The 72089-nt window shown below is 40.2% G+C and overlaps 4 protein-coding genes across 5 annotated transcripts; 3 read left to right on the top strand and 1 right to left on the bottom strand.

Moving 5' to 3' along the window:
- Nucleotides 1-19408: 19408 nt before the first annotated feature.
- LOC121369390 lies at nucleotides 19409-30817 on the top strand. 2 transcript variants are annotated; one of them, XM_041494459.1, is made up of 2 exons: nucleotides 19409-19734; nucleotides 29339-30817. In XM_041494459.1, exon 2 carries the CDS (start codon nucleotides 29384-29386, stop codon nucleotides 30692-30694), a length of 1311 nt encoding a protein of 436 aa, XP_041350393.1. In that variant the 5' UTR covers nucleotides 19409-19734; nucleotides 29339-29383; the 3' UTR covers nucleotides 30695-30817. The 2 variants fall into 2 exon arrangements, with proteins under 2 accessions (XP_041350393.1, XP_041350394.1); XM_041494460.1 differs by lacking the exon at nucleotides 19409-19734 and adding an exon at nucleotides 22922-23055.
- Nucleotides 30818-33589: 2772 nt separating this feature from the next.
- Nucleotides 33590-49394, bottom strand: LOC121369389 (queuosine salvage protein-like). Its single transcript, XM_041494457.1, has 10 exons — nucleotides 49272-49394; nucleotides 45952-46075; nucleotides 44004-44104; nucleotides 43300-43432; nucleotides 38988-39137; nucleotides 37783-37906; nucleotides 36318-36432; nucleotides 34855-34925; nucleotides 34384-34451; nucleotides 33590-33878 (listed from the first exon to the last, which is right to left on the bottom strand). Exons 1-10 carry the CDS (start codon nucleotides 49292-49294, stop codon nucleotides 33714-33716), a joined length of 1074 nt encoding a protein of 357 aa, XP_041350391.1. The 5' UTR covers nucleotides 49295-49394; the 3' UTR covers nucleotides 33590-33713.
- An 879-nt stretch (nucleotides 49395-50273) lies between these two features.
- LOC121369388 lies at nucleotides 50274-69778 on the top strand. Its single transcript, XM_041494456.1, has 5 exons — nucleotides 50274-50412; nucleotides 56862-58273; nucleotides 60105-60255; nucleotides 61008-61146; nucleotides 66592-69778. The coding sequence occupies exons 2-5, from the start codon at nucleotides 56865-56867 to the stop codon at nucleotides 67323-67325; spliced, it is 2433 nt and encodes an 810-aa protein (XP_041350390.1). The 5' UTR covers nucleotides 50274-50412; nucleotides 56862-56864; the 3' UTR covers nucleotides 67326-69778.
- On the top strand, nucleotides 67532-69481 carry LOC121368952 (extensin-like). The gene is made up of 2 exons (XM_041493717.1): nucleotides 67532-67547; nucleotides 68769-69481. Exons 1-2 carry the CDS (start codon nucleotides 67532-67534, stop codon nucleotides 69479-69481), a joined length of 729 nt encoding a protein of 242 aa, XP_041349651.1.
- Nucleotides 69779-72089: the final 2311 nt, after the last annotated feature.

Raw genomic sequence — 72089 nt, 5'->3', positions numbered from 1 at the left:
ACAAGTTGACATGAATGAAAGAAAGAAAGAAAGAAATGTTTTATTTAACGACGCATTCAACACATTTTATTTACGGTTATATGGCGTCGGACATATGGTTAAGGACCACACAGATACTGAGAGAGGAAACCCGCTGTCGCCACTTCATGGGTTACTCTTTCCGATTAGCAGCAAGGGATCTGTTTATATGTATCATCCCACAGACAGGATAGTACATACCACGTCCTTTGTTACACCAGTTGTGGAGCACTGGCTGGAATGAGAAATAGCCCAGTGGGGCACTGACGGGGATCGATCCTGGACCGACCGCGCGCAAAGCGAACGCTTTACCACTGGGCTACGTCCCGCCCTGACATGAATGAAGTCCTTTGTGTGCGGTGCAGGACGAATGTATTGTCCAATAAAGGATCTCCACGGGAACGATTGTCCCATAGACGAGGCACTGGATAGAGATCATGGAATTAACCACTGTTTTGCCAAATACCAATTAGACTCCTCATTGTACAGGAATACGGTCTTGGACGTGGATAACAGTTTTGTTGTTCAGATTACTTAAATGTTCTTGGAACCCTGTATACAAGCTGTTTGGGCTTACACAGGATTACTGTTCAGAAACGGAATGGTCATGATAAACTGAACCAGGATTTGGCTCACACAGGATTACTGTTCAGAAACGGAATGGTCATGATAAACTGAACCAGGATTTGGGCTCACACAGGATTACTGTTCAGAAACGGAATGGTCATGATAAACTGAACCAGGATTTGGGCTCACACAGGATTACTGTTCAGAAACTGAATGGTCATGATAAACTGAACCAGGATTTGGGCTCACACAGGATTACTGTTCAGAAATGGAATGGTCATGATAAACTGAACCAGGATTTGGGCTCACACAGGATTACTGTTCAGAAACGGAATGGTCATGATAAACTGAACCAGGATTGGGCTCACACAGGATTACTGTTCAGAAACTGAATGGTCATGATAAACTGAACCAGGATTGGGCTCACACAGGATTACTGTTCAGAAACTGAATGGTCATGATAAACTGAACCAGGATTTGGGCTCACACAGGATTACTGTTCAGAAACGGAATGGTCATGATAAACTGAACCAGGATTTGGGTTCACACAGGATTACTATTCAGAAACGGAATGGTCATGATAAACTGAACCAGGATTTGGGCTCACACAGGATTACTATTCAGAAACGGAATGGTCATGATAAACTGAACCAGGATTTAAGCTGCCGATCTCCAAATGCAAATAGAAGTTGAATTTGGCGAATATATTTTGTTATTAAATCGCCAAAAATATTAATTTGAAAATAAAATAAATATACACGTCAGCAACAGTAAACCACCATCCAGGTTTGCTGAGGTGTACAGATTAAAACCTAATGGAACATTTTGGGATGATGAGTGAAACAATAGTTCCACCGGTCGAGAACCTGTATGTATTGGCAGTAGCACTTGTCCTGATACACTTCTAATCCCACGGTTAGAAATCGAACGTGATTCATTATGTCTCATTCCAAAACAGTGCACCACGACTGGTATATCAAAGGCCGTAGTATGTGCTAGCCTGTATGTGGGATTGTGCATATAAAAGATCCCTTGCTACTAAACGTTTCCTTAAGTGGTAGTTAAAGTCCATGTTGACATAATCATCCAATAAATCAATTTCAAACTTCCGAGGCCACCTAAAGTGTGTCCATAGGCCTAGGCATGTATAAACGGGGATAGTCTTATTCAACTTACTGTACTAGCACAACAACAATGCTATACAACCTGAGTCATCTCCTCCACTGCAGAATTGTCTTCCCTTGCCGGATGTATATCCATATCCACGCATGGGCAGACCATTGTTCTCAATTCTGCAGTCCTCCATTGTAGACGTTCTGTTAACGAGCTCTGCAAACTTTTCGGTTTTTCGTTAATTGTCTCACGTGAAACGTTTCATTAAAGTGTTTTTTGTTTATTTATTTTCCTTAGCCCTTACCAAGACATACGTTGTTTTGGGGATAATTGGGTTACGAATTATTTCGCAAGCAGCTTCCCCGGTTCGACTCGCACTTGTTGTGTCGGTCCTGTAGGGCCTGTTCATTTGACCAACAGTGCGAGGTTTGCGCGACATGGCCTTCGTCCATTTGGAGGGATGTGCGTAAAGCAAAGGGAGAGAAGAGCGAGGAGGCAACCTCGGGGGTTGTCCTCCAATCGGAGGTGCCGCCGGCGCACTGTTCGTGCGAGGAAGGGTGGTAGGCGTAAGAACGCCTCCTCTTCACACTGCCATTCGGATGGCGTAGATAGTGGTTCACTAAAGTTCTCTGTTTCGGCTGAAGCAGAGAATCGGTTACCTGTCGGGGAGGCTGCTCCGACGGAGGCACCTGTATATCCGACTGCGGAGGTGGCGTCAACACGGGTTGTGCGCAAGGAGGCTGTGGTGGCTTCTGCCGCCGCTGTTCCCCTTTTTTCCCATCCTGTGGATGGAAGCCGACTGGAGCGGCTCCAGTTTGGTGAGTCGGGTGGCTCGAGGGCGCCGTCCCTCGCGTCTGTTTTGGACGGGGGTGTTCGGTTGACGGGGCCGGCGTTGGCTAGCGCCGTGTCAGCCTCGGTCGGTTCGGTTTTTTTTTTTTTTACGAAATCCGACGTTCCGCCCGTTGCAGGGTGAAGCCGTGGTGATGCTGTCGGGGGCGGCGGATCCTCACGTTGCACACTGGGTGCAGGACTCCTCCCTATGTGTATGTTTACATGGAGGGGCCGGTTCCTCCGGCTCCGGAGGTTCCGCTATCGGCTACGCCGGGTGTGCGGGAGACGGCGGTTTTTTTAGGCGCTGCTTTTCCTACCTCGTCGGACCGAGGTAGAGGTTCACGACGGTACCCTTCGCAGAGGTGACAGGAGCCTTTGGTTCCTATAGATTCTCACGGTCGGCCCGGAGGTTTTCAAGAAAGTTTGTTTGAAAACTTTCTCTTGTGGCTCCTCCTTACGACGCAGGTGGGACTTGTGTCTCAGCCTTCGACTCCAGCCGTGTCGGCTGTTCCGCCGCCGCCTGGTTTTCCAGCGCGGTCGGTGCCTGTTTCCACCCATGATCGTTTTGGCGATGCGGGGGTGACGCATGGACGGAGGTTTGTTCCCGTCCCTTCCCTTCAGGGTCAGCCGCGGTCTTTGGTGCCGCCGGTTTTGAGGGAGGTCTCTTCCGAGGAAAATTTGCCTTCCGGTTCCGGTTTGGAGTCGGAAGATGTTTCGGACGATCCGGATTGCCGAGCGGCGGGACTCGATGCCTCTGTCTAGTTTATCGCTTGCCCAGGAGGCACACGAATCCTTACTGGAGATTGATACTTTGATCACTGGCACCGATCGTATCATGGGAGCGGTGGTGGCCCCCACTTCGTACCAAACGTTGGGCGCATCTTTCCTGAACCATGCTGCGGTTGTATCTGCTCGGGTTAAGACTGATTGTCGTCCGGCGTCTTTCGTACGTGTCGCCATCGGAGACCTAGAGATGATGGAGAAGTTATCGAAACTTCTCTTTCAGGTGAACAACCATCTAGGTACCTTCCTTTTTGGGTTGGATAAGGCTGTGGAGAGTCTTCCCCCGATGGGTCGAGGTTGTTTGGCGGCTGCCGCGAAGGCGTCGCATCACATTGCCCAGATGTCTGGGCGTTTGTGGGCAGAGAATCTCTTGTTACGACGCAATCATTACTTGTCTGGGCTACGGGCTACGGATAAGGAATCTGTCAAGTTCGTTCCCCTGCCCCAGCCTGGTAACGCTCGTAAGCGCCGTTCCAGTGCTGCTGCGTTTCGCTCGCCTTCCTCCAAGAAACCAGCTTTTCTTGAGGTGGGTTCAGAATCCTACGGTTTCTGCTCCTACTTGGCAATCTGGGACGGCGCCACCCCCCGTCAAACAGAATCGTGCTCGTCTGAGAGCAGCACGTTTTTGGGCTACCACTGTTAACGGAGGTGCCGTTAGCAGACGTTCCCGTGGGCGGCAGGTTACGTAATTTTCTGCCACAATGGCGTCTCCTGCCAGATCTGGACCCATGGGTTCTGTCGGTCGTCAAGGAGGGATATCGGATTCCCTTTTCTTCGGCTCCCCCTCTCACTTCTTCTCCCCAGATGCCTCCGATGCCGTCGTCCGACAGGCAAGTTCTGGTGGAAACGACGATTGCCGAGTTTCTCGGCAAGGGTGCCATCCACGAGGTGGATTTGGACTCCCGGGGGTTTTACTCCCATTTGTTCTTTGCCCAAAAGAAAAATGGCGAGTGGAGACCGATTCTCAACCTCAAGCCGCTGAATGCATTCGTGGTCGTTCCTTCCATGAAAATGGAGACGGTGCAGTCTGTCCGGGCTTTACTCCAGGTTGGGGAGTGGGCGGCGTCAATCGACCTGAAAGACGCCTACCTGCATGTTCCGATTCATCGGGATTTTTGGAAGTTCCTGCGCTTCCTATTCGACGGCAAAGCTTACGAGTTTCGAGTGCTGCCGTTCAGATTGGCCACAAGTCCTAACGCCTTTACTCGTGTAGTCAAGGCTGTGGTAGGCCGTGTACATTTGTTGGGCATTCGCATGTACAACTACATAGACGACTGGTTGATTCCAGCTTCGTCTCAGCAGGCATGTCTGACAGGCGTGAGTCTTGTCATCGACATGATACTTCGCTTGGGATTTATTCCCAATTGGGTGAAGTCAGAGCTGGTGCCAGCTCAGGTTTTCACGTATCTCGGAGTTGTCTTCAACCTTGTGGAGGCATCCGTTCGACCGACGGATGCACGCCTCCACAATTTCACGGCCCTGGCTCAGCGTCTTTCTCGGGAGCAGCGCATTTCGGTGCGCACACTGCACGGGTTGTTGGGACATCTCGAGTCGTTGGCTGCATTAAATGTGCGGTTCAGACGATTCCAGAGACCTGTCCAGTGGCATCTCTCACGTGTGTGGGACGGCCGCTGTTGGGATACGTTGATTCTGGTGGGGCCTTGGTTCGTGCAGACGATCCAAGAGTGTCTGGTCGACAAGTGCTTGTTCCAGGTCATTCCCTTACATCCTCTTGCTCCGGAGTTGGTCCTGTTCACCGATGCTTCCCTAGAGGGGTACGGTGCTCATCTTGGGGATCAACATCTGTCAGGTGTGTGGAGTGCCTTCGAAACGAGCCTCCATATCAATCTGTTGGAGATGGCAGCCGTTCGCCAGGCTTGCCTCCAGTTTCGGAGCATTATTCGACATCGTCGAATTCTGTTGAGGTGCGACAACACGGCAGTCGTCGCATACCTCAATCGTTGGGGTGGCACCAAATCCAAGTCACTGAGTCGCAGGGCCTTGGAGATCCAGGAATTGTGCGATCAGCGGGGGATTGTGTTGACGGCAAAACACATTCCCTCTTCAGTCAACGCCTTGGCGGACGCCTTGAGTCGTTGTTCACCTGTCCAAACAGAGTGGATGTTGCACAAGGCAGTTGCGGGTAGGAATCTGCGTTTGTGGGGGAGTCCAAAAGTGGATATGTTCGTGACCAGGCTGAACCACCAGTTACCGGTGTTTGTGTCACCGGTTCCCGATACTCTGGAGTACGATGCGTTGAGCATCAACTGGACGGGGTTGGATCTGTGTGCCTTCCCGCCCCCAGTCTTATTCAGCAAGGTTCTGGCCAAGGTCGGAATGCAACCGTGTCGAGTGACGCTTGTGGCACCGGGTTGGGCAGCAACCATGGTTTCCTCAGCTTCTGTCACTGTTAGTGCAGGAGCTGGTGCGCTTGCCACCCCTTCCTGATCTGCTCAGTCAGCGGCTGCAGCAGCCGGTGTGGCATCCGAAGCCGGAGGTCTTCCGGCTTCACGCATGGAGGTTGTCGAGTTTTCCCTGCGAGGTAGAGGCTTTTCGGAACGAATTGCTGAACTCGTCTCCTCTTCGAAGCGCCGGTCAACTGAGCGAGTTTACCAATGCCACTGGAGCGCTTGGGTTCGTTTGGCAGGTGAACGGGATTTCGATCCCTTATCACCTACTGTCAATGACTTAGCTGAATACTTTCTGGCCTTGGTCCAGGAAAGGAAGCTTAAAGTTCAGACAGTCAAAAGTCATCGTTCTTCCATCTTCACTACTCTCAGGCAGTGTGGTCGGACAGACTTTTCCACGAATCTCGTATTGCATGATTTACTCAAATCTTTGCAATCCACGGTCGAGAGGCCTTCCATTTTGCCAAAATGGGACGTCTTTCTGGTTCTTCATGCGCTCACGGGTCCGCCATATGAGTCATTGCGGTTTGCCACTCTTCGACTTTTGACTTGGAAGACGCTTTTCCTGATCTCTCTTGCGGTTTGTCACCGTATTAGTGAGATTCATGCTTTCTTGCATGATTTGGTCGATTATAACCCTGATGGGTCGGTTACGTTGCGGACTGATCCCATCTTTGTGGCTAAGTACCAGGCGCCAGGAGAGGAGTTTTCTCCGGCAATCATTCAAAGTTTGTCTCGTACGTTGCCTTCTGATAATTCTGACCGTCTCCTTTGTCCGGTCAGGGCATTAAGGTATTATCTGCATCGTACTACACTTCTTCGTGGTGGGAAGAAGAGGCTGTTTATTTCTTACACTAAACAGCCGGGAGATATTACTAAGAATGCATTGTCTCGATGGATTGCTGCAACCATCAAGCTGGCGTATGAGACGGCAGGAGATCATGTTCTGCAGAACTTCTCAGTTCGGCCTCATGAGATTCGAGCGATCTCAGCTTCCCTGAATTTTCACGATTCCTTGGATATTATCAAGGTGATGAATGCAGGAGTGTGGAAGGGTCGACACACATTCGACCACTTCTATTTTCGGGACATGGCAGTTGGTCCTGATGGTACTAGACGTATCCAGTCGGTGATTGCTGGTCAGCAGGTTGTTTCATTACGACGAGCCACGAGACGAGGGAGACCTCTATTCCGGTAGGCAGCTCGTACAGGTCGTGTCGGGAGATAGTTGAGCCACCTTTTTGGGGGAAAGGGTGTGGTTGCTATCTGGGGCAGTCTAGTGGTTTCCTTTCACGTGTGACATGGTTTTACCTTACGCGGGGGGGGGGGGGGGGTATGGGGGGGGGGGGGGGGGGGGGGGGGTGGAAGATGTTTATCAATTCGGGTATTGATAATTAATAGTCACTTAGACTTTTATACCTCGTATGTCTTGGTTGTCTTACACCTTGTCATTACTTGAGACGATTCACGTTGGTCGAATGAGTCCTCATGTTTTCTTACCTCCTCCCATTAATGTTGAATTCACGTGCTCTAACGGTGTTAAATCACGTCTGTTATAGCATAGTTGCTGCGCTAGTACAGTAAGTTGAATAAGACTATTAGAAAATTTGTATCTAGTTTTCATTATTATTCATACTTACCTAGTACTAGCACAACAACGGTAACCTCCCACCCGCCCCTAGGAGGTCTTCCCTGGATTCGGTCATTACGAACTTTGAATCGAGGACGATAGTCTGCCCATGCGCGGATATGGATATACATCCGGCAAGGGAAGACAATTCTGCAGTGGAGGAGATGACTCAGGTTGTATAGCATTGTTGTTGTGCTAGTACTAGGTAAATATGAATAATAATGAAAATTAGAAACAAATTTTCTAATATTGGCGTAGGGTGGTCATGGTGATTTTATTTATTTATTTTATTTATTTATTATTATTATTTATTTATTTATTTATTATTATATTTTTTATTTTTTTATTTCTTTGGTGTGTGTGTGTGTGTGTGTGTGTGTGTGTGTGTGGGGTTATAAGCCTATAAGGACCATTTTAAGGATCCCCCCATATTTTTATGTGGGTTAGGCTAACAGCTTGCTGCTATATATAACATAACTAATAACCTGTTAAAAGTCAGCCAGTGTGCGACGGGGTAAGAGGTGGTGAAATGTTTCTCTAACTTCTACATTATTTTATGCCCTAATATAGAACTTTAATGCGAAAAATTGACATCCTCACAAATTTTAAGACAAATGCCCCCAGCCCCCCCCCCCCCCCCCCCCCCACCCCCAGTAATTCCCCCACCAGCCCTAGTGAGCAATGTACATATCCGAGCACTGACATGATTTGTTGTTGAAAAAACAAATCAATTTTGTTTTGTTGTTTTGACAACTCTCCGGTGTTTTTAAAAGTTAACAAATAAATTTATTTTTAAACATGTTCTATAAATGCTGCTCAGAACGATTTGAAAGATTATGTAATATTAGCGATCAGCTTCTCCATTAATATTTGTCTATATAAATACCTCCACCCAACACGTTACCCGTTTGTAAACCTTTACTTGATTTTACTCCAATAACTCACCTGGTTCGGTTTGTCACTGGCTTGGCTATCTTCAACAGACGTCATTATTTTTCTCGGTGTTCTCTGTAGAATTCTTGATGTTTTGAAACAACTGCTTACCGTACTTTATATATATTTACCTGTTTTATTTACCTGTAATAATGTTCACGTCACCCACCCTTTCTACTTGGGGTAAATAATTAGTCATACCTTGGAAGGGTCGTAAATTTTCAAAATTGTATACAATGAAGGGCATAGCAACGTCACAGATAAACTTTGACACGTCTCTTTTGAAGTTTTATATACCTAGATAGTGTAAATAGAACAGACCAGTAAACAGAATGGAACATGACTGAGAGAGAGAGAGAGAGAGAGAGAGAGAGAGAGAGAGAGAGAGAGAGAGAGAGGGGGGGGGGGGCAGAAATCTATTGATAGTTTGTTTTGTTTAACGACACCACTACATTCGTGATAAAAAGGCAAGGGGATGCAAAGGTATACAACAAAACAACAATACAGTGTGCTTTCATCTTTACTTGTGTGTAAAACAACACAGTATAAATACAGTGTAAGTCGATCTATACTTATGTAACAAAACAATCATCTCATATAGTAAAAACACCCGGAGTCCAAGAGATGTTTTGATAAAGTTGGTACGAGATCTCTTTATGCATTACTGTTAGGTTCTTCACCAAGAGGCAAGAAGGCAACCCGTCTCTAGGCAGGCGTCAACAGTTTGTAAACGCCTTTGTAATCAAAGTACCACGATGGCACTTCTTCAATGAGATCACTATTATTATAATACAAACTATTTTAAAAACAGAAAAAAGTATTAAATGATCACTGTAGTGAATGTACTGTGACTATATTTAATGGCATGTCCGATGATACCTTCATAATATACATGAAACAGTGAAGAGCAAAAACGAAACCTTTTTTATTCTTTTCATTATAATGAGTAACCAGTCCGGTGTTTTACCCTTCCATCTTGAATCGTTAAATTCCGTCAAACTGCTACCTATCGACTTTTACTGTTTTTCACGACTTAAAGGGACTATTCCGAGTTTGTAGCCATTGTAATAACAGTTTGTTTGTTTTGTTTAACGACACCACCAGAGCACATTGATTTATTAATCATCGACTATTGGATGTTAAACATTTGGTAATTTTTACATGTACAATCTTAGAGAGAAAACCCGCTACGTTTTGTTTCATTGATAGCAAGGGATCTTTTATAATATATGTACCATTCCACAGACAGGATAGCATATACCACGGCCTTTGATATACCAGACTTCGTTGCCTTTGTAATAATAACACACCGCAGTGAGATACAGCCTGCTCCCCGCAGTGAGATCTACATCCAGCATCACCGGCGTAGCCAGTATTGTATATTGCAGGAGGGAGAGGAAAGTATATACAATCATATATAAACAATCCTATATATAATCGTATGTAAACAACCCCACACTAGTATGTTCTGGACGGATTGTAAATCAGGCCTATCTATATACTAGGTGACAGGGGAAAAGATGTCTCGGCTACCATGGTCCCACTCTGGCTACGTCAATGACCCCTCCCCCTACCCCCACATATACACACATTTAAATAGCTACACTGAGAACTGTCGTTTTAATTATTTTTCGAGCCGCCCATCCCGAACGATGCGATGAAGACGTTGATGACGGTGATGAAGAGGATGAGGCCGACGGTACTGTTGTTCAACTTGTGCGCTTGGTCGTGGTCGCGCTGGTGCTTGATGTCCATGGAGCCGAGCACCACCATGATGACGCCCACTGTGACCTGCAGCGCCACCGACACGCCGATCAGAACGACGAGGGCGACGTGGTAGCCGTGACGGGTGTCGGCCGGGACGTCGAGCAGCGCCTTCAACTGGGCGGCGTTGGCCATGAGCAGCGCGAAGTCCAACATACCCTGGGCGACAGTCTTCCTGGTGGTGTACACCTGGGGCACGAAGTGCGGCCTGAAGTCCTGTGGCAAGACAATAAAAACAAGTGGAATTAGAAACATAGAAAGTCTGTTTTGTTTAACGACACCACTAGAGCACATTGATTTATTAATCATCGGCTATTGGATTTGTGTTTTGTTTTTGTTTGCTTGTTTTGTTTGACCACTAGAGCACACTGATTTATTAATCATCGGCTACTGGATGTCAAACATGTAGTCATTTTAACATATAGTCTTAGAGGGGAAACCCGCTGCATGTTACCATTAGTAGTAAGGGATCGTTTATGTGTACCATCCCACAGACAGGAAAGGACATACCATGGGCTTTGATATACCAGTTGTGGTGCACTGGCTGGAACGAGAAATAGCCTATTGGGCCCACTGACGGGGATCGATCCCAGACCGACCGCGCATTAAGCAGGCGCTTTACCACTTTTTATTAAAAAAATAATAATAACAAACAACCAAAAAACAAAAAACAAAATCCCCAAAACATCGACATAAAAGTATAGTAGTATTCCAAAACCAAAATCCCCAAAACATCGACATAAAAGTATAGTAGTGTTCAATCTAATTAAAATTAGCTCCACTATTACATGTGGATCTAACACCGGCCAGTTGGAGCTCATGTCCACCAATCAAAACCTTACTTGTAGAATCCTGCCAGTGAGTTAAAAATAATTTGAAAACATTCCGAATTATCCTGAGGGTATATGCCATGTTTCGTGTGAATCGAATGCCTTAAAACATGTTTTATTTTATAAAATAAATAATTTGTAATGTAAAACTGAAGACTGATTTAGTTGGGTTTTTTTATATAAATAAATAAATAATTTTTAATGTAAAATTGAAGATTGATAACCCACCCCGTACGTATTGGTATGGTTCGCTGTACTACGGCCACTAAAATAGACTCGCCTGGTATTTTTAGAATTTGTATGCTCCCAAATAACGTTATAAAAGGCGAAGTGTGATTGGTCAATACTTAAATTATTACTTAGAGACGAAATGTTACCTGGGCATTGGGGAATACGCAGTGTTGTTAGCAATCCGATTAAAATTAATTCACACGAAACATGTCGTATACCCTCAGGATAATTCGGAATGTTTTCAAATTATTTTCAAATCACTGGCATGATTCTGCAAGTAAGGTTTTGATTGGTGGACATGAGCTCCAACTGGCTGCTGTTAGATCCACATGTAATAGTGGACCTAATTTTAATTAGATTGAGTAGTGTTCGAATAAAGTGTTCCTACTTGCAGCAGCTAGTGCCTATTAGCTCATTTTGGTAGAGCGCTGGATTCTCGTACCGAGAGTCCGTGGTTCGAATCCCCTCAGTGGAGGTTGATTTTTCTGTTATAAAAGCATGGAACAAAATAATAAATCACTGACATGATTCAGTATAAGAAAATCGCCCCCAAAAAACCCCACTCAACAAAAGAACAAATTGACGTAAAACCTTGGACCAAAAGAACAATTCAGTCTAAAATCCAAGAGTAAAAAAAAAAAAATCGCCATAAGAATCTGAGATGAAGAACAGTGAAATATGTATGGATGCACATAGATAGGGAAATTTGACATAAAACCCGTTTTCAATGTGGAAGTAAAGAGAATGTTTTTAACATAAGATCGTTAAAATGAAAAAAAACCTCCAAACACATTAGACATAAGACCCAGTAGCCCATTGGGCCATTTCTCGTTCCATTCAGTGCACCATAACTGGTATATCAAAGGTCGTGGTATGTGCTATCCTGACTGTGAGATGATGCATATAAAAGATCCCTTGCTACTAATGGAACAATGTAATGGGTTTCCTCTTTAAGACTATATATCAAAATTGCCAAATGTTTGACATCCAATAGCCGATAATTAATAAATCAATGTGCTCTAGTGGTGTCGTTAAACAAACCAAACGTTTTATCTTCTTACGTGAATTTCACCTACCGTTTCAGCAGTATCAGTGCGAGTTGTAGCCTTGTCCAAATCTTCAATGGCGGACATTGTAACGAAATTAAATGAAGACGTTTATAAATTCTGTCCGCGACTCTGGTGTGGCTTAAAATATTCCTCGTCTTACAAGAAACACGAATGTTACGTTAATGCGATATTTCATCAACACAACCATAAACGATTTAAAAAGTTACAATTAAGAAAAAACCGATTTTTCCCTTTATGTGAAGATTTTTCCTATTCCTAGTGTTATACTTTCTTAAGTTTACCTCACTGTTGCATATAAACTTAATGCCCCGTAGCAACAGGAAAGCTCTATGATAAGTTTAACAGATTCCTAGTGGGTTAGTTTTATCGCACATGTTATCACAGTTACACGTTTCTTGGTAAGACCAGACTGGCAGTAATATAATCTCTGGGTGCAGTAATAATAATAAAAAATCTGGCAAGCTCAGGAGGAATAAATTGGTGTAATTAACAACAAACATTTTTCCTGGAGTCGTGGCACAGAAGGAAGGGCTATATTGGAACTGAGCTTCAGCCTAATGCTACATGTATACTCAGGTGTGCTTTCGAAAACGTTCCGAAACACATTAAATAGGGTAGGTAAAGGTTGTTTTCTTTAACGACACCACTAGAGCACATTGATTAATTAATCATCGGTTATTGGGTGTCAAACATTAGGTCATTCTGACACGTAGTCATCAGAGGAAACCCGCTACATTATTCACAATGCAGCAATGGATATTTTATATGCACTGGCTGGAACAAAAAAACAACCCACCCAAAAACCCAATCAATTGAATGGATCCACTTAGATGGTTCGATCCCGCGATGCAAGAACTTCAAGTGAGCACTCGACAGACTGAACTAAATCCCGTCCCAATATAAATAGGGTGGGCTTATTTTGAACAATGTTTACACTTTTTTCACCCCTACGGGTCAAGATAAAATATTATGTTTGTATCTTTTCACCTACATATTGCACCCCCACCCCCACCCCCACCCCACACAAAACAACAACAACATTGGAAAACCATTTGGGTCGGTCCTTTGTTTCTTTGTAAAATCGAGTTTGTGTGTTTTCATAGGCCTCGCTATGGATCCAGCTGTTTGTATTAACTGTTCATATCCCGAGTCAGACCCCCGATCTTATCGGAGGCCGGACTCGGGATAGGCGTGTTCGAAACCATAGTGGTACATGGACACGTTAACCCACTTAATACTACTAATAATAACTGTTGATATGGTGGGATGTAAGTTATATACACGAATCTATTGTGTATGAGTTACGGACACTAATCCTCGCATTATCAATAGAGAAATATTTGGGCCAATAATATTAAAAACAAATTCTAGTGTAGACAATATGGACCTAATACTATTACGGTCTTTTTGTAACAACTTTCCCCAATGGCAAACGTTGTTGACATGTAATAGTGTAGGTATAAAGTGCAAATGTAACAGATAAAAATCAAACTCCACTTAGGGGATTCGAACCACAGACTCTCAGTACGAGAGTCCAGCGCTTTACCAACTGAGCTAATAAAGAAATTCCCACTTGCTACTGTCAGTAGGAGCACTTTATACCAACACTACTACATACTTCCCCCCTCAAGTGAAGCTACGTCCCGGAGCTGTGGGCCACGGGCAGTTGAACTGTTACGGGTCCTGACTGGGTTATAATTGTAGTCTTGTGTTAAGAACACACCCAGTCCCTACGTCGGCTCCAAATGTAACAGAAAAACATCAACCTCCACTTAGGGGATTCGAACCACAGACTCTCAGTACGAGAGTCCAGCGCTCTACCAACTGAGCTAATAGAGAAATTCCCACTAGCTACTGCCAGTAGGAGCACTTTATACCTACACTACTACATACACACCCATCGCCCCCCCCCCCCCCCAAAGTGCGAGCCTGAATACATTGTTTCCTTACACACTGACGTAGCCAGCATTTTAGAATGGGGGGGGGGGGGGGGCGCCAACCCAAATATTGGAGTGGGGGCAACCCACACTATGTATATATGTATGTATGATTTTATAAAAATTTAATAAATTAAACAAAAAAGAAAAAAAAAGTTCCCCCAACCCGCTACGCCACTGCCCTTACATGTTATATGACGTCAAAGACATAATTATATTATCAAAACTATGACTTATATTAATATTTAAGTCGCTTCCGTGACACAGGCGTACGCACTCCCATTTTTTTAGGTGGAGGGGAGGAGGCTGATTTTTTTCCCGAACTTAGGTAGAATGATGAAAAGACATGATGAAAAGGTTTCAGGCCAGCTCATTTTACTCTGATATCTCTATGTTTTTGCCCGAACCTGAGGATTTTCTCCAGCACGAGGCCACTCACGTGGACATATAGATTGGACTTTAAACATTTAGACCTTCGTTCAAAATTTTATGTCGAAATTACTTTTTTTTTAAAAATATTATTAAATAGTCCGATCCTCTCTTCTTTCTCTTATTTATTTTTGGACTGTCCTTCTAAAATGCTCCAAATTATATAAATATTCGGCCGAGCAGTCAATTCTTTTTTATTTTTGGCTTGTAATTTTAAAAAAAAAATAAAAAAATTATTCTATTAACCTTTTTGCTAATTGCTATTTTCAAAATTCTGCCCATTTTCAACACTACCCCCCCCCCCCCCCCCCCCATCCCGAGTCAGGTCACCGATCTTATCGGAGGTCGGACTCGGGATGGGCGTGTTCGAAACCCTAGTGGTATATGGGCACGTTAAACTAGTTATCATCATCATCATCATCATCAAGACGGAAAAAAACCCGTGATGGTATAGCCATAATAAAATCTATTTATACTAGCATACAATCCAGAGTTTATTGCTGCACTTTCCCCCTGTTTTTTCAGTGTTGAAATAGACCAACAAGTTCGCCTATTGCATAAATAGTCTCGCCCGATATTATTTTCTGAATGTCAATTATATTAGCTAGACCATAATGTCACGCATGGTATTGTTCCATTTTGACGAAAGTGGGTCTAAGCAACCCATAAATGAATTAAAATCCACTGTCATTGACACTGTCGACTAGTTCTAATGGCGAAAACATGCTTACATTTGCACGTAAATTAGGGCGAAAGCGAAAGGTCTGCTAAGTGCCCATAACTTGCTTTTTCACAAAGCGCTTCATTTGCACGCTTTGCACGTGTCTTCCATGTTCCCAATGCTGAATTTCCGTATAATTGGAGCTTGCGTTCGTGTACGGTGCACACTCCAAATTCGACAATGGTACGACTTCAACTGACTATCGAAGATCGAGGAAGGGCTATTGCTTGGCTTCAGGATGGCAATACGCAAAGAAATGTTGCTCTGAGACTTGGTGTCAGTCAGAGTGTCGTTGGCCGACTGTGGCAACGGTACCAAGCAACGAATTCTGTTCGAAATCGTCCACGTTCGGGAAGACCCCGAAGCACTACAAATAGAGAGGACCGCTACATCACCAATATGGCTCTACATCAACGCACAACCACTGCACGCCGATTACGTGACAATCTGCGGACTGCGACTGGAACTCCAGTGTCTGATCAAACCATACGCAATCGTCTGAGAGCCAATAATCTACGCTGCCGTCGCCAGGCTGTTCGACCACCACTCCTACCACGTCACAGAACGGCCAGACGTCACTGGTGCACGCTTCATCTGCGGTGGCAACGTGTTCAGTGGGGTCAAGTGATGTTCACTGATGAGTCCAGGTTTAGTCTCCAGTTCAACGACGGTCGGGTTCGTGTCTACAGACGTCCTGGGGAGCGCTTCGCTGACGTTAACGTTAGACAACGTCACCGATTCGGTGATGACAGCGTCATGGTGTGGGACGTCATCTCTATCCACCACAGGACCCCCCTCTATGTGGTGGATGGCAATCTGAATGGAATCTGCTATCTGAATGAGATTATTCAGCCGTTGGTTCTCCCATGCCTTCAGCAGATTGGCGGCGGGGCAGTTCTGCAGGATGACAATGCCAGACCCCACCGCGCCAGGGTGGTAACGGACTTTCTCAGACAACAAGGTATCGCCAGGATGGATTGGCCAGCATATTCGCCTGACTTGGCCCCAATAGAGAACGCCTGGGACGAATTAGGCAGGAGAGTTCGGGATAGCCATGCCCCTCCGGCCAACCTTCATGATCTGGGTCAACTTCTTATGGCAGAGTGGCAGGCCATTCCCCAAGAGTTCTTCAGACGTCTGATCAACAGCATGAGGCAACGATGTGTCGAGTGTATTCGCGCCAGGGGTGGATTCACACACTATTAAACGAATGTTCTAATGAGTAAAATCCATGTTTGACAACCTTCAACTTTGACAGCATGTCATGTGACTTTCTTGTATACAGTGACGTTTATTTGTGGTTTTTTGTAAATATGGAACAATAAATAAATATTTTGGTGTAGTTTACATCATCAATCTAATACACTCTGAAACTTATTTGGTTATAAATTTTTGACCCTTAAATTCTTTTGAGTAGTATATAGTCTTAACCACAGTTTAACTACTATAGATGATATACCCTAATATTTATATGACAGAAACATAGTAACGACTTTCTTAAACCGCAGTTTAACTAAAATGATATACCCTGATATCTATATGACAGAAACATAGTAGCGACTTTCTTAAACCGCAGTTTAACTACTATAAATGATATACCCTGATATCTATATGACACAAACATAGTAGCGACTTTCTTAAACCGCAGTTTAACTACTATAAATGATATACCCTGATATCTATATGACACAAACATAGTAGCGACTTTCTTAAACCGCAGTTTAACTACTATAAATGATATACCCTGATATCTATATGACAGAAACACAGTAACGACTTTCTTAAAACGCAGTTTAACTACTATAGAAGATATACCCTGATATCTATATGACACAAACATAGTAGCGACTTTCTTAAACCGCAGTTTAACTACTATAAATGATATACCCTGATATCTATATGACAGAAACACAGTAACGACTTTCTTAAAACGCAGTTTAACTACTATAAATGATATACCCTGATATCTATATGACACAAACATAGTAGCGACTTTCTTAAACCGCAGTTTAACTACTATAGAAGATATACCCTGATATCTATATGACACAAACATAGTAGCGACTTTCTTAAACCGCAGTTTAACTACTATAAATGATATACCCTGATATCTATATGACACAAACATAGTAGCGACTTTCTTAAACCGCAGTTTAACTACTATAAATGATATACCCTGATATCTATATGACAGAAACACAGTAACGACTTTCTTAAACCGCAGTTTAACTAATATGATATACCCTGATATCTATATGACAGAAACATAGTAACGACTTTCTTAAACCGCAGTTTAACTAAAATGATATACCCTGATATCTATATGACAGAAACATAGTAACGACTTTCTTAAACCGCAGTTTAACTACTATAGATGATATACCCTGATATCTATATGACAGAAACACAGTAACGACTTTCTTAAACCGCAGTTTAACTACTATAGATGATATACCCTGATATCTATATGACAGAAACACAGTAGCGACTTTCTTAAACCGCAGTTTAACTACTATAGATGATATACCCTGATATCTATATGACAGAAACACAGTAACGACTTTCTTAAACCGCAGTTTAACTACTATAGAAGATATACCCTGATATCTATATGACACAAACATAGTAGCGACTTTCTTAAACCGCAGTTTAACTACTATAGATGATATACCCTGATATCTATATGACACAAACATAGTAGCGACTTTCTTAAACCGCAGTTTAACTACTATAGAAGATATACCCTGATATCTATATGACACAAACATAGTAACGACTTTCTTAAACCGCAGTTTAACTACTATAGAAGATATACCCTGATATCTATATGACAGAAATATAGTAACGACTTTCTTAAAACGCAGTTTAACTACTATAGAAGATATACCCTGATATCTATATGACACAAACATAGTAACGACTTTCTTAAACCACAGTTTAACTACTATACATGATATACCCTGATATCTATATGACAGAAACACAGTAACGACTTTCTTAAACCGCAGTAAAACAAATATCCCTTCCATTCCGTCTATAGCCTATTTAATACGAGAACGAAAATTCGGTTACGCCAAACTAGGCTGAGCGAGCCATGCGCGAACTAAAGTATTGTTCTCGTGGTTTTCACAAGCCAGCGCCTAGCCTATTATTGTAGATAAAACGTTTCTTGAATTAAATTTTACACTGAAAATATATAGTGTACTATTGTATTCCTTCTCATATTTAATTACATGTAAGTAATGACAAATGCAAAAAATTTGTGAAATGTTTTGTTTTCAAGTATGTGTGATACTGTGCTCATTTAGAATTTAGAAGACTGTTAGGTTAAATAAACAATTGTAGAAGGTAACTGTCCCGATAATCGTATTTGACAGGTACAGCGATCTATCATCGGGTGTGTACAGGACATAAAGAGATTTAGATCATCGTATTACGTAGCTGCAGACATTCAGTCGGACACTAAATATCAATATGTGCAGAGCTTTATTATGTAAACAATGTTTAGGTGTGTAACACGTCATAGATGGTGGGAATGGTCAACAAGCTCTAAGCCTAAATACGTGTCTAGAACAGATCTTTTTTACCGTTATAAAATAACTGTTGGTATTTTATTTATCATAGAATACGTAGTATATTAACTGTCATAGTATTTTAACTATCATAGAGTTGCTATTTTAATTATTATAAAGCTGGTATTTTAACTATTAACAGGTAGAACTGGTATTTTAATTGGTAATTATAATGTTCACATGGCTGGTATTTCAACTATCATAGATATATTAACTATAATACAACCGCTATTTTAAACTATAATAGGTATTCGTTGGACTGGAAATTGTATTATTATAGAGCTGTTATTTTAACTTTTATATGGCCAACATTTTAACTGCATGTATCATCATACACAAGTATTCTAAATACCACAGAACTGATATTTTACCATCTTCAATCTGGTATTTTAGCAATCCTAGAACCAGTATTTTTTAAATATAGTTTTGATTAATTGCCTGGTTACAACCCGAGACAAATACACGTATCTGAAGACGGCCGGTTCTAGCGACTCCCATCCACCGCGTGTTTGAAACGGAGCTCTGTCACACCGGGCTCTAATGATATCTGTCATGCTAGGCGACAAGTGAAGGTTAAAATAATAATCCACATTCGACGACGGGTCTTTGTTGGCGCAGCTATCGAAACCGTTCCACTGTCAGTGGCGTGGTGTATTATTCCTCACGCAGGTACCGGGCGCAGGACGACAGACACCGATAGCTGTAGAGATACCTGTCAGGTGCTCGGATCATACCTGCTCTCACCTATGTAAACACAGACACGTGTTAATGTGTGTCGTGATGGTAACCCGTCGTCTGAGGTTCGCTTCCTGGCAACAACATGCTCAAAGAGAATTACGACGCTAGCAGACCGTTTTCTTGCGGATTGTCTGTCATCCATTAGAAGAAACAAAAACGGTAAGGTTTGTATTATTGTTTAAAATCTTCTGTTGACATTAGGCTTATATTTTCACACCTTTAGGTTGCTACAACTTTTGTTTTTAGAGAGGTCGCGGTTTTATTTCAGTTAGGAAACGTCAGTTAAGACGATGGCTATTTTAGTCCGTGTGATGGCAGCAGATTAGCCATGACGCGCATGAGAAAGGTCAAGTGTTGTGAGGCGATGCTCACCATTCATGTCCTGACATTCAGCACAAACCAGAGAAATATTTGTGTGACGACATCGCTGCACATTTGTAACAAATGGCTTGTAATGGATATCATGTCATTGTCGTGACCGACACAGTTGGTGAGAGACAAAACCCTCTGCCGTCAGTTACGATCATCCATAGGCGTATGCGTTGAACACTTTATTGCGGGTCGGTAAAAGGTAGAATACAATCTTTCCCTCAAAACATGCTGAATACCTTATATTGGTCTCGAGGGGTCCCGCCAACAAGATGCCCCACCACCTACACACAGATGGGATACTCACATCATTCAGCAACACGTTATGTGTATGAACTGTGCCATGGGTAATGACTGCACATACTACAACCTTCAACGGACCATTTGTTTGATGGTTTTTATTTGTAGGTTTTTGGTATTACGTTCGGGTATACTGGATATGTCGAGTCTAGCTATATAAACGTGTAGTATAATTAATGTGCATGCTTGTGTTTTTAATGTGCTTTGACGTGTTTGTTAACAACCACAACAACAACAACACATTTTTGTTTTAAAAATCATATTTCAAAAACCTGTTGAGTCTCTTGAACTAAGATGCAGTATTACTGGGATATTAATATTACATAACATCAAATATCGTACAGAGTATATAATTTAAATATAGCATCATACTTAACAGTTAATAACATCTAGAGTGCGCGGTGGGGCTTTCATAGGCGTGTTTATCATCATTTCGTCACATCGGCGAAGCTTTTCTCTCACACACATCTCGTTATTCTGCAATCTGATTAAAATTAGCTCTATTGGGTCTACCAGTAGATCTAACAGCATTGCGTGGACTCCCATGCCCAGATGACATTTCATCTATAAATAACAATTTAAATATCGACCAATTACACTTCGCCTTTTATAGCGTTATTCGGGAGCATGCAAATTCTAAAAATATCGGGCGAACTTGTTGGTCTATTTCAACATTGAAAAAACAGGGGTAAAAGTGCAGTAATAAACTTTGGATTGTATATTAGTATAAACAGATTTTATGGCTATACCATCACGGTTGTTTTTTTCCGTCTTAAAACGAATTTTATATAAAATTTTATATTGCAATTAGTTTCCGACATACTTCGTAATTCACCCGAATCATTTCGTATACTCTCGGCATAATCCCGAATGTTTTCAAATTCTTTTCGAATCACCGGCATGATTTTGCAAGTAAGGTTTTGATTGTTTGAATGAAAGGTCAACTGGACATGAGCTCCAACGGTCTGCTGTTTTAATTTTAATTAGATTGGTTATTCTGAAGAAGCTTACGTCAGCAGGAGGTGACAATTTACCATGTGCATTTTGGAACTTCATTCGTATAGCGCTCGCCTGGGGTGCTTGGGTCGAAAGATCGAATCCCCTCAGTGGATCCATTCTCAGTTTGTTGTTGTTTTTCTCATCCCCCATAAAGGTCGTGGTATATGCTGTCCTGTCTGTGGAGAAGTGCATATAAAAGATCACTTGCTGGTAATGAAGAAATATAGCAGGTTTCCTCTGAAGGCTACGAGTCAGAATTACCAAATGTTTGGCATCCAATAGCCGATGATTACTAAATAAGAAAATGTTCCAATAATGTTAAACAAAACATGTTTAACTTCATTCATTCAATAAATCACTTGTTCTTTCGTGAGGCGGGGTGTAGCTCAGTGGTAAAACATGTTTAACTTCATTCATTCAATAAATCACTTGTTGTTTCGTGGGGCGGGGTGTAGCTCAGTGGTAAAACATGTTTAACTTCATTCATTCACTTCATTCGTGGGGTGGGGTGTAGCTCAGTAAATCATTCATTCAGTAAATCACTGTTCTTTCGTGGGGCGGGGTGTAGCTCAGTGGTAAAACATGTTTAACTTCATTCATTCAATAAATCACTTGTTCTTTCGTGGGGCGGGTGTAGCTCAGTGGTAAAACATGTTTAACTTCATTCATTCAATAAATCACTTGTTCTTTCGTGGGGCGGGGTGTAGCTCAGTGGTAAAACATGTTTAACTTCATTCATTCATTCAATAAATCACTTGTTCTTTCGTGAGGCGGGGTGTAGCTCAGTGGTAAAACATGTTTAACTTCATTCATTCATTCAATAAATCACTTGTTGTTTCGTGGGGCGGGGTGTAGCTCAGTGGTAAAACATGTTTAACTTCATTCATTCATTCAATAAATCACTTGTTGTTTCGTGGGGCGGGGTGTAGCTCAGTGGTAAAGTGCTCGCCTGATGCGCTGTTGGTTTAGGATCGATCCCCATCGGTGGGTCCATTGAGCTATTTCTCGTTCCAGCCAATGCATAACGACTGGTATATCAAAGACCGTGGTATGTGCTATCCTGTATGTGGGATGGTACATATAAAGATTCCTTACTACTAATGAAACAAAATGTAGCGGGTTTCCTCACTAAGACTATACGTCAAAATTACCAAATGTTTGACATCCAATAGCCGATGATTAATAAATCAATGTAGTCTAGTTGTATTGGTAAACAAAACACACAAACTTTGTTCTTTCGTTCATCCGTTCTTGTAATGATTCATTTGGTCAGATGTCCATTCATCCCTGTGTTTTTTTTAATGTTGATTCTTGATTGGTGGAATCGTACATTAAAAAAAGGAAAAAACCCACCTTTAGTTTTCTATGAAAATTTTAATTAGGATGATACGAGATAGAAATAATGATCCCCCAACTGAAAACATAACTACTGATCTGAATATTGATTTGTTTGAATCACTTGTGTTTTGACTCCAAGACACACCGACTGATAATTCACCTGATCGCGGGACAATTCATCCAGGGAAAATCGAGACTATCGAGTATTGCCAACTCCCATTGTGATTTGAAATAACGCGCACATATTTGACTGATCTGTATTGCGTGCGTACCCCCCTTGAACTTGGGCGTCTATTGACTTGCACGTCTTTTGTTGTAGGGCCACTACTTGTTTGAAAGGAACGAGAAGTGAATTGCCAGTGGATAACAGTTATCACGCCATGGAGTAATGAGGAATTGGGAGTCACGTGGCATTGCTCCATGGATCCAATTACACGTTTTCTATGCAGTGTAACCACAGTTGTGCATATTTGAGTAAGTTCGAGGTCAAAGCAAATGAAAAATATGAGAAATTCAACATACCGTTACCTTTTTCCATTACATGATTAATGTGTTCGTTCTCCGTTAAGTTGATATGTAGTGAAAATATATATACAAAGATGGAAGTATTCCATCTAGTTTTCCGTGTACAAAAAGCTTGTGTTCGTACACTTCATCAAGTTATTTTAAAATTACAAACGTCCATTTTACAACCGCATTACTGTTAATGATATCACTGTGCATGCGAGGATAGGATTAGTTTAAACCCACTTTTATCCAAAACGTTACGATATGCAGTACCGGAACAGAAGGAATATTACTCGATATCACATAGCAATGTGGAAATATCGTGTAAAGATCAAAGTAAGGGACTGATGATGCATTGTTAGTAGTGTTAGGTGAGTTCATATTTATTTCTAACTTTCCTGTTTGTAGGTCTACTATTAAACAGTAAATGTAAAATGAATAGTCCAGGTAACTGACGCAGCGCAACAACCATAAGAGCATCCAGTGCTAAGGTTCTGTGTCGAGCGATCTATAGATACCATGTTTGTACCCTTAGTTGGGGGGGGGGGGGGGGGGGGGGGGGGGGGGAATACAAATTCATTCATTATTTAAAAAAAACAATAATAATAATTTATGAACAAACGTAATGGAATGCAAAACTTGGCAACCTGAATTAAAGTTTCGCAAAAGTTAAAAACTTCGTATTTCGGCAATTAATAATTCGCCTCGGAACACCTCGACCGATTGCGTATGTTCTGGTGTTATAGCCTGTCTTTGATGTGTGAAGCGGTACTATACTGCTGAGAAGACGGGTCTATTTTTACGCCGGATGTCCGTCCACGCATGGAATAATCCACTGAACACAAATAGTTCAGTCATAGGAGTGTGAGCGAGTCACAGTATATATATATATATATATATATATATATATATATATATATATATATATATATATATATATATACACACACACACACACACAGTCAAACCTGTATAACAGCCACCCAAGGGACCCGACAAAAGTAGCCGTTATAGACAGGTGACCCTTATATACAGGTTCAAATTAGAACCCATATATTAAAACATATCACAACTGTCATAACAAGAAGAAGACATGCATGTGTTATAAATAAGATGTTTTTTTATTACATGAGACTGTCCATGTCAGAAGATATTTAGTTATTACATGAGACTGTCCATGTCAGAAGATATTTAGTTTAATTCAAGGTTATTACCCATGTGGCATGTTAACTCGTCTGTTTGTATTATGTCACTGCTAATCCTTCAGTGGAGTATGACCGTTGATTTCAGCTGAATAAGATCATGAGTCTTTAAATAATCCTAACACGGGGCATCTTTAAAGCCGCACACCCTAGTTCCGTCCAACGAAAATAAATTATAATTTGGTTAATCTACAAACCTGTAACACACTTAGATCACGTTTTTATCAAATGGAGTGAAAAAGCAGGTTTTATATCGATAAATACCATGGGAATTCCCATGTCCCAATTGCTTGAAATAATTTTGAAAGTTAGTATTCTGATGTCACCGGTAGATGTCGCTCGAAGCACAACAATGCCTACGTCACGACAAATTTCACAGAGTGCGCACAGACTTGGGGTGCGTTCTTTTCACCTCTCCTGGACATGTTCCAACTATTCTGTCCTGGTTGTATCCCCTCTCCAGATATCGTAAGACTTAGCAAAATTATTGGTTTTAAGGGTTTGTAACGTTTTGTATTGAGACACTTACTTGTCTGAACTTTATTGTTACTGAAAATGTTCACGAACTGTGAAGAAAAATCTCACAAATGAACAACAACAAATCGGATGTTGATTGCGCGAACCGTGCACGAGAAAACAAACCGAACCAAAATGATAACGGTCACGTGGTATACCAACGTCTGTGACATTGAAATGGAAATATCCCATCTAAAAATAGATTAGACCTTGTCTGCTCAACGGTTTTTTCTCAAACGTGCGTCCGTTTTTAAGAAATACGAAAAATGCATTTTGTGGTATTACAAAAACCAGGATTACCAGGATTACCAAAAAACACTTCAGGTGAATGGAAATGTATATTCTAAATAATAAACGGTAAGTAAAGTGCAAGTTTATTTGTGAAAAAAATGGGTTTAATAGCGAAAAACAACGCCGTTATGGTTAACAACTAGCCGTAACTAGGGTGTGTCCCTTTAAGGACCGCCGCTGTCAGCAATTTATGTTTAATTACCAATCACGTCTGACTAGACACAATTAGACACCCAACATAACACCCTATTTGTTTTGTTTCTCGAGACTCAATAGAGTGACCATACATACAGATGACATTATGTACAGCCAATGGGAAGTCGTCTACTGTTTAATGTGGACGCTGAGAACCAATCGAATTACACCACCAGTAACTGCGTGTCACGGAAGTTATTGAGTGCCTGTTTGTTTTTTCAATGACAATCGGCAAATTACAATGGAAGTTTACTTTGACGGAAAATAACCCCAAAGCTACAGACATGACCATATAAACACATTTAATTTATAATTTTTAAGATGATTAAAAAAGTAAAGACATAACCAGGGTCAAAAAATAAATAAAAAAACGTCTTCACGACGATCATCTTGTGACCGTTATAGCAGGTTCAACCTGTGATTTTGGGCGAAAAATAGTGACCGCTGACCGTTATGTACAGGTCAAATACGGAAGGAAATGCATTGGGGGATTTATAGTGGCCGTTATAGGCAGGTGGCCGTTATGTAAAGGTGATCATTAGACCAGGTTCGACTATATATATGGAAGATCAAACTGAAGAACGAACAAGCAAACTGGAGAATGGAAGATCAAACTGGAAGGAAGGAAGGAAATGTTTTATTTAACAACGCACTCAACATATTTTATTTACGGTTATATGGCATCAGACACATGGTTAAGGACCACACATATATTGAGAGATGAAACCCGCTGTCGCCACTTCATGAGCTACTCTTTTCGATTAGCAGCAAGGGATCTTTTATATGCACCATCCCACAGAGGATAGCACATACCACGGCCTTTGATATACCAGTCGTGGTGCACTGACTGGAGCGAGAAATAGCCCAATGGGTCCACCGATGGGATGCACAGATTAGTGCCGTCGATGAACTCGTTGATTCGCCCGCTGTGGCCCTCAGTTATGGCTGCTGTAGAGTAGTTGTTGACCTCGCCGTCGTCCTCGTTAAGTGTATATCGCGGCTCACTCGTTCTGGTGTCTAGTAGTTTATCATATGCCCTTTTCATTAGGAGATTTGCGAAAAGCCTGGTGTCATCACTGTTTGACAGTGATTCATGAGTGCATGCCATCATAACAATGTACCCGATATTGTTTTGACAGTGATTCGTGAGTGCATGCCATCATAACAATGTACCCGATATTGTTTTGGCAGTGATTCATGAGTGCATGTCAACATTGCAATGTACCCGATATTGTTAGTGCCCGAATCTATGTTGGATAGAGGCACGTCAAATAGTTCCGATATTGCTTTGACAGTGATTCATGAGTGCATGCGACATGCCATTACAACTATAATGAACCTTATTTTAACTAACAGCATCACTGTTTTGACAATGGTGCATGCCAGCATGTGACATACGATCACAACTATCTATGTACATGATATTACAGTTTTGACAGCGAGTCACGAATGCATGCCATCATAACTATGTACCTGACATTATCACTGTTTCGACAGTGAGTCACGAATGCATGACATCATTACTATGTACCTGGCATCATCACGGTTTCGACAGCGAGTCACGAATGCACGACATCATAACTATGTACTTGGCATCATCACGGTTTCGACAGCGAGTCACGAAAAAAAAAGTAGTTTGCTTTATTTAACGACGCCGCTAGAGCACATTGATTTTTTATCTTATCATCGGCTATTGGACGTCAAACATATGGTCATTCTGACACTGTTTTTAGAGGAAACCCGCTGTCGCCACATAGGCTACTCTTTTTACGACAGGCAGCAAGGGATCTTTTATTTGCGCTTCCCACAGGCAGGATAGCACAAACCATGGCCTTTGTTGAACCAGTTATGGATCACTGGTCGGTGCAAGTGGTTTACACCTACCCATTGAGCCTTGCGGAGCACTCACTCGGGGTTTGGAGTCGGTATCTCGATTAAAAATCCCATGCCTCGACTGGGATCCGAACCCAGTAGCGAGTCACGAATGCATGCCATCATAACTATGTACCTGATATTAAAGTTTCATTACAACTGTTTGACAGTTATTCATGACTGCATGTCATCACAACCACCTAAGTATATATTCACAGAGTTCTTGTGCAGGTTTAAACTTGTTAATCTTGACTTAAGGAGGACCAGGAAGAATGCATTGTCTTGGCGAGTAGAAGCCCGCCTATAGAAAACACATTGCAGTGCTTCATGGTGGCAGTCAGAATCTTGTCAAAACGTCCCTTTGATTCTGGCGTTTGCAGAGATACCATTTTAAAATGCAATAACGGCTTTTTCGTTCAGATGGTCGGTTGGCAAATGTTGGCTAAACGAGTCTGTGACTTAACGAAATAGGAGAAATTTTTTACCAGGGTGCGAAGTTCGAAGGGCGAGTAGTTGGGGAGGTTGGTGGAGTTACCGAAATACCAACCAGCTTGTTAGATACCATTAGATACAGAAGCATACACTGGTTTGGAATTGGTCGTTCAATTATCAGACTCAACTGAAGCATGGCCTATTTTAAAAACTAAAATTGACATTTTACGAATTTCGGTCTTATAGGGTGTATACTACCAAATCAAATCCCATAAAGGACAATACTAGCATGTGTGGCTAAAACTCATACCTGCAGCGTATCAATCGACATATATATATACACCACGGATATAAATACTACCACCTCTGAACCAGCAAATATTGGAGGTTAAGCTGTTCATTTCAGAGATAATGGGTAGCGTCTATGCCTACCCTAGTTCAGCACAAAATTTTAGTACTTTTTTTTACAGGTACCTTATACATGTTTCAAGCACAAGGTTACTTAACACAGTGCTACTAGATGAAATGAAATTGCATACATTTGTTTTGCCCAGATGAAACTTTTTTTTTTACAACAAACACACTCACATTTATCACCAATGACAGGATTTGTGGTTATAACTGCTCTATAAAAGTTGGGTGCCTCGAACTGTAACCCAGCAGCCGAAAGTTATTTGGTTTAGTACTACATTATAGGCAGGTCCAGAATTCCAACTGGTCCGGGGTTTAGAAATATGTCCCGTAATCCTCTTCATAGTGTGTCTATCCTATACGAGGTCGCGACACACTGCCAGGTGTCCGTTTTGTTTTTATTATTATTATTAAACATAATAACATTCACCCTTGCTGCCATTCGTTCGGCAGGTTTTAGAGAGAAATAGATATCAAAAGATAATCATTTTAACCCGTAATTGATTTGTGTGGCCGCGTAACGTTATTAATCTTTTGAAGTGAACAGTCGTAGTGTTGTTTGTATGTCAACAGTCCGAGTCAATTCAGTAGTATTTGCCAGTCAATAATAACACTTCTCATCCGGAGGATTGAATGGATCATACGAGTTATCTACCACCTGTAATATACAGTCAATATACTTCAAACAAGTACTACCTGGCTTTACAAACATATTCTTTCAAATAGTCTCTCAGTATATCGACAAAGGACTATAATGTAACTGTAAATATAATATTACATTTCAAGACACGACACAAGGCCCATGTGTTAATACCAACAATTCTGCTCCTGGACGCGGTAGGACGAAAAGGTAAAAGTTTTTTTAATGACACAGAAAGAATTTATTTTTATACAGATTTACTCAAATATATAGGTAAATATTTTTCATTCTAGTTACACAACCGAAGCAAGCCAATTGGAGTTACAGATTAAACTAACATAGGCAAAGTTTAAAAGGCTACTTATTATGCTTTTGACAGCACATTTAATTCAAAACTACGGAATTTTACTTGATGTTCATGCGTTGTAAAAATGTAAAGAGAAAAAGAATATATATATATACGTACGTTTTGTGTGTGTGTGTGTATATATATATATATATATATATATATATATATATATATATATATATATATATATATATATATATATTTAAACATCATCTGAAGGGTCTCTATGAACATGGCACCCATGCTTGTTCCTGTTAGACTGGCTTCGAATCCGATTAATAATTTAGTAAATATGCCAGCCGTGGTAACGAAGCTTTAAATGTTTCTATTGTTGTTTTTCAGATGTCTGGTTTGGACACGAACATATCACTACTCTCTGTCACCTAAATGCCCAGGCTTGGTCGTCCCATACACGGCGGGTTTCCGAGGATTGAGAAAACACAGAGCAAGGAGGAAAACGCCATGATGCTGAAAAGACTCGTCAAAGATGGGTCACGTGTCAAGTTCGAGATGGACAACCCGATTAAAACGTCGCTCAGTCTGCCGCATATCTACCTCCCTCGACTTCTCAGACAGAAAACAGACAAAGATCCAGACACCGAGCTGGGAACAGCATTGCAGAATCTGGCCGATTTCACGGGTATAGATGCAGAGGGTGAGCTGCCGTTAAAACTGGCCAGAAATGAAGCAAAGGATCTTATTATGAGAATAGCCAGGTGCATGAGGACTGAGAAAAACGGATTCGAGTTCAAACACCCGGTTCTGGTCGACTGTTACCCTCACTGGGAGCAGTCCAACATGGAGGTGGCATATCTCTTCCCGGTAATTCTGCCTCGGATCACTCTCCGATTCCACCAGCCTGGGTGCGTGGTCGTCGAGCTGCCCAGCAAGGCAGACATCTGCACGCCGAGCGAGGTGTCCTCCAGCAAGTCTGAGAACGGAATCCCGCACGTCGACCTCAACAAACTGCGAGCCAAGGACGGAACACATCTCTCTTTGAAGAAAACCTACATCATGTTCGCCAAGCTCATCAAGCGGATTCTCAAAGTGTGCGGTGTTGTCGCGGAAAGGGTTAAAGTGGGACACTGCGAGTCTGGATATTACCTCACCGTGGAGCTCATGAACTATGGATGGGCTGGGTGGAAGCTGCAGATCATCCCGGCGATCTACGTCAAGACCAACATGTTCCTCATTCCCAAAATCTTCTTTCAGGGAGAGAGCGTTCCATCGGACATTCACTGGCGCGTGAGCTGGGTCGTCAGGGAGATGGAGATCCTCGGCTGCATCTCTCTCACGGACAAAGGCTCGCGTGTGCGCGCCCTGCGTGTCGTCTGCAAACTGTGCCAGACGGACTGGCGTCTGTCCGAACTGAGCCCGTACCACGTGCAGACGGCGCTGCTACACGATGTCGACCACCACGTGGACACCTCGCCGCGCTGGCAGAGGTTCACGCTGGAGAAGTGCGTCAAGTCGCTGCTCGGCCGTCTGCTCACGCAAGTGCGGCGAGGGTCTCTGCCACACTTTCTCATCGAGGGGATCGACCTGTTCGAGCTGGTGAATCCTCGGAAAATGGCGTTGTGGAAGAGCGCCCTCGCGAGACTGACATCCAGTGACAACGCCCTGCTCAGTCTGACGCACAGGGCCATGTTAGGGGACAAGCAGACAGAGTTATCCTTCCCGAAATTCCTCGATATGTGATACATATACACAACACTGTGGAGGTGTATATATTCATAATACTGTAGCTCTGTGCAAAGTGAATGGTTCACAGAGCTGGATCAGCTTTATATGTTCACATTTAAATTAAAACATAGTCATATATATATATGTCATAGTTTCATTAGTTGTCAAAACAAGCATTCAGATAGTTATGTTAAAGCAGTACATGTCCCCTACCGATTTTTCCTATCTCCTATGTATGCATGTACGTATCTGGGCTCACCCTGTGTATGGCCAAATTAGCCAATTGCTAATTTTTATTCAAAGTGGCTACAACATTTAGGTTTTGGCTAATCAAATATTCCTTACATTCAGCACATTTTAATAATTTTCAAGAAAAAACTCGATACAGATGTACATAATGTGAAAATACTCGATACAGATGTACATAATGTGAAAATACTCTATACAGATGTACATAATGTGAAAAAACTCGATATAGATGTACATAATGTGAAAAAACTCGATATAGATGTACATAATGTGAAAATACTCGATACAGATGTACATATGTGAAAATTGTTTAAAGCACAATTTGTTCCAGTGTGAGCCTGATGTATGCATTTTATATATGTAAAAGTGTTTGTTTTGTTTAACAACACCACTGGAGTCATCAGAGGAAACCTGTTATGTTTTTCCTAAAACAGCAAGGGATCTTTTATATGTACCATCCCACAGACAGGATAGCACATACTATGGCCTTTGATATACCAGTCATGTATGTACATTTGTATGTATGATTTTATAAAATTTAATACAGCTCTGTGTCAAACACTATGTCCATGGAAAACTGCCACAAGGTAGAAAAACGCGTATTTTATCCAGTTAACATGGATACGACTTTACTAGTATCTGCAAAACATGTCACACAAACACACTTACTTCTGTATTGCTTTAATCACATGATCTACATGCTTCTAATGAAATATCAAACATACTGAGGATGAAAACAAACCTGGCACGGATCGGTAATTACCAGAAACACAACTGTCTTGGATATGAATGATTCTATTATAACTACTCTACAACACCACTGAGTATACTAACTACAACTGATATTTGTTATCAATGTGGCACAGAGATGAAATTACCAGAAAGACACCTGTCTTGGATATGAATGATTCTATTATAACTACTCTACAACACCACTGATTATACCAACTACAACTGATATTTGTTATCAATGTGGCACAGATATGTAATTACTGGTAAACAAGAGTACTGGTGACGTACATAATACACCCGTCAGGAGTTTGATGGAAAACCATTAATGAATTAATATTAATGAATATGTTATGGGTATAATTCAGTTATAATTATGTGAAATGTTTGCAATAGGATGGATGAACAGCTTGTTTTGGACCAACTACTGATGATACTGTATCCATTGGAGATTAATGAAGTTATTGTTCTTAATTAGAAAGGGAAATTTTGTTTAGCCTTTTCTTCAAAGGCTAAACAAGATTTTTCTATGATGTTCAGAATATAGACAAATTATTTGTTTTATTTGTATCACAGTGACCTAGTAATAGTACGCGACACACCGCCATCCCAAGTTGTTTCTACATGTGAGGTTTGATGGTCCTGTATGTACATGTATCTGTATGCAAGATATGCTCTGGACAAGGATTTACTGTTATTTGCAGTAGACCGTGATGGTCCTGTATGCAAGATATGGTCCGGACAAGAAAAAGTTAACAGACGGACGTACAGTGCCAAACCATAATACAACCCATCATAGCCGGGTATATAAAAACAGTCTCAGATATGCATGATTATAACACCACTATAATGAGGACATTGATTATACAAAAAAACCCTGGTACATGTATTTGGTATCAACGTACTGTACGTGCTACCTCCTCCACTCTTAACTCTACACGTATGTACCCTGGACTATGACTGAAGAGTGTTTTAACAAACTCAAGTCGAGATTGGCATAAATGGCAATAGCCATATAAACTACTTGTTTGATAATATATACTATTCAAACTTACAGGCCCAGTGGTTATCCGAAAATGTATTAAATCCTTCTTTATTGTTCATATACATATTACACTGTCATTGTTTAAAACATAATAGAATATCAGTTGCTGTATCCATTATCTTTTGGGTCAGTCTAATGTTTGTAGTAGTTCAAAATTTCATTTTACTTTCATATAAAATTATTGTTTTGAGGTAAAATACAGTTTTGGCCATTACAAACATTGAGATAACAAGAAACACACTGACATATTAGATATAAATGCATATATATATATATAGAACTTCACATACATTGTTTTCACTTCCTATTTATTGCATGAGTTTTGAATTGCGGTCTCGTGGTATGTTCTTTCACAAAATAAACAAGTGCGATACAATAGTAAGTGAAAACAATGTCTGTGAAGTTCTGTATTTATTACATACCTTCTTTTATGCTTCACAAAAAGTTTTTAATTTAACATCATAACAACACTTTGTTAAATCTATGATCAAAACTCCTTTCATGGATTTACGTAACATTAAGAACCTTACTCTGTGGCAATCTTGTGTAATATCAAATACAATGTGACGTTATTAGTAAATCATATATGACGTCAGTAACAAAAAGGCGCTAATTACAGTAAAGATAAAAAGGGAATTTCCCCATTTAAAAGTTCCGGTCCAAGATAAATTGATCACACTGTTTGAAAATGTCTTTATCACTATAGTAAGATTGAATAGGTATGTAATAAAAACATGTAGTTAATATGTGATTGTAGTTGTTAAAACTGAATTTTTTTTACAATGGAGCAAACTTAGGCCAGTCTGTTTTACAAGCTTTGTAAAATCATTCTTTAACTGTTCCCTTATTAATATTACCACAAGAAACGAGACTTAGATAACCTGATATTTAACATTTTAACATTTACTGTACATCATGCACTTCTCAGATTCCACCTCAATCAAAGAAAAGAGATTTAACATTGTTGTTTGTAACACCCCAGCCCACTGAGCTCAGTAGTGGATAATAAAGTCAGTAGTAAATACAACGAATCTTGTGAAAAGGAATTTTCTTCATCTCGTCAGCGAGTTCTCGTCTCAAATCCCACAGGAAGTTGTCGATGAGAATAGCGTTGAACGTGACATCCTTCATCGACTCATCCTTCTCCTTCAGCTTTTTACACTCCTCAGTTATCAGCTGGGGGAATTAAATAACACAGAAAGATTATTATAGGAGCTTGTGTGTCGTACTGATTTTACCAAACTCGTGTCAGGATTTCTTTCTTGGGCAATACATAAATCCTGACATGAGTTTCGAAAAATCAGTTTGACTCCATAAGCGAGAGTAAATACAAAAATGTATTATCCATATTATTATTGTTATTTTTTTTATGAATAATAAAGACCATCTTAAAATGTTTCAACCACAACTAGAAGGAGATGACGAAATGACATCATATTTCACATGCAAAGTCTGAGCTAGGACTGGCAAACAACATCACTTCCCAAAATTACGTCATTACACTTGTTATTACACCTGTGCTTCGCATGATTCTTATTAACTTGCTTATGTTGAACCATGTAGATAATACATATAATACAACACACAGCAAGTTATCAAGTCATCGGAGAAATGAAACAGAAAGGTGCAAGTAGTGACAAGTGTGTAGCCTGTAAGTTACGACATTAAGACCGTTTCTCACCTCCGTGGCCCAAATACTGCATCCTCTGATCTCAACCTCCATCCTGTCTCCAGATTTAAACAACATGTCTGAAAAATACATCCATCGTATTACACAAATAAGAAAACATTTTACAATCCATTTGTCAGAGGAATGAAAAAAAAAAAAAAAAATGTAACATAGTAGTTTTAAGGTTAAAGGTATTAAAGCAATTACAACATTTGTGTTATGTATATTCAGTTTTAAAGAATTGAGACAGAATGGAATTAGAAACTGCTTAACAAATAGGACTATCAAATACCATTTTGGGGGTCTATGAATTATTTACAACTTAAAAGTCCTATAAAATATGTATGATTGTTTTCCCTTTTACTACATTTTCACAAACAACAGTACTAGTACCATTGGTTTTTTTAGTTCAATACTAAAAAGGGACTCACAACTGTATATAATGTGTAATCTTTTAAAGAATGCTAACCAATTTACACTGACCTTTATGCAGAACGTCCATCAGCTGATCGGAGTATTTCATGGCACCAAAGTAAACAAGTGATTGCGGAACTCTGAAACAATAAGTCTAATTCATGTTAATTAAAATAATTTCCTTGTCATAGAAAACAAGCAAACTCTGAAACAATAAGCCTAATTCATATTGATTACCCAGTAAAATAACTTCCTATGGTCATAGAAAACAAGCATTCTGAAAGCATTTCATTTGATCTTATTTCCATGCTTATATCCAATTAAGGTTCAAGCATGCTGTCCTGGGTACACACCTCAGCTATCTGGGATGTCTGTCCAGGACAAGTAGTGGGTTAGTTGTTAGTTGGTTAGTAAGAGAGAAGAGGATGTAGTGGTCTTACACCTACCCATTGAGCCCTTAAGAACTCACTCAGGGTTGGAGCCCGTACTGGGCTGCGAAACCTGTACCTACCAGCCTATAGTCTGATGGCTTAACCACTGCGCCCCACTGAAAGCAATATCTGTTCCCTAAATAGCTCCTAAGTTCAAGGGCTATAACTCTGTCAAACATGGTTAAATTCCTTTTTTAACAGTTATGTTCCTTGAATAAATTCCCATGTCTAACTTGATCTGGCCATAACTGAAATGGGTATATCCCCCATGAATGTCAAACTTGATCTGGCCATAACTGAAATGGGTATATCCCCCACGAATGTCTAACTTGATCTGGCCATAACTAAAATGGGTATATCCCCCACGAATGTCTAGCTTGATCTGGCCGTAACTGAAATGTCTAGCTTGATCTGGCCGTAACTGAAATGGGTATATCCCCCATGAATGTCTAGCTTGATCTGGCCGTAACTGAAATGGGTATATCCCCCATGAATGTCTAGCTTGATCTGGCCGTAACTGAAATGGGTATATCCCCCACGAATGTCAAGCTTGATCTGGCCATAACTGAAATGGGTATATCCCCCACGAATGTCTAGCTTGATCTGGCCATAACTGAAATGGGTATATCCCCCACGAATGTCAAGCTTGATCTGGCCATAACTGAAATGGGTATATCCCCCACGAATGTCAAGCTTGACCTGGCCATAACTGAAATGGGTATATCCCCCACGAATGTCTAACTTGATCTGGCCATAACTGAAATGGGTATATCCCCCACGAATGTCTAACTTGATCTGGCCATAACTGAAATGGATATATCCCCCATGAATGTCTAACTTGAACAAAAAAAAAAACATCCCAAAAATGCTCTATTTAGTTTTCATGTGACTTTTTGTCTACCTGGAAAAAACACAATTTTAATAAATCCCTTTTTTATTGCTGGGTATTTACAATTAATTTACTGCAAGCAAGAAGAAAACAATGTGTTGGCCTACATATAAATTTCCTGTTGTTTGTGCCCAACCATAAGTCACGAAATTTATATGTGTGCATTATATTAATTACAGATATGCATTGTAGATACTAAAATCTCTATGCACCTGTAGTCAGCGAACATGGTGATTGTGTCAATGTCGTCAAATTCTCCAAGATCTTCTCCACCAAAACATCCCCACAAGTCGGCTACGAGAATCTGGGCTCGTTTGTACAGAGAAACTGAAATCATAACACACTGGGTGAAAAAAAAAAGAAAAAAAGTTTTCTTTCCTCTAGTGATACAACTATAAACACATTTACTTTAGTCAGGAGAAAATGAAAAATAATTTAAAACCAAAGGACATTTCTATAAAAACAGTCACAAAATATGTAGGCTACACCATGTAACTTAAAACCTGCAGAACTCAAGTACCAGCCTATAACAGCCTAGTACAGTGACAGCCAATCGCTAGAGATTTCATAAATCATACCAGGATTCACTTTTTTAAAACATAATATTTTTTATCTCGCCTTCATGTAAAATTCTTTAATCTCATTGGTTGTTTGCCGTTGGACAAATCCCTTATCCCCCTGTGGGCGGAGCCAAATTCTCTTATACCCCGTCTGTAATTTCCAACAGTTTCCAGCCGCCCCAGTTAATGCTAAAGCAATAATTAGATTATAAATAACATTGATAATCAATCAAGTTTACATAATTAATTTTATTTTTACTATAAAATACACTATTTCAATACTTTTAAAAGCTGCGATGTTGAACTCGGCCACCTAATTACGGTCGTGGTGTTATTGTATTAATGCGCGATTAGCAACAGTTTTTGTTTTGTTTTTAATATTTTTATTTTTTTACTACATACATTTCTGATAAAAAAAAGTGGTTTTTTTATTTTTTTTATTAATATCTATTTCACAAAATTTCGTATTACAAACATTTGAATTTAAAAACTCGTTTATCAATGGTTCTATTTTTCGTCACTGGCAAGTGGTTTCGTTCGCGTCCGCGTGGTACGGCTCCGTTAATAAATTGTTAACAATTATTGTCTGGCGTTATTTTGATTATTTGGCTATATGGTTTAACATGTCGGCAAGATAAATTCGTTGTAGAAGCATCTCTCGGGGGTATATGGCTTTTTATGTACCCTCTGTGTGCTCTTTTACCCCCTCGCCTTCGGCTCGGGGTAAAAGAACACACAGAGGGTACATAAAAAGCCATATACCCCTCGTGATGCTTCTACAACTTATAATATTTTAAAAAATCAATTTGTGATGATAAATTGACAATTAATCTAGTTCTGTTTCTATTCTTCAAAAATCAATAATAATAACAAATAAAAATTAACAATTAAAGAAAAAACAAAATGTTTATTGTTTTGTAACATTCATAGTTGTAACCCCATGTACAACCAAAGTTACAATACCTACAGCTTATTGTTTGTCAGACATTTATCTAAATGCCATAAATTTGATTTCTAGTTAAAAGTTAAATTTCAAGTTTAAAGCCACCAACTGCCAGTGGAAAAGCAACATCCATAGCCATTAATGTAACAATTTGTTGAAAGTATCAAGAGTTACCTCTCTTTCCATTGTAATCGGCTTCGTCTCTATACATGGGAAAGTCCGTGACCACGAGTTTGACGAGATTCTGAGCTTTGTTACCACACTGTTGAACACAGTTCACAAAACTACCATCGTACTTCTGAAGAAGAAACATATTTAGAAATGATATATACAGTATCTCGTATAGCTGATCCTGTGCTCTATCTTACTGTTAAAAACATTACAGTTCACCGAACTGCCAGTAAGTTTTAGTGTCGAGATTAAACCATCGATCCATATTATTAATTCCATTACTGACAGCTACCCCTATACATAGTTGATAAAACATTCATTATTATTTATTTGAAAAACATTGCAAGGGGAGGTAATTACCACTGAGCATTACATATTTCTCACACACTTGGTTGTAAGTATACTTACACAATACACTTCAGGAAGTGCTTGACTGGGCTGTCACAATTCAGTGAGAACTATTCTTAAAATTCCACCACTTGAACAAAATTGGAATTAAAGCCTAAGATTGGTTGGTTAAAAGTTATACATGAATGTTTTTTTGGAGCACTGCACATATTGATATTGAAAATGGATCTAATTATTAATAATTGCAATAGAAATTGCACTTTTTAAAGTTATAAAAAGCAAACCTCTGCATTCATAAATATGATATTGAGGCATAACGCTACATCTACCATGTTTTATTTTGCTCACACCACCTAGGTCTCGTTGGAATCCAGCCAAAACTGAATTCTGTATAGTTTGTTTCAGATTCCGATTCTTCCTCATTTCTAGAATTGCCAATTGAGCATACCCTATGTAATTTATTTATACAATATTGTAATTACAATTCTTAACGACCTCTCTTTTCATTGTAGTCCACACAACTTTGTTTTGTTTAATGACACCACTAGAACACATTGATTCATTAATCATCAGCTATAGTCTGAGAGGAAACTTACTAAATGTTTCCATCAGCAGCAAGGGATCTTTAACATGCACCACCCCCCAGTCAGGATAATATACCACAGCCTTTGATATACCAGTTGTGGAGCACTGGCTCACTGATGGGAATCGATCCTAGACCAACCACACATCTGGCAAACGCTTTACTACTAGGCTATGTCCCAACCCTTGTCACTGTAGTCTACAATACAATTACTCTATTTGTAAATGTTACACTACATTTAACAATTACGTCTTACAAACTTTACTGTAACCATTACCTGTATCAACATTTTGCCTGCTTCATGCAGTGCCTCGAGTCTTTCATCAAGCATAGGAATCTGTGTCTCCGAGTCGGAACGTAGAATCTTCGCCAACTCGTCACGCGTGACACTGGCATAGAAACTCGGGTCAGTTATTGCTACACCTTCCTACAAACACAAATACATTATTAAAATCTGCTGAGAACTTTATATCCATGCAAACAAATAAAGAATCACGCCAACACTAAGAAGAAAGAGTAACTGCAACCAAAACGTTCATCCATACAGTCTGTACATTAATTGTCTTTCTGACATTCACATTACATCTTAGTACAATTTTATACAGACATTACAATGCTAATAGTGACTGAATTTTCATCTACAATACCAAGTGTTCCCTTATTTCCTCACATTTTACAGTTAATGTTTTCTCACATGCATGTAATACAGTTAATATCAACTCATACATTACACAACATATCAACTCACATTTTAGTTAACATTGGAGAAAACTTGGAGTGTTTTCCCTTTTACAGATACATTACCTGTCCTAAACAAGTGCACCTCTCACCCCCCCCCCCCCCCATGCAAGTGGTCTGGTCCGAACATTCCAACAGCCAATGGGATGGCCTAAAATTCTTCACTGTATGCTCCCTGTAGTTCCAGTCATGTAACTTCAACTTCCTTCTTTTTCCATGAGCGCATCAACGGAGAACAGGAAGTGGGGAGGCTCGGGCGGGAATAAATCCTTGAGGACAGATAATGTATCTATAAAAGAGAAAACACTCCAAGTTTTGTCCATTTCTTTTCAGCATTACCTGTCCTCAACAAGTGAAGCATTCAACAGATGACGGTGGGTAATGAGATCCGCAGATGCACCTGTTATCTCCCCAAGACCGGATGGAGTCTGACAAGTAGAAAAATTAGGCCAACCATGGTAAGCCCTTCTCCGAGGAATGCCTGTCACAAACCAATGCAGGTGATGTTAGTAACAACAACCAGGAAAGGTGTCATCCGTCAGTAGTGGCAAGGACAGCTCCTAGAAACACATGGAACAGGAGTCGATAAGCCACATCACGCTAGTTCTGATAAGTGGAAAGATGGAACCACTAAGGATCAAGTATTCGGTAACTTCCCAACGTATTGGAGTGTTAGTAAAAACAAGCAACAACATTGTATGGGTGCATCCATCAGAACACTGAACTGAACAATCCCCTGAGTGTTTTCTGCCCAGTACACCAAAGAAATGTTAGTCCAGTTGGGAAACATATGGCCGAGTGCAGTGCAAAGCAAATGTTATCCAGACAAAAGTTCCAGCACCAGTGCATGTTAAAAGTTCAAAGAACAAAGTCTTAGAAAGTCCTAACCTGTTGATTCGATAGACATCTCGGTGTGCAGTCTAGAATTCAACAGCAGCTCAGCGACGACGAGGACAGCTAGTATTCACCAAAGTCTGTGCAGCAACCACTGGTCCCAGATGATGAAAGCCCTCAACATATTCAGTAGAGACATCCCACAAGTAGTAGTTAGTGAAGATGGAGTCTGTCGCCCCAAAACAACCAGTAAGTATGTGCTGAATGGGTGTGTTAAAGTGCAAGGACATGGTGGCGGCCAGTGCAAAACAATTCATGCGGATTGGAAGCTGAAGGTGCAGGCAAACCTTCCTTCTGGTATGCAGACAGGATCGTAGACCTGATCCAAGTGGAGACAGTATTCTTGGTAATGTCTTTCAGGCGACTTTGGTGACAGGAGAGGAACAATCCTGAACATCGTTGGCGAAATGAGCGAGTCCTCTCTATGTAGTGATGTAAAGCTCTCGCCGGACACAAGGATAAATCTTCCACATCGTCCGGACCCACAATGGAAGACAAATCTTGAACCACGTAGGATTGAGGCGCTTGATCAGGCAGTTGATTCCTGGCCACGAAATTCATAAGGAGCCCCAAGGTAACAGAACTGTGCTCACAATGAAACCAAACCAAGTCCACATCTAAGGCATGAATCTCGGAAACCCATGCAGCTCTAGCGAAACCCAGCAAGAAGACATTTTTCGTGTTAACACTTCCAAGGATGACTCTTCTAGAGGCTCATATGGTGCCGATGTCAAGGATGGCAAGAGCAGATTCAAGTCCCACTTCAGTGGACGAAAGCGATGGACTTGATCTTCCAACTTAAACCTCTTGATCATCTTATGTATCTCAGATATGGTAGACTGCTTCATAGTAGTGACTGGATCACGAACTGTAGCAATCACAGACACATACGCTGCAATGGTCTTTGAGCTTCAGAGATGTATGAAGATATAGCAGGAAGTCTGCAAGACGAGGCACCGGAATAGTCTGAGGTCTTATTTTCTGCCTGATGCACCATCGGTGGAAACACAGCCATCGGACAATATATGCAGCAGTAGTAGTAGACAAACGATGAGCCTTAGAAGTCATATCAAACAAGGAACAGTGTTGATGAACTGCTGGACCCACTGAACGACTGCGGCTACGGACCCAGCTATGGTGCAATACCGAATCCCTGGAGTGATCACAGGACGAATGGTGAGAAACAGTCTTTTCGGTCCACTTGGATAACTCGGTCCACTTGGAAGAATCGGTCCGTTTGGATGACTCAATCCGCTTGGAAGACTGGGTCCGCATGGAAGAATTGGTCCGTTTGGATGACTCAATCCGCTTGGAAGACTCGGTCCGCATGGAAGAATCGGTCCGTTTGGATGACTCAATCCGCTTGGAAGACTTGGTCCGCATGGAAGAATCGGTCCGTTTGGATGACTCAATCCGCTTGGAAGACTCGGTCCGCATGGAAGAATTGGTCCATTCGGATCGCTTCTTACTGGAAACAGTCTTCAAAGGCCGTTCACTGGAACCCGTACCGGTCGACGGCCGCTTGGAGGAAGCCACTGGACAATCTATCAGTACTGCAGAAGCAGACTGTCCCAGACCGGAAACTGCTGGCACTGGATCTGCCCCTGAGCAGGAACCCGCCACTGACGAGGTGGCCGCCATGGAGGCCATCGTCTCTTTCAGCATGGCCGGCAGCAAAGTCTTCAGTACATCAGCAACCGATTCGGTGATTGATGGCACATTGGAACCCGTGGCTGCAACTAACTCAGTCTTTCTGGTGCAAGTAGGCCGCAAACTCCTGTGCTGACAGTCCAGTACACCAGATGGTGTACGGGTCGTCACCCGACATGAACTTCTTACATCGAGTACAAGCTCGTATGACACGTGGCAAACTAACATCCGACATTTAGAATAGTTTTTCAATCTTACTGGAGGAAGCAGTCTTCAAAGGCCGTTAACTGGAACCCATAACTTCCTCCGACGGCTGCTTGGAGGAAGCCACTGAACGAACTACTGGCACCAAAGAAGAAGACTGGCCCTGACCGGAACCCACCGTAACTGGATCTGCCCCGCAACTGATGATGCGGTCGCCATCGTCTCTTTCAACATCACCGGTAACAAGGTCTTCAATACATCACCCACCAATTCAGTAATCGATGGAGTGCTGGAAACTGTGGCTGCAACCAACTCAGTCTTCTTAGCTCTGGTAGCAAAACCTTCGAGTAGGCCGCAACTCCTCTGCCAACAGCCCGGCCACATCGAATCTCATCCGGACACGGAACACGACATCCAGGACAGAAGTCATGTGGGTCGTCACCTGACATAACCATCGGGTACAGGAACGCACAACATATGTCAAGCTAACATCTGACATTAGAAATATTGTTCAATTTGTGAAATAAAAAGAAAAAACAACCATGAAATGCAAAAAGCCAGTAAACAAAGGACGCCATTTTGCAAATGGTGACCATGCATTGTTACCCAGCAGAACACAAGAAATTTGGAATAAAAAACACTTAAAACAAGTGTAATATGCCAAAAGAATATAGCGACAAGCATAATAAGACAATGGAGGAAACAAATCCACCATAATAATACAAAAGTATCACCAAAAAACCCCAAAGTTTGACTCCAAAAAACAGAGCCAAATAAAACATGTCCGAACCCGACAGCAAAAGGAAAAAGAAGGAAGTTGGAGTCACATGACCGGAACTACAGGGAGCATACAGCGAAGAATTTTATGCCATCCCATTGGCTGTTGGGATGTTCGGACCAGACCACTTGCATGGGAGGGAAGTGCACTTGTTGAGGACAGGTAATGTTGAAAAGAAATAACTCACATAATGATTAGTTACAGTGAGCTAACAATTTACGATTCAAGTCAACTGACATTTTACAGTTAATGTTAACTGACATAATTATTACAGTTAAAGTGAGCTAACAGTTTACAAATGATGTTAACTGTGACAGTTACTGACGTCGAGGGCTCGGTTGATGGCAGCACACAGCGACCAGTATCCCGTGTATGACTTGTCCTTGTACTTCACTGTAAACTTCTTCTTGTCATTCTCAGACCAGAAGTTGAAGTTCAGAGTATCCACGACAAACACCCTGGAATTAAAACAAGTGTTTAGAGTATCCACGACAAACACCCTGGAATTAAAACAAGTGTTTAGAGTATCCACCACAAACACCCTGGAATTAAAACAAGTGTTTAGAGTATCCACCACAAACACTCTCGAATTAAAACAGTGTTTAGAGTATCCACCACAAACACCCTGGAATTAAAACAAGTGTTTAGAGTATCCACCACAAACACCCTGGAATTAAAACAAGTGTTTAGAGTATCCACCACAAACACCCTGGAATTAAAACAAGTGTTTAGAGTATCCACCACAAACACCCTGGAATTAAAACAAGTGTTTAGAGTATCCACCACAAACACCCTGGAATTAAAACAAGAGAAAAACTTTAGGAAAAACTTTGTTTTGTTTAACACCACCATTAGAGAACATTATTTATTAATCATTGGCTATTTGGATGACAAATATTTAGTAATTTTGACATATAGTCCTAGGATAACATACCACAGCCTTGATATACCAGTTGTGGTGCACTGGCTTGAACGAGAAATAGCCCAACTGACGAGACCTGACTATAGATATAAAAACATCTATCTCACCATTCTGCTGCTGCTTTATTCATCTTCTGAGGGTGAAGTTCGTGACTGCGGTACGAATGTACGGTCAGATCGCGCTTCTTGTTCTTCACCGCATCAAAGATCTACAGGTAAATAAACAGCTGGGTCATTTATCAACAGATGGGGCAGTCAATGACTGGATGGATGGATTGTTGAATGGATCGAAGGATGACTAAATGGCTGAACAATTAAATGGATGGATAGATGGATGGATTGTTGAATGGATCGAAGGACGACTAAATGGCTGAACGATTAAATGGATGGATGAATGGATGGATGGATAGATTGTTGAATGGATCGAAGAATGGCTAAACAGTTAGTTAAATAAACAGATGGATGGATGGATGGATGGATGGATATAGTTAAACAGATGGATAAATAAATGGATGGATAGTTAAATCGATGATTAAATAAATGGAAGGATGGACAGGTCGATGGATGGATGGTAAAGTGGATGATTAAATAAATGGATGGTTAAATGAATGATTAAATAAATGGATAGATGGATGGATGGATGAAAATGATAGATACTTAAATGGATGCATGGATGTTATAGATAAATGAACGGTTAAATGGAGGGAGGCGTATGAATGGGTAAATGCATTTTCATTTATGCAGGAATACATGCACATCAGCAGATACGTGCTTAACAGATGGATGAATGGAAGAATGAGTGGAAGGATGAATGGATGGATGAATGGAAGGATCATGGATGGATGGATAGATGGATGAACATGTGGATGAATGGATAAATGGATGGATAAATGTAAGGAAGAAGATGGATATTTGAATGTATGGATCGATTATTGGGTGGATGAATGAACAAATAGGCAGATAGCTTCTCACAGAGAATTGTGCAAACAAAACATAGGTTACGATGACGACGAAAAACACATGAACAAAAACATTTTTCTTACAAATGTCAGAGGAATGCGGGTGGACTAAGATATGCATAACTACCCACTGAAATAATTTTGTAGTCTTATTTGAACATATTTTGTTACACTTCACGGCTTTGTTTTTATCCCACTTCCCCCTTTCCTTTCTCTCCTTTCAATTCCATCTCATTTCTTCCCAATCTGGCAACTCCTCCTATCTTTCAACTTCTTTCGCTGTCCACCTCCACATCCCAGTCCTTGTCTGTCCCACCGCGACAGGTGCTCGTCTCTTGTGCCACACACCTGCCATGACCCATCAGCGGTTAGCTGTGGCTTAGTCTGACCACTTCAGGGAGTGTTCAGTAGTTACTTTTGGCATTGTTAAGAGGCACTTGTAACCACCTACTATACACCCCTACTACCGGCAGTTGTTAGTTGGTGCCGTGGGTCAGACCAGCTTTATTAGCGGTAGAGAACGAGGATGCTAGGTGGGTGCATGGAAATACACAGAGACTGCATCTGTGGAGGACGTTGAGACAGGTAGGCGATGGTATGGACAGCTCAGAAGATAGAGTCGAAGGAAACTGACAAAAAGGGTCGAAACAGATTGAAATCATGGGAGAAATTGGAAATGTTTTTATATTAACATAATGAGAATAATAGGCAGAGGGCGATAGATGAGAACGATGAATGGATGTATGAGCTAGCTTTGACAGGATTTGAACCACTGTCGTCAGCTTGATTGCCCAGCAGCTTATCCACTAGACCACAGAGCTCACGGCTCAAACTTCAGTATTTCTGGCATGGGCAAAATGCTCACATGTGGTCATTTTGTGTCTGCCTACAGCAATTTTATATCACTAACTTCTGCAACAAATATAAACCCTCAAAATAGTCCCTACAACCAATGCAACTAGTTGTTATCTGTCAGCAAAAAAACTGCCATTGGTGAAGCTCCTAACCGATGACAATTCATATTGCAACGACAAAAGTTGTTGTCAGTGCTGGCGTTAAGTTTGAGCTCTCGACTTGTTCCTTAATATCACTCTTACATGTTTTGCACAGTTGCGAACACCTTCCTCGTGAACAGAGACGTCCTTGCTGGTCTCCGCGATCAGACGCCCACTCTCGCGCGGACTCAACACTCCTGTCATCATGTTAGTCTTCCGGAGAAAGCTGAAACACAGTTTAGCCACACCTCACCACATTGTTTACTTTGTGTTATTAAAGGTCCTGTCAAAGCTGAAACTACAATATTTTGTTATTTTCACATTTATTTGTAATAATGGCAGTTATTGTAGCCATTGCAACATAACTCTTTTAATGGAAGTACAGTTTACTGTGTAGGTTCTTTGCACTCGGTACGTATTCACTGGGATGGTACAAAATGGCTGCGCCCGATATATATAATAGCCGTCACATTTAACCGTTTTATTAATTAACTATATGATTATACTTGTTGATATTAAGCAATAATGTGCATTATATATCGTTGAATATGCATACCAGGCCAAATGCCTTAATTGTCCCCTCCTTTAACTCATGCACTGTAAACAATTATGTACTGGAGAACTGTATGTAAGGTTGTCATGCAGACACTAATAACGGTGATTGGTTCAACCCAGGACTATCATCACCATCTCTCCAAGTGTTCAAACGGCCATCTCAGATTAAAACTCACTTTGATTCCTCATGGGGGCTACCTGGCTTTCTGCCAGAAAATAAACTGAGGGTATGTAATAAAAACTAAACAGATCATAAGTGCCCCTACTAAGTGGTTATGGGTTTGAAATCTTCGGACATTAGGCACACCATTTCTCTCATTACGATATTTTTAAACACCAGTTCTCTCACTACGATATTTGTAAACACCACTTCTCTCACTATGATATTTTTAAACACCACTTCTCTCACTATGATATTTGTAAACACCACTTCTCTCACTATGATATTTGTAAACACCACTTCTCTCACTATGATATTTGTAAACACCACTTCTCTCACTCCAATATTTTTAAACACTTCTCTCACTACGATATTTTTAAACACCACTTCTCTCACTATGATATTTTTAAACACCACTTCTCTCACTATGATATTTGTAAACACCACTTCTCTCACTATGATATTTGTAAACACCACTTCTCTCACTATGATATTTTTAAACACCACTTCCCTCACTATGATATTTTTAAACACCACTTCCCTCACTATGATATTTGTAAACACCACTTCCCTCACTATATTTTTAAACACCACTTCTCTCACTATGATATTTGTAAACACCACTTCTCTCACTATATTTGTAAACACCACTTCTCTCACTACGATATTTTTAAACACCACTTCTCTCACTATATTTTTAAACACCACTTCTCTCACTACGATATTTTTAAACACCACTTCTCTCACTACGATATTTGTAAACACCACTTCTCTCACTACGATATTTGTAAACACCACTTCTCTCACTACGATATTTGTAAACACCACTTCTCTCACTACGATATTTGTAAACACCACTTCTCTCACTACGATATTTGTAAACACCACTTCTCTCACTACGATATTTGTAAACACCACTTCTCTCACTATGATATTTGTAAACACCACTTCTCTCACTACGATATTTTTAAACACCACTTCTCTCACTACGATATTTGTAAACACCACTTCTCTCACTATGATATTTTTAAACACCACTTCTCTCACTATGATATTTTTAAAACTATAAAATTATATTAATTAATTTTCATGGGTGGGACATAGCCCAGTGGTAAAGCAGTCGCTTGATGCGCGGCAGGGTTGAAAATTAACATGAAAATCATGGTCACCAGCAGGGCCAGTTGAAAAATAATCTTACTGGCCCTTCTCAAATTTAACTAACCCTCCAATTATCACACTGAAAGTTAACTGCACATTCAAATTCAAAACTTGAATGTTCTTTGTTAAATAATCCAATAGCCGATGATTAAGTAATAAATGTGCTCCAGTGGTGTCGATAAACAAAACAAATTTGTTAAATAATAACCATGAGCTCACAGTATAGAGGTTTATTTGAAAAAAATAAAAAATTGTAAGCCAGGACGTGACATTTGTTTTTTGGTAATATGTCATTACTGTTGTGTCAATAAAGGTTGCACGGGCGACTGCTAATTTTCAACCCTGGCGCGGTCGGTCTAGGATCGATCCCCATAGGTAGACCCATTGGGCTATTTCTCGTTCCAGCCAGTGCTCCACAACTGGTGTAACAAAGGCTATGGTATGTACTATCCTGTCTGTGGGATGGTGCATATAAAAAATCCCTTGCTGCTAATCAAAAAGAGTAGCCCATGAAGTGGTGACAGCAGGTTTCCTCTCAATATCTGCGTGGTTATTAACCATGTCTGAAACCATATAACCGTAAATAAAATGTGTTGAGTGTATTCTTAAATAAAACATTTCCTTCCTTCCATTAATTTCCAACATTTTCGGAATGTGAACTGTTACACATTGTCAGGGCCATAGCTAGGGGGGGGGCAAAGGGGGAAGTTCCCCCCCCTAGAAAAAAATCCGGAAAGCATTATAGATAATAATAATAACAGATTTTTATTTTCAGATCAGAGATCCATAGAACATATATAAACATCACATACAAAACTGATTACATAATATACAGCAGCTTGTGCCAGCGATTTACACATAGATTTGACATACACAGTTGTACATGCAGGTGGGCAAGTAGGTCGTTTGAAGTTGTTTCGATTCTGCTCTTCAGCAAATATGCTGTTGAGCGAAGTACAGCGCCAAAGCGTAACTTTATAGAAACTTAAAGAAAATTCTCTTCTTAACTGTTTAAGGAGTTTTAGACTATTAACTACTCAGTTGCCCCCCCCCCCCCCCAAAAAAAAAATCCTAGCTACGGCCTTGATTGTAATATGTCCAAGTGTTGTCATGTAAGTCATGTTAAAAATCTTGAAAAAATTACGTAACTCCCTCCCCAACGTTGGATGATCGCTTTCCCCCAAAGTATTACGTAATTGTTGAACGGCCCCTTAAAAACACGTGCAAACAGAACGTGGCTAGATCTATATCGTTCTCAAAAGTCAATGATAGTCTCACACAACTATGTTTTAATACTTTATTGTAAATAACATAGAAATAGCAATGTTGTTTTCGCAAACGATGACGATCGGATTACAAACCATGAGCAAAGAATGGGCCAACCTATAAATTTTGCGTTCCTTCACTACTAAGGCCGTGCTAAATATATATTACACGTGTTGTCGACGTATTATTTCGCAATATTACACAATCCTAACACGACACCTCCACGTTTACGTGTTTACAGGTTTGCTCTATAGGCTTATTGTCAACGTCAAAATATACCAACCACTGTACTAAACGGATCCGCATTAATAACAACCACACGTGCCGGTAAAATTCCCGCCTCTTGAGAAATGTATGACTAACCCTTTTGTGCGGGCCGGCAACCGGAGTTTGCAGGACGGTTCCAGTATTTTCAAAAGGGGCAGCCAGGTCATAGCTGAAATATTGGCACGAAGTATAAGTGAGGGACATTTATATGTATAGGTCTACAGTTATACACTTTGCTGCCAAAAGATCCACTGCAGTGACATTTTAACCCCCCCTTCCCAGGGGCGTAGCGTGAGCTGGATCTGGGGGGAGGGGGAGTCGAATATGAACCAAGTGGACCTTTTCTATTTTGTTTTTTGCACTACCAGAAACTCCACATGTATAAACCTGTATGTTTTAGTTCTGAAAGCGGACCATTTGCTTCACCGAACCCTCCCAGCCTACGCCCCTGCTTCCCATTTTACCCCCACCCCGGATCCGATCCTAATTTATAGCTGGAATGTCATGTCACCCTGCTCGATTTTTTAAAGGAAGAATTTCAGTTTCGAGTATGAAGGTTTGACCCCCAATCCCCCTACTCCCGCATGGGCGTACATAGGGGGGGGGTTCGATGGGTTCGACCGAACCCCCCCCAAATCGCTTTTTTTAATAATTTAACATATCTGACATTGATATCTGACATTATTATATTTAATCAACATAGAAATATATGCCCAATATCTCTGCAATCTATTTTGGAACCCCCCTTTTCAAAATCCTATGTACGCCCATGCCCTGCACCGAACAGGCAAATATAAAATGTGTGATTGGGTGGTATCCCCACCTCAAACTACGCCATTGCGTACGATGGGTTAACCCCTACAATACCACCACTGAGACCCATGTTTGATAACTACGCAGAGTTATGATAAATTGTGTACTGGTATTTCGAAATGCTTCATGCGATACCGGATCTTACATGGGTTACAGTCTACAATGAATTTTTCCATACGTCACGTGACTTCAGACAAGCCGACATGTTTGTCAATAAAAATTGGGATTTTCGTTTGAGAGCATTATTTTGAAGATTTTATCAACATTATGCACTTTTCAAATGTTATACTTTGTTTACTAGGAAAATAAATATTCTATAATCGAGATTGACAACTGTTAATAATGTAAGTATTTGACATTATCTTGCAAGACGGCTTTTTATCGGCTCGTTTTTTTTTAACGCTTCGTGACCTGTTGAGTGTTGTTGATCAAATGCCTGCTTCTGTTGATCAGTGTAGCGTGACGCTTGTGTTTACAATCGGTGATTTTTTTTATATTTAAACATTGTTACAACTAAAATTCCTCTTTTATTGTCTAAAACACTGCATGTCATTGTGTATTTACTATTTAGAAACTTGAGTTATTGTCATAAAATGTATTAAGAAATACGCGAACTGGTCGCCACCAAAAACCGGTCTGTTTTACTTTTAGTGTTTACAAATTACATATAAATTGGTGGGTTTTTTCAAGGAATCTGCACCCTGTGAACTCTTGACATCAAATACGTTTTTTGAATGAACAAAAACCTCCCCAAAACAAATTGCACAAATGAGGAAGAGAGAAGTAGGCATACAATATTTTTAACTGTAAGCAGACAGCATTTTTCAATGTAGCATTAGGCCAAACAAAATAAATTTCTGGTTTTCTGTGTCATCATTTTCTTTTTTTAATTTCCCTCGGCATGGCGTCAGTTTTTTGCAGGGTATTTTTTGCTGTGAGGTAAAACTGCATTTGGAGCCAAAATTCCATCACACATGAACTAAGGCGTGCATTCTGATTTTAATTTAAATATGCCCCTTATTTTGCTATCAATATACCCACATTTTCTGTGCAGTTCATGCTTTAAAAAACAAACAAAAAACCCTGCAGCAATTTTTGATCTGATCAGAGACAAACGTTTATTTTTTTGTGCCTTATATTAAATTATGTTTAATATTAAGTAAACCCCAATAAGCAATAGTTCTACACCGCTGTCATAGTTAACCTTTAATTTATAATTCACTTAAATGTTTTATAAATAAATAAAATAAAGTTCATATATGAATAGGTAAGTATTATTTTCGTGGGTTTTTGTAATTTGTAACTGATTAAAATTATGCAAAAAATCGAAAAAGTCACGTTTACATACAGGCATTTGTGGCCAGCTGTCCAGTATTTATGGCCGTTATTCCCGATCACAGTGGTTTTCTGACCAGAATGTTTTTAAAAAATGAACTACGATTCATATTGCAATATTTGGTGATTTTCGTTATATAGTATCAAATTAGCTGTCACAATCAGCTATCGATCCCTGAAAATGGCCGTGACGTGCTGCCATTGTTGTCAAGCAAAAATACTTGCTGAAAACAACTTTTTAAACTAAAAATTCCAAGCTATTTTTCACTGAAAAGCAACAAACTTAACGTGCTGTAAAGTAAACTGTTTTCTGTTAAGAATTTTTTTTTTCTGGTGAGTATCACGTGCAAAATGGCAGGAGATATGAATTGAGGAATGCACTATACAGTGTACAGTATGTCGACCGGCGTGCCATCGGACGAGATATCTCTCGCTTGCAGTAGTCAGAAGGTTAAGTCTCATCTGCAAAGTCATTGCATAAGAGGTTTGGTGCAGTCACTTGACACGTCACTCGTGAAAACCAATATTACAAATGGTATACAAAGTTCTCGTTTGTTGTTAAAGTCGCATGCCCTAGTTTCAGCCCGCGAAAATTAATTATAATTTTGGTTAATCTACAAAACTGTAACACACTTAGATCACGTTTTTATAAAATAGAGTGAAAAAGCAGGTTTTATATCATAAATACCATGGGAATCCCCGTGACCCAATTACTTGAAATAATTTTGAAAGTTAGTATTCTGATGTCACCGATGCCTGTCACGACAAATTTCCCAGAGTGCACACAGACTTGGGGTGCGTTCCTTTCATCTCTTTTGGGCATGTTCCAACTGTTCTGTCCTGGACAGCGAAAGGAATGTGTTTGGAATAGGAAGTTACTTTACCAACATGGGTGCTTCTGTTGAGGAAGTGGCTGCTGCAGCAATCATGATACTTTAATCAGAATAAGATGACAATGATAGTCAGTCACTGACCATGTTAACTATACTACAATGTTTGAAATAATAAATTTTATATAGGCCTATAAACCGCAATTAGCCTACATTTGCTATTCAGCACCGGGTACTAGTGGCTAACCTATTGTTATTAGCAGTTGGATGCACCATTTATTATTGTTGGTAGTAGTGGTAGTGGTAGTAGTAGTACAGTCTGTAGGAACCAGAGGTGGGCAGGCACTTCCCCTCCCCAGGAAGAAAATGTAAGGTTTTTTTTGTCCTCTATTTAAATAAAGGTAACAATATAGCTTGTGCCCCCCATCCCCCAAGGTTGTATCCCCACTCCAGATATTGTTAGCAAAATTATTGGTTTTAAGGGTTTGTAACGTTTTGTATTGAGATACTTACTTGTCTTAACTTTATTGTTAATGAAAATGTTCACAAACTGTGAAGAAAAACCTCACAAATGAACAACAAGCAAACAACAACAAATCAGATGTTGATTGCGCGAACCGTGCACAAGAAAACAAACCGAACCAAAATGATAACGGTCACATGGTATACCAACATCTGTGACGTTGAAACAGGAAGATCCCCTCTAAAAATAGATTAGACCTTGTCTGCTTAACGTTTTTTCTCTCAGATGCACGTGCATTTTTAAGAAATACGAAAAATGCATTTTGTGATATTACAAACACCAGGATTACCAAAAAACACTTCAGGTGAATGGAAATGTATATTCTAAATAATAAAATGTAAGTAAATTGCAATTTTATTTGTGAGAAAATGGATTTAATAGCGAAAAACAACGGCGTAATGGTTAACAACTAGGGCGTGTCCCTTTAAAAATAATTAATAACGCAATTATATGTCCTTAAAATATATTAATAAAGTCTTTCCAATAAAAGATTATTATTTTTCAAAATGACAGAAAAAGCAGCTGAGAAACATAGCATGGGCCGCTTATCTGCTGTTTAAAAACAGAGCTGTGACAGCAGCAGGGGGAAAACATTAAGTCACATGATTTGGGGCGTTGCCTACATTCAAGCATGCAGGAGAGTGAAAAGAGAAAAGAAGCTTGAAAGAAATGTGGTGATTTGAACAGTCAAACTTGAAAACCAAGACAGAATATTCCTATCACTATATATATATATATTATGCATGTACAAGGTTCTTGCATATCCTGGAAATCCTGGTGTGTCCTTGAATGTTGTGATTTTATAATCCAGGCGTGAAATGTCCTGGAAAAAGCATTAAATTTTATTGTGTCCTTGAAATTTAGGCCAAAAGTTCTGTGGGTTTTTTTTCTTCACATCTTTACTTTTGTTGTCCTCATAACCTGTATAATTTCAGACAACAATTTGTTATCTAAACATTCATTGATTGACCATTTCATGTCCTGGACAAATTTTAAAATGTCCTGGAAAAGTCCTCGAGTTTTATGTTTTTTTCCAGTGTAAGAACCCTGATATATATCTTCAATAATTTAATGTACATACTAATGAAAAGCTGGATCACCTACCAGTACCTTTGATACGAACTAGCGCCCCAAGTGGGCATAGCTAATTAGCTTAAAAATTCAAATGGAACAAAATTACACTTGTAAGCTTTCTGTGAATGGGACTTTTATTTTAAAGGTAGGGTCAACTCAAACAAGAGCCTTATGTGTTGGAAAAGATGCATACCCGGACCACCAACACATACTGACACTTTAACAAATGAAAAATGCGTAATTTTAGAGTTAATAAAAAAACATGATTATTCCTGCTAACTGGGGGCAGCCATTTTGTTTCTTTTTTGTGATGTCCGGTGGTATAGCTTGGGGCGAAGTGACATCAGCTCAGTCCATCTCCTCTATACACAGCGTAAACAAACACTCTAATTTACGACAAGGCGCTTCGCTTTCATCAACCTGACTTGTAAAACAACATAAATGACTTGACTGTATAATAAACTATTTAACTAAATATATTTCAGTTTGCATCAATAGAATGAAATGAAGTTACAGTATTTTTCTTTTTTAAAAAATCCAAAGAAAAAATGCATATTATTAGGCCTATTGCCTAGTATTGGTAGTGTACAAAAATGACCACTCACGATACCCAAGTGATACTTCTCTTTTCTTTGGGACGACTTAATTGGTCAGTTTTGTGATTTTAGATGGGAAAGTCTACTTAAGCAAGGGTTTTACAGAATTACTTACAGTAATAACGCAGGGTGGCTGGTAATGTCCCATTATGAATAGAGGGGTATCCGTGCGGTTATAACGCAATACCCTGTGATCTTAATAAAAGAGGCACGTCTTTTTAGTGTGTCTGGGGACCGTCTAAATATACACCTGCCAATCAGGAACCACAGGTACAGGCCATGGAAAGAAAAGACCAATTAACCAAGAAAACACTCCGATTATTATTTTAGTACATGGGTTAATTTATGTACAAAACATAATACAGTTATTTCAACACTTTGAGAATGGTGGTTTATTTTGTATTAAAAAATAATATATAATTGTTACTGGCTTACTGGGATGGCTATTATTACAGAACATTGCGATGTATTCGCAAAAATCAGGTATGTTTAGTTTCTTCAGTTCGAAGACTAATTCCTGACGTGACACGTTAGGTATTACGTAACCACCAGCTCGCCAGAGGGCGTATTCACTAGGATGGTACAAAATGGCTGCCTCCTTTAAGCGTGTTCCAGCTTCCATGGATGACATTACAATAAGCGGCATAGCTAGAAATGTTATCATGCCATGAATCTGATGATGTAGGTTTTGACCCATGCAATTAAGAAAATGACCATGGCAAAATAAAATGCTGCTCATGGAAAAATAGTGTCCATAGTATTTTTCACGACAATTTTACTGCTAACAATGTTCCAATTCTTGGTTTGTGTCCATGTAACTGTGAATGATGAGTTTATTATTTGTTTTGTTTGCCAATATGCTGTAAGATTAATGGTTTTGTCAACCACCTTATTGTTGTGATTGTATGTTAAGCCTGCTGTTGTGTACATACATGTATATTACTTTATTCTATTGGCACCGCATGCACCCGCTGTATGTATAGCCAAGAATGCTAATTTAAAAAAAAAGACAAGTGACAGTATAATACTGTTAATTAATACTTAGAGTTTAAGCTTGATGCTAAAAAGTAATTAAAAAATTTGATCGGGAAATCTGTAGCCAATTTCAAATAACAGAATTATTTTTTAAAATAGCTATATATGTACAAATGGTTTTTATATTAATTTGCATTTTGGCGATTTTGTAATGACATACATGTACCAGATTTCAACTTTAAATTGCTTTTGCCGATGTTATGAATGGCAGCTTAAACTATGCATAACTAATAACAGGCTACATACATGTGTATGTATCATAGACGTGTAAACTACCAGTCCATTACGGCATTAGGCTATTTACCACTATGCACATCCTAATATAGCAATATCTGTCTACCAGTCCATTACAGCATTAGGCTATTTACCACTGTGCACATCCTAATATGGTAATATCTGTCTACCAGTCCATTACGGCATTAGGCTATTTACCACTGCACATCCTAATATAGCAATATCTGTCTACCAGTCCATTACGGCATTAGGCTATTTACCACTGCACATCCTAATATAGCTATATCTGTCTACCAGTCCATTACGGCATTAGGCTATTTACCACTGTGCACATCCTAATATAGCAATATCTGTCTACCAGTCCATTACGGCATTAGGCTATTTACCACTGTGCACATCCTAATATAGCAATATCTGTCTACCAGTCCATTACGGCATTAGGCTATTTACCACTGTGCACATCCTAATATAACAATATCTGTCTACCAGTCCATTACGGCATTAGGCTATTTACCATTGTGCACATCCTAATATAACAATATGTCTACCAAAATATATTAGTTTGAATGAGAGTCTAGACTGACACACCACCTGTAAGGTCCGGCTAAAACAAGCATCAAAATATATTAGTAGCAATGAGAGTCTAGACTGGACACATCACCTGTACGGTCTGGCTAAAACAAATATCAAAATATATTAGTTTCAATGAGAGCATCTAGACTGGACGCACCAACGGTAAGGTCTGGCTAAAACCAAACAAAAGTTTTAATGAGAGTGTTTAGACTAGATGTGTGCGATGCAAAATGCATGCAGCCAGCCGCAATACAAGCATATATGGGGTGTATGCCAAAAATGCAAACCACATATATGCATGTATCAGACACAACAATCGGACCGCACACACACACACACACGCACGCACGCATGCACGCACATGCACTGCATCCAGTCTGTATGAGCTATGACAAGTGAAAATGAGATTTTAGGAGGTTATTACCATCTGCTACGAATGTCGTGTGACCTTTACAAACAAGTTGATGCACCACACATTAACTACTGATTGATGTTTTAGAGTTGTGTAGTGATCTCTATCACTTGCTTGGCAAATCACTACATGCTTCTCAACAAAGTATTCCCTGCTAATTACTTTGTTTAAATTCTTTTAGAAAATGGATTATACAAAGATTAAATTTGGAGTAGAGCTCATTGATGCTGCACTCCATCAACTTTCCTTTCTACGTGAAGTTGATCATTATCCCGCTCTATTTGATGGTCCTGTCGTCACTCAGGCGATATTCAGATATGAAAATCTGTGGCTTCCACTGGCTGCGAAACACCCCAAGGAACGCCTGGCAGCTCCTCTGGATATTGAGTGGATCTGGCATTGTCACATGCTGTCCCCGTTACTGTATCAGAAGGACTGCCATGTACTGGTGGGATGCATTATAGACCACAAGTTGATGAGCCACAGTGAGCGAAGTCAGGGTCTGGAGAAGGCTCGCAAATACTGGCAAGAGATGTATCCAAACGACCCATGGCAGATTGATTTACATGGAGAAAATGTCAACCCAAAGTATACGTCTACTCCACGGAAAATATACTACGATGTAGCAGCAGCTGTATCGAGACAGAAAGTTTTCTTCTACCAGGTGTCGTTGCCTCATTATGAAGACCACCATTTTCTGCAGTCAGGGGTGCTTCGTTACAAGAAATACCTTTACATGAAAAAGCAGAACCCAGGCCACTTCCTGGTTCCCTGCTATGACATTGACTTGGTTTGGCATTCACACCAGCTGCACCCTCTCATCTACAAGAAAGATACGGAAGATCTGCTTGGAAAGACATTCAACCATGATGATAGCGTCAACGACCGCAGTCCTGGATCCAAGCTAGCAACCGCTGATCTAGAAACAAGGGACGTCTGGAAGAATACGTTCAATGAAAGTTTCTCCATGTACGGGGCAATGTATCGAGGTGATCCTCCAGCAGGCAAACTGTACAAGATGGGTGCTGAAGATGTCTTTGCAGTGTCAACTAAACAGGCTACAGTCATCCTGGAGAAAGTCAAGATTGAGAATGTGCCTCAGACAATGAAACATTTCCGCTTGAATGTCTTGACGTCTGCAAATAACCGAGACGTGCAGAGTGTTGCTTCTTTCAAAAGTCCAAAACAGGAATGGCAAGGAAAATCCTTAGCCCATTTTGTCTTTGACACAAAGCTGGCTAACTGTCTAACATTTCGCCTGCAAGAGAAAACCGGTTTTGCATGTTTTGGAAGCAAGGTGAACATCGGAGAGAACCAGTACCAGTTGATGCCGATGGTGGAGACCCAGTCTAGCGGGAGCTTGGACCTGACGGGCAACCTCAGTCTGACCGGTGCTAACCAGACCAATGGGCTGAAGGTGACCTTCAACGGCTCACTCAGCCAGTCGCGGGTCGGTGCCTGCTTGCTGTTCCTGCAGCCAGGCATGTACGAAAACTGCGTGATGCCAGAGACCGTGGAGCAGCTGTGGGGTCCTGTGCCTCTACCACCACTGCAGCCTGGGCTTCAGAACAACTGTGAAGTCGCATCACACAAGTGAGTCTGTTTTTAGTTGACATATAAAATATACTATTTTTATCCCATTTCCACCTTTTGTTGCTCTCCTTTGCATTCCATGTTATTATTTCTTCCTCATCTGGCAGGAACTCCGATCTTTCAATTTCTGTTGCTATCCACATCCCTCGTCTCTCTCCTGCAAAAAGCACCTGTCACCTGTTATAGCTACCAATAAATCACAGGTCATGTTTCAAGAGAGATGTATGTATGATTGTCTCATCTCCTGTTTATCTCACAATTCATAAATCACAGGTCAATTTTCGAGAGAGAGAGATGTATGTATGGTTGTCTCATCTCCTGTTTATCTCAAAATTCACAAATCACAGGTCATGTTTCAAGAGAGAGATGTATGTATGATTGTCTCATCTCCTGTTTATCTCACAATTCATAAATCACAGGTCATGTTTCAAGAGAGAGATGTATGTATGATTATCTCATCTCCTGTTTATCTCTCAATTCATAAATCACAGGTCATGTTTGAAGAAAGAGGTGTATGTATGATTGTCTCATCTCCTGTTTATCTCACAATTCATAAATCACAGGTCATGTTGAGAGAGAGAGAGAGAGATGTATGTATGGTTGTCTCATCTCCTGTTTATCTCACAATTCATAAATCACAGGTCATGTTTCGAGAGAGAGAGATGTATGTATGATTGTCTCATCTCCTGTTTATCTCACAATTCATAAATCACAGGTTATGTTTGAAGAGAGAGATGGATGTATGATTGTCTCATCTCCTGTTTATCTCACAATTCATAAATCACAGGTCATGTTTCAAGAGAGAGATGGATGTATGATTCTCATCTCCTGTTTCTCACAATTCATAAATCACAGGTCATGTTTCAAGAGAGAGATGTATGTATGATTATCTCATATCCTGTTTATCTCACAATTCATAAATCACAGGTCATATTTCAAGAGAGAGATGGATGTATGATTGTCTCATCTCCTGTTTATCTCACAGTTCATAAATCACAGGTCATGTTTCAAGAGAGAGATGGATGTATGATTGTCTCATCTCCTGTTTATCACACAATTCATAAATCACAGGTCATGTTTCGAGAGAGAGAGATGTATGTATGATTGTCTCATCTCCTGTTTATCTCACAATTCATAAATCACAGGTCATGTTTCAAGAGAGAGATGTATGTATGATCGTCTCATCTCCTGTTTATCTCATAATTAATAAATCACAGGTCATGTTTCAAGAGAGAGATGGATGTGTGATTGTCTCATCTCCTGTTTATCTCACAATTCATAAATCACAGGTCATGTTTCAAGAGAGAGATGGATGTATGATTGTCTCATCTCCTGTTTATCTCATAATTCATAAATCAGTGACAGGTCATGTTTCAAGAGAGAGATGTATGTATGATTGTTTCGTTTATCTCATAATTCTGTTATATTTTAATTGCATAAAGCACTAAAATACATCTCGGAGGTCGTAATTTTCCATATACTGTCCCAAACCGTCCCCTCAACCAATATTGTCTTATTTGTAGCAGGACATATTTTTTCTGAGTGGGACATGTTTCTTTTAGCCTGCTACATTACAATAATAACAGCAGGTCGTATTGTACTCATTATTATGAACCCTTTGCTAATACTTGAAATAGCTTTTTAATTTTATCGCTTGATAATGGAATGAATACATCATGAAATTTAACCTCATAAATTTTATTTGGCAAACAAGAGCTTAAAGCCTGTAAATGTAGATGTTTAATTTTAGGGACTGGTATTTATTGGATATGTCCGCATATGAGAAAAGTGATGAATATTTCATAAGCTGCTGTTTTGCTGTGTTCTGTAGATTTGTCAACCACACGGGGCAGGTGATGTTCACATGCCGCATCATCCACAGTCTGCCGTTGTTACTGTCGGCGATCCATGTGTTCTACCATGACAAGATGGCCGCCGTCGCCCACCTCATTGGATCAGATCAGCTTCCTCTTCCTCCACTGGTGAGTCGGTTGTTTGGTTGTGGTGGTCACTGGAGGTCGACCATTTGGCTCTCAAAACCTGCAGCCCTACAGTTGCTATACCAAACACATGTCGGTGGGAAAGTGCATATAAAATTGTTCTTGTTATTCAGTAAGAGTAGCCAACATTTTTTCAGACTAAGTATCACAAGAGGCCAGATTTTAGTATTGCTTATTCAAGTCAGAATGGCGGGTGCTGGTTTTGGTGGTGGGGTGGGGGGGGGGGGTGTAGGGGTGGGGGGGGGTACGTTTGTTACATGAGTTACCATGAACTTTATTTTTACTTTATGTACACATTGTCATGTTCTTTCATAAAGTATGCATATGCAGCCGAGGTTTCAGCATTACTTTGAATTAGGTAAGTGTTAAACGGCTCCAGTGAGAACAAGTAATAGAATTAGACATGTTGAACTAAGTTATTGCATTGCTTTTATAATACCATATTTCAAAGCCTGACACCAGTAAAATTATATTAATCAGTGACTTAGTTTTATAGACTGATATGCAACACATGTTCAACAAAAGTGTCATACTGCAAGTAAAACACATAAAACTATGATGTGCATGACTGTTTTATATATTACACTGTAGCTTAAAAAGGCAGACAAGTGCGTGACTGTTTTTATGTGTTACACTGTAGCTAAAAAAGGCAGACAAGTGCGTGACTATTTTTTTATGTTACACTGTAGGTTAAAAAGGCAGACAAGTGTGACTGTTTTTATATATTACACTAGGTTAAAAAGGCAGACAAGTGCGTGACCTTGAATCCTCGGGCAGGTGAAAGAGCTGTCCTAATTAAAAACAATGCAGGTGACTGGGGGATTGTTGTAGGAAGGTGGACTGGTTTCAAACGTGGAATTCCTGGCATTAAAGGTACGTAAATCTACTTTAAGGAAAACAATACTAAAAATCGGATGTGTCATGTGAAATGTCAAGTCAGTACAGACCTAGAAATGTTCTTTAATTTCAGTGTATACATGCTTGAAATTTTTTTATTTGAAAATATCAATCTAATAATTAGAAAATAATTTGTTTTTAAAGAAATCTCATGAGTTCAGAAAATAAAATAAAAGGACGATAAATTATATTATATTCCTCTATATACATAGAAATATCATATATATATTTAAAAAAGGAGAAAACACATTGTAGATTTTTCGTAAAATGTGCAAACTACAATTGGACAATTTCTTCAGACTCAATTCATGGATGTGTCAGGATAACTCATTTGTAGTGAAAAAAGGTTTAGTACACGCATGAGTTTGCGTGTCATTTTTTATTTGTAAACTTCATTTTCATTGGGCTTCAATTTCCACTTTTGCTAAATAACAAACCAAAAAACCCCAAAACAAATCCTAAAACAACCCATTTCGTTGGGTACTAAAATTTGTGGATCTAAAAGTAATATAATAAATTTGTATTATATGTATCAAGGGCCCCAATTTGACGATCTCCCAACAGAAACAACAACAAATAAACAAACCAGTTCAATATATATATTTCACCAAAACTACAAACTTCTCCAAGGTTAGTTCAGAAATTATAGTTATATATAGTCATATTCAAACACTGGTAAATGCTGAATACAGTTCAGTTTATCACACTGAAATCCAGACCACAGTCTTTTCAAACTTCATATACTTGAACTTCACACCAGTTCACACCAGACACCAGTTCACACCAGACACCAGACCCCAGACCCCAGACCCCAGACCACAGAGTATTTTTAAACTCCGGATACTTGAAATCCACAAGTTACGGTCGTAGTCATCAACAGGGTCGCGGTCTCCAAACAAGGTCGATCAGTCCTTGCAACCATCACCAAGGTTAACACCACTTTGGTGTTCCACCATCCATCTCCATTGACTGAAACGGCAACACAAATACTGCTGGCAACCCTCAGAACCATACTACCAGCTTAGAACCAAAATACGACCCCAGTTGTTCATGGCAAACCCTTCCATAACACCAAGTTACCACGCCATGTCCACACACACGCCCATTGCCGCTCGTGCACAGTATGCCACACGATAGGTTCTACCCCGGCAATAACCCAAACCAGCACTTTTATCATGGTGACAACCAAAATGGAACAGTCCGCAGTCAAGCTTTGCCCGTGCAGATCAAACCATTACAAGTGCTACAGTATTTGACTGTGCATATAAAAAGGGACCATCTAAACACTGCCAATAAATACATAATATACACAATTTTATTACCCATATGGGCTCAAATATACGGGGTAATATTTTTTCGATCTCTGCACAGTGTGCAGATTGCTTCTACAGTCACTGATTGGCTGGCTTTAAAAAGACAAGATTTGATTGGCAATTACATACTGCCGGGACTACTTTTTGTTCATTCATGATTCCATTCAAAACTATTACTATATTGTAGGTCAAGACTACTACTATATTGTAGTCAAAAATTAATAAACAAAATATATGTACAAATGTTTAAAAATGTTTTTATTTTATTATTTTGACTGGGTTTTTTTGGAACTATTCTTTGGTGGATACTGTTGGGTGTGCACCGGTAACGGCGCGTATGAATATATTGTTATGGCTGGTAGAGCTTGTTAGTTGTTACAGCAGCGAGAACGTACATATACTTTTAAAATCGTTAAAGATTGACAATGAGTAATAAAGAGAATAACCAACTCACTACGAGGAATTACGGATTATCTGTCCCTCGTGAATTAATGCTGTAAAACCCTCGCCAAAGGCTCGGGTTTACAACATTAATTCACTCGGGACAGATAATCCGTAATTCCTCGTAGCTCGTTAGTTATTCTCTAAATCTACACCCCATTAACATTTATACAAGATAACATATTTACAATAAAATATGGTTGTGACAGTATCCATCAGGGATAGGGGAAGATTAAATTGTCAATTGGTCCCGCTTGATGTCATCATTAACGGGGGGGGGGGGGGGAAGAGGGGGGAAAAGAAAGGAATAAAAAAAAAACACTTTTTTATCACATCAGTGAAAAGAAAACACCCCACAAATTGTATATATTTTACATAATGGAATAAATAATATAAAAAAGGAATAAAAGTTATGAATTTAAATCTCATATATGTATAAAAAGTACGAGTATTCAGTACTGCGTCTTGAAAATTAATAAAAGATGGCACCGTTGAAGCGTTTAACCGCCTGAGCTAGCACATGTTTAGACAAAGAGATTAATAACATCATCACTGATTGGACGAAATTTTACCTCTACTGGCTCTTGTGATGATGATGATAACTAGTTTAACGTGCCCATATACCACTAGGGTTTCGAACACGCCCATCCCGAGTCCGACCTCCGATAAGATCGGTGGCCTGACTCAGGATGGGGGGTGGGGGGGGGGGGGTTGAAACTGGTCGCAGAATTTTGAAAATAGCAATTAATAAAGACGTTAATAGATAAAAAAATAAAAAGGTTACATGCCAAAAATAAAAAAGAATTGACTGCTCGGTTGAATATTTATATAATTTGGAGCATTTTAGAAGGACAGTCCAAAATTAAATAAGAGAAAGAAGAGAGGATCGGACTATTTAATAATATTTTTAAAAAAGAAGTAATTTCGACATAAAATTTTAAAAGTTTAAAGTCCGATCGATATGTCCACGCGAGTGGCCTCGTTAAGGCCGTTTGGGTGCACAGCATCTACGGGGAGGTGATGATGTTCCTCTCCTCAAAGTGAGGCACCAGTCTCCTGTAGCTGTGGGTGCTAAGGCAGTGGACCATCTGTGGGTACTGGGCGCCGGTGACGATCTTCATGATTCTGTGGATGGTGTTGTTATCCATGTCATGGCTGAGGAATCCCTGTCAGTAAAGATCATCCCGGCGTGACGTCACTACTATAGCTTCCACTCCCCATAGTTTGACCGTGTAGATGGCGACCTGGTGGCCATCGGGAAACGTCTTGAAGTTTTCTTCGTGGACCCCGCCTGGCAGTCTGTCGGGGTCCGTGATGTCTCCCACCAAGTACTTAGAGTACTGGCCTTTGATCTTCCACGCTGCCACTCTCCAGTCACCCGAAGAGGAAGTAGAAGGTCGCGTCTTGGCTGGTTGGTCCCCCGGGGGGGGGGTCACGGCCTTCCTCTTGACAGCCCCAACATCCAGAGTCGCCGTCGCGGGGTCCCCCGTGGATGGGGGTCTCGACGCAGACGAACGACAAGCGGGAACAGGTGACGCTGGTCGCAGTGCACTGGTTGGCTGCTCCACTTCCCGCATCTGAACAGTCGGTCCAGCTGGTTGGCGCCACTGACGGGACCGCCACTGGAGGTTGAGCCGCCAGCTTTGTCCCTGCCTGAGCCGCCCCTGGAGCACGTTTCCTCTTCCTAGTTCCCTTCCTCTTGGCTGTAGCCGCGTCGCCATACACCAAGGTCACAGTTGCCCGTGACCCGGTGTATGCGACGCGGTACTCCAACAGCGATCCATAACTAGCGATCAGTCCCCCCAGGTGGGGGGGGGGGGGGGTAAGTTGAGAGCGCATGAAACCACGTCTAACTTCATCGCTGGCCAAACTGAGAGTCTTGAGAGGCTCTTGAGATAACCAGTACATGTAGCTGTTCTGCTTACTCCCACTTGTTAAAAAAAAAGTGGAAACCTTTTGTTAACTTTAAAATCCTTTATAATTATTGGATAGACTACATTGAACAGTCAACAATAAATACATTTATTGATTATTTCAGTATATTTTATGCTATTTCAAGCAGTTTGTATTGCACAAAAGTCTCTTGCTTCGGACTGGGACACTCGACCCGACCCGACAAAGCTCCGTACATAGGTGTTGACAGGTGTTTATTGTAACCAGTTGCAAACTCTGGGTCCTTTGTTTTAATTGGAGTGTAATGCCTTGATGGCTCTCTCACCAAGAATGGTGTTATTGTTAACGTCTGTTTTATCTCTTGACTGGCTCAGCAACTTTGACAAAATTAATGTCTAGCCTAGTTGCTGTGGATTGACACTACTGTAGGTCCGACTTCAGTGACTGACGCTATATACTTAGGCAGACTTTAAAATCACAGACGTCTGAAACACAAGCTATACTGACCACTATTTATTTATTATTTTAAATCATGCATGAGATACCGATGTCTGGCAGGCCGGTCCACTTGACGGATAAGAATTTGTTCCAATAATAGAAATGGACAGGTGCTTCGGACCGACAAGAATGACAAAAGTGGGACCGGCAAACACACGTTTTTAAAAAATAATTTCGGTCTCAGAGATCTCAGAGATCGAGAATCGGTCCCAGACCGGGAGAAAAGGACTTTTCCCCACCCCTGGTATCCATGTATTATATTTTCATTGTATTCTTAAATTAGTTGACTGCACTAATCCATGAATTACATGAAAATGATACCTCCATGAACAAAAGATACAAGCATTTTACAGTATGTTAAATTGTTATACACAATGTCATGTAGTTGTCAAATATAGTTCTTGATGATGAAAATTAGCTTTACAAAAAGTCATTGCAACTGTATGCTTGCTTATAACTGAGATTTCCCATTTAGATACTGTAAAATACTTTATTTTCGTCAGATAAAATTTTCGCGATTTAATGAAAATGGGTCTGTTCCCGAGCATTTATTTTCACGAATCCCCCATCCCTTCCCCCAGTAAAAAACCTGAAGTACTGATACTGATATTGTTTACAAAATACTATAAGCTTTCACAAGGTGCCTAGGCTACACTGTGTGCTTTTTCGTAATCTTCAAATTTGTTATAAAAAACGAACCTGAAAACAAAACAAAATTTGAAGGCGTGATGCTAACTCAAGTTTGATTTAAACTTTATTACTGTCAAAATACTTGGTTTGTGATTGACCAAAAGGCACAACATTTAATGTGAAGACCCAATATGTACTACGAGTATAAATTTGCTGTACAAGCCCACCCCGGATTTTGTTCACGTCCACATCTTAACATACAGTGATGTTTACTTCTGTTTTCTAAACACGTGTGTTTCTTTTATCATAAGCACTTATAAAAAAACCACCATACAAAACATAGTATCGTTTATTATCTTATAATATATTGTTTGTTTGTTTTTTTATTTAAAGTTTTAAGTCTTGCATTGTTATAACTAGTCCTGTGTAACGGAAACTAATGAGGTCTCGGGTCTGATTGAACGAGACTACTTTTTTTTCTTTCTTTTTTTCAATACCCAATTTTCGTCGACCTTTAATTTCGCGTGGAATTTTTCAAGAATTTTATAAAAAGGCGAAAATACATTTCATGCGAAAATAAAATATTTTACAGTACTGGTTTCAGTCCATCTGAAGAACAGTTTTCCTTTGTTTTTCATGTGACCAGGAACTCGTCAGAAGAAAGGTAAACGCGGTGTTCCCGGCAGCCCAGGCTATCTGTCCATCAAGCTGTTCAAGCTGTCGACCCGCAGCTGGCAGGACCTGGGTATGGTGGGCTACCTGTCGAACTCGTTCAACTTCTCGCTGGAGGCGGTCAACGTGGACCTGAAGAAGGGCACGATCCAGCTGAACCCCGGCTGTACCGAGATGGCCGAGAACCTCGCACTCACCTTCTCCGTCGCCCTCCTCCACGTGCTCTGCCAGCCCAGACCCAAAGACTGGAAACCGGGCGACCCTGTTCAGAAGGTGTCGGTGACGCGCGGGAGTCGGGCCGTGGCTGCGTGTCCCTCCAACGACATGGCTTTCATCATGGCCGCTGGCTTCATCGTCATGACACCCTCCAACTTCTACATCCACAACACCTACGGCATGAACGCATGCGCCGGCTGTGGTGGCGGTGGGATGGGCGATGTTGACGGCATCGACACTGGGGTGGACGCAGACCCCGGGGGTGACGGAGCAGATCTCGGGGGTGGTGGGGAAGGAGATGCGGGTGACGCAGGGGGTGATGGTGGTGGGGATGGCGGTGGGGGTGCTTGTGGTGGGTGTGGCGGGTGTGGAGGATGTGGTGGTGGGTGTGGAGGAGGAGGGGGTGGCTGTGGGGGAGGAGGTGGAGGATGTGGAGGTGGAGGATGTGGTGGCGGTTGTGGAGGAGGGTGTGGGGGAGGGTGTGGTGGGTAGATGAAAGGAAGGCAGAAGTGAAGAGCTTGCTAATCCATGAAGTCTGTTTTGTGTTCAAATCGCAATTCAACGTGTCTTGACAGAGCAATGAAGTCGACTGTTAGTTACTTTAACAAAAATGGTAATTTATGGAGACAATGATACATGTAGCTACTTTTAAAACTATATGCAAATATAATGTATTCCTCTTATTGTTCAGACTTCTCATGTTGGCTGTAACTCGTGAGATTTTCACTTGGACCCGTGTAACTAAATAGGGTGCTTTGCATTTGTTCAAACTATAAACAAATAAACCCCTGCAGTTGCCCCCGGCAATCGGCAGTGGCGTGGAGATTGCCGTGGAGTTTTTCATTCTCCACAGCACCTTTTTGCCTTGGACTATATTCCGTTCTGTTTTCGATTGCATGTTTGTTTGCTGTGGACATTTTATTAATTGCAGGGGTTGCAAACTGGAAACATAACATGCAATTGATCTTTTAGGCTCTTTGTTTTATTTTGGTTTGTTTTTGGTTTTTCACATTTCATACATTAATTTTTTCAAGTCTTGTCATGGGAGAATCGTCAGTGCAGATTTATTAATTAACAATTGTATTGAAGTATTATTACAACGTACTGCTGTATATTTTATTACATTACTGATATTTAATGTGCATTCATAGCCTTAATATATAATGTTTAAACACACTGTTGTATTATACAGTGGCATGTCGTAGTTAGTGGACATAGTGTAACACACTGATTGTTATAGTGTATGTGTTGCTCAAATACCATATTGTATAAACTTTGGATGTTTTTTCTTTATTACCAATCTGTTAGTTTTATTCTATTCATTTGATATTTAGTATGATTTTGCATGAGTTCAAAAACATGTGACACTTATGACATAAATATCTGTGTATTCATCTTTACAAACAAAAACCAAATATGAAAATAATGGGGAAATGGGTCTCTCATATTAATGTGTGTCGTATTATGAATGTTTCTCAGAAAAATAACTATGAAGTTACATTAATGGTATACGTTATGTCGCATAAATTATTGTTTGCCTTTATTGGCTCAATGAAACTATTTTGTACATGTCACAAGCACATCACGTTGTATATTGTTCATTGATATTCTCAGAGAAACAATAAGAGAAATTTGGCATTGTAGACTAAATTCCAGTGACTGTTAGCACCATAATAGTATAAAGATTTAATGCCGGTAATACTGTTAACTTATGACACTGGATGATGGTCTTGGTGCAATCCTACGTTCCTGTTAGTGCTGGTATGATCCTGTAATTTTTTTATTAGTTTAATTGTTTAATTTTGCATTTGATACATTTTTGTTTTTGTTTTGTTTTTGTTTTTTTACAAAAAGGAATGCAATATATATTCAGGTTTATTGTGATTGAACTAGTGGAGAATGTTAAATGCATAAACGTACAGAGTTGAGCTGTAGGGAAAGTGTTCTCGGGTCCCGCCCACTCCTTGGAGCCACGCCTACTCCTTGTGTCCCTCCCACTCCTTGGATCCACACCTACTCCTTGTGTCCCGCCCACTCCTTGGATCCACGCCTACTCCTTGTGTCCCGCCCACTCCTTTGATCCACGCCTACTCCTTGTGTCCCGCCCACTCCCCAGGTCCCCGGTCACTCCTTGGGTCCCCGGCTACTCCCTGAGTCCCCACCCACTCCTCTGGTTACCCACTCAATCCTCTGGTTACCCACCCACTCCTTGGGTCCCCACCTACTCCTTGCGTCCCCACCTACTCCTTGTGTCCCGCCAACTCCTTGGATCTACGCCTACTCCCCCACCATGGAACCGTGGACTGGCGATGCCAGAACATGGATCCATGGCGGGCGTGCCTGAACCGTTCTGGATAGGGGCACGAGAAAATAGTTCCGATTCCGATTCCACGCCTACTCCTCGGGTCCCCGGCTACTCCCTGGGTCCCCACCCACTCCTCTGGTTACCCACCCACTCCTTGGGTCCCTGCCCACTCCTCTGGTTACCCACCCACTCCATGGGTCCCTGCCCACTCCTCTGGTTACCCACCCACTCCTTGGGTCCCCGCCTACTCCTTGGGTCCCCACCTACTCCTTGGGTCCCCACCCACTCTTTATGGCATGCCTACTCCTTGGGTCCCCGCGTTCTTTCCAGTTTAATGCTCTGATGTATGGCATGGCTGAATTGAAATAGTTTATAATGCAGTTAATTTTAAAGATACTTTGTATGTTGTTTAATTTACAGCTGAAAGCACGTTGCAGCCAGGGTGCCAGATTGTAATTAATATTGTATTTTGTTGTTAATTCTGTTGCTGGAAAATCAAAGGTATGCATGTAGCCTTGTCATGATTACATGTGTGCACAAATACGTATTTTCATCATATTGAAATAATGCTTAGCTATAATTTGGATGTATTGTTATTTTGTGACAAGTGATGGATGGAAATAACATGAAGTTGAGTTTGGTAGAAGTGTTTTTGTTTCAATATATTTATTTGTGAAAGATGATGGCTAGTAAACATTTTTTATCAATAACTGTAAAACAAAATACTTACTGGTAGTGTCACTTATTTCTTTCTTTCTTTTTAATTAAAAAAATAATAATAATAAGCATAAGAAAAACCTACTAGAATCTGGTAATTCTTATATTAGTGCATAATGTACTTGGAAAACAATTACAACTACATTTATGAAGTTTAAAATATGAGGCCCAGCAAGCCAAATAATCTTGTTTGTTGTAGACATACATTTTAAAATTAGGAATAATGTGTTACTATAAATGGCAGATATTTTTATAATTTAACAGTTGTTCACGGTGTGTTTAGATGTTATTGAATTTACACTATAACAGAACCTGGTTTAATATTACATTTGTGCTGCTTTGTTGCCTAATATATAATAGACCTATTGAGTTGTAAGATGGTTTGATGGTTAGCACATTGAGTTACTGAGTTGTAAGATGGCTTGATGGTTAGCACATTGTGTTACTGAGTTGTAAGATGGCTTGATGGTTAGCACATTGTGTTACTGAGTTGTAAGATGGTTTGATGGTTAGCACATTGAGTTACTGAGTTGTAAGATGGTTTGATGGTTAGCACATTGTGTTACTGAGTTGTAAGATGGCTTGATGGTTAGCACATTGTGTTACTGAGTTGTAAGATGGCTTGATGGTTAGCACATTGAGTTACTGAGTTGTAAGATGGCTTGATGGTTAGCACATTGTGTTACTGAGTTGTAAGATGGCTTGATGGTTAGCACATTGAGTTACTGAGTTGTAAGATGGCTTGATGGTTAGCACATTGTGTTACTGAGTTGTAAGGTGGCTTGATGGTTAGCACATTGAGTTACTGAGTTGTAAGATGGCTTGATGGTTAGAACATTGAGTTACTGAGTTGTAAGATGGTTTAGAACATTGAGTTACTGATTTGTAAGATGGCTTGATGGTTAGAACATTGAGTTACTGAGTTGTAAGATGGTTTGATGGTTAGCACATTGAGTTACTGAGTTGTAAGATGGTTTGATGGTTAGAACATTGAGTTTGCATGTATACCTGTTTTATTGTATGCATTGTAAAAGTAACAACCTACTTTAAAGAAAATATTGACTTTTGTAATGAAATAACTTCTCTCTTTTTTACATGGCTCTAGCATTTTTGTTTATTTTTTGCTTTATTTTTAAAATGTTTAATTTTGTTTCAATTTAACATAATGCAGTGTAATACAACTCTTTTTTTTTTAAACATGACACTTTCATTTTTGCTCCTGTGTTTCAGTATAATATACCCCTCCCCGATATGAACTTTAAAAAAATTATAATATGTAAATAAAAAAATAATAACAAAAACTACTACTACTACTACTACTACTACTACTACTACTATTATAAAAAATTAAAAAATCAATTATTTAAAACCCCCCACAAATAAATGCATTAAGCCTATATGTGGTGACATGTTACTAACGTGGAGGGTGAAGTGACTTAAATCCAGTTCTGTTTATTGGATGGCTTCATTATTTTCATCTTCTTTTTATATATATTTATTAGGCCCATATATTCAATGGTGTTTAGTAACCAGACGGGCATTCATCATGGGGCTGTCAGAGTTGTCTTTCTTGCATTGTACTGCCATCATCATCCTTACACTGTGATACAATCAAGGCACACAGAAGGCCTTAGAACCGTTTAGTGATGTTTCGTTATAATACTTCATTTAGTTGCCTCATTGTTGCTCATTACTTTTACTGGATATAATATATTTTTCATTTTGTATAGATTACTTTTCAGATTTATATTACATGTATGTGTTTAGTACATTGTTTTAGTTATATATGCTGCTTCAAAATCTCATATCTTTTTCTCCTTTTTTTTTGTATGACATTTTCGTTTAGTAGACTATATTTATAAAGCATAATGTATTTAAATTTCATATATGTTAATAAAAACAATAGTATTCATTCCTGCATGACATTCTGACTCTTAGTTTAATTTACTTAAGGGCTTTCACAGTCGTTGGAAAACACTGTTTTTATGCAGCCATCTTCTCACAATAGAAAGTGTTATGCATACTTGTGTTTTGATAAATAGTATATTTTTGTTTAGTATGTCAGATTTTTATATTCACTTTGCTCTGCCCCAGTAGTTGTGAGAATAATAATGTTGGACACTTGTGTACTGTAGTACAAACCTGTCTAACAAGACCAATTTGAGAATCTACTAATTATCTCCTTATAACACAAGGTGGCCTGTGTATAGAAGTAATATGCATGAAGGTATCTG

This window comes from Gigantopelta aegis, chromosome 3 (genome assembly GCF_016097555.1).
Source record: "Gigantopelta aegis isolate Gae_Host chromosome 3, Gae_host_genome, whole genome shotgun sequence".
Classification (NCBI taxonomy): Eukaryota; Metazoa; Mollusca; class Gastropoda; order Neomphalida; family Peltospiridae; genus Gigantopelta; species Gigantopelta aegis.
The sequence above is the reverse complement of the archived record's forward strand: the minus strand, read 5'-3'. Positions and strand labels throughout refer to the sequence as shown.

Excerpts from the sequence above, each read along its gene's own strand:
- LOC121369390 (XM_041494459.1), top strand. The coding sequence starts at position 29,384 with ATGCCCAGGCTTGGTCGTCCCATACACGGCGGGTTTCCGAGGATTGAG.
- LOC121369389 (XM_041494457.1), bottom strand. The coding sequence starts at position 49,294 with ATGCGGATCCGTTTAGTACAGTG. Across the intron at positions 39,138-43,299 it reads CCATCAACCGAGCCCTCGAC|GAAGGTGTAGCAATAACTGA; the intron begins GTCAGTAACTGT and ends TTGTGTTTGTAG. Across the intron at positions 34,926-36,317 it reads ACCATGTTCGCTGACTACAG|AGTTCCGCAATCACTTGTTT; the intron begins GTGCATAGAGAT and ends TTATTGTTTCAG.
- LOC121369388 (XM_041494456.1), top strand. The coding sequence starts at position 56,865 with ATGGATTATACAAAGATTAAATTTGGAGTAGAGCTCATTGATGCTGCA. Across the intron at positions 60,256-61,007 it reads AGCTTCCTCTTCCTCCACTG|GTTAAAAAGGCAGACAAGTG; the intron begins GTGAGTCGGTTG and ends ATATTACACTAG. Across the intron at positions 61,147-66,591 it reads TGGAATTCCTGGCATTAAAG|GAACTCGTCAGAAGAAAGGT; the intron begins GTACGTAAATCT and ends TCATGTGACCAG.